The 72089-nt window shown below is 40.8% G+C and overlaps 1 protein-coding gene across 3 annotated transcripts; it reads left to right on the top strand.

Moving 5' to 3' along the window:
* Window positions 1-30909: 30909 nt before the first annotated feature.
* On the top strand, window positions 30910-71725 carry si:cabz01007794.1 (uncharacterized). Of its 3 annotated transcripts, XM_056460865.1 has the most exons (9): window positions 53769-53856; window positions 53979-54077; window positions 57195-57351; window positions 57430-58079; window positions 60114-60311; window positions 62425-62523; window positions 67189-67327; window positions 68615-68809; window positions 71136-71725. In XM_056460865.1, the coding sequence occupies exons 2-9, from the start codon at window positions 54045-54047 to the stop codon at window positions 71180-71182; spliced, it is 1518 nt and encodes a 505-aa protein (XP_056316840.1). In that variant the 5' UTR covers window positions 53769-53856; window positions 53979-54044; the 3' UTR covers window positions 71183-71725. The 3 variants fall into 3 exon arrangements, 1 of the variants encoding a protein (XP_056316840.1); XR_008838055.1 differs by lacking the exons at window positions 57430-58079; window positions 60114-60311; window positions 62425-62523; ... (1 more) ...; window positions 68615-68809; window positions 71136-71725 and adding exons at window positions 30910-30988; window positions 51652-53275 and having other exon boundaries at window positions 53663-53856; window positions 57195-57285; XR_008838056.1 differs by lacking the exons at window positions 57195-57351; window positions 57430-58079; window positions 60114-60311; ... (2 more) ...; window positions 68615-68809; window positions 71136-71725 and adding exons at window positions 30910-30988; window positions 51652-53275; window positions 55383-55430 and having other exon boundaries at window positions 53663-53856.
* The last annotated feature ends 364 nt before the right edge of the window (window positions 71726-72089 follow it).

The raw sequence follows: 72089 nt of genomic DNA, 5'->3' as shown, positions 1-72089 counted from the left end.
AGGTGACAAGACTTTTGTCAGGTGGTGTATATTATTATAAATGACCCAATAGTTTTCCACAGCTATAAGATAAATAATGCTACAATACACCACAGTTTACTGTAGTAAAACAATAAAAGGAAAAAAATAATTCCGGAGCATTTCTTTGTAGAGTTACTATAATATGTACAGTTTTCTAGACTTGTCTATTGTGTGGTTCAAAGACACTGCAATATTTACTATACGTTATTAAAGTATATTCTTCATGTGGGATGGCACGTAGGACATTGACGGTGTGTGTTACATGAGTCCAATAAAGATTCTCAACAGAAAACAGATTTGAGTTTTTCAGCTCATGTTCACAGTATCACTCCAAACCCACTTATCTCAGAACAACCTGTATGAACCGTTCCAGTCCGATTTCCAACCACTTCACAGCACGAAAACTGCCCTTATTAAAGTCACTAACAACCTTTTAACGGCAGCTGATGGACTAATATCTGTTCTCATTCTCCTCGACCTGAGTGTGGCATTTGGCACTATTTGTCTATTTGTCCCTCTGCTCATCAATAGACTATCTTCTCTTGGCATCAGCAATATCACACTTGACTGGTTCAAATCTTCTCTCTCTGGCCGCACTCAGTTCATTCAACTCAATTCATTCACTTCTCAGCATTTTACAGTTTCTTCGGGCGTACCTCAGGGCTCAGTCCTGAGGCCCCTGCTTTTTATCATCTATCTCCTTCCCCTTGCTAATATTCTCCGTAAATATAACATACAGTTCCACTGCTATGCGGATGACACCCAGCTCTATATCTCTGGCAAACCCTCTTCTTGTTTTACACCTTAATCCCTTACAGTCTGCTAAGCAGAAATCAAATCTTGGCTCTGTTAACTTCCTCAAATTAAATAGCTCAAAAACTGAGGTTTTGCTTATTGGTACCAAATCAACTCTCTGAAACTGACAGCTTTGCTCTTTCTATTAATGACTGTTTCATTTATCCCTCTAAACAGGTTGAGTCTGTGTGTCATCCTTGATTTTGATTCTCACATCAATACCATCACCCGATCTGCTTACTTCCACCTACACAACATTAACCGTCTCCGCCCTTCTCTTGACCCTCACACCACTGCTGTTCTCGTCCATAGCCTTGTCACATCTCATTTAGATTACTGCAACTCTCTTCTCTTTGGTCTCACTCATAAATCATTGGTCCAGAACTCAGCTGCCCGTATCATCACCAGAACCCCTTCTCATCACATCACCTCTGTCCTGCAGCAGCTTCACTGGTCACCAGTTCTTTTTTTATTAAAAAATTTGACTGTTCAAAGCATTCAAGGCCATCCATAATCCACAATCTCGCCCCTCCATATTTGTCTGCCCTCATCCACATTTCTGTTCCCTCTCGCACCCTGCGATCTCCTTCCTCCCTCCACTTGTATGTTCCCTCTGCTCATCTATCATCCATGGGCAGTAGAGCATTCAGCTGCTCTGCTCTCCGGCTTTGGAGCTCTCACTACCACCTGCCATCAGAAACATCGACTCCCTCTTATTACTCAAATCAAGACTAAAAACCCACCTATTTAAGATGGCTTTTAATACTCAAGTGTATCTGCACTATTGCAGTGTATGTATATATATTTTTATCTATATTATTTCTCTGTAAGGTGTCCTTGAGTTGCCAGAAATGCACCTTTAAATAAGATGTATTATTATTATTATTATTAGTGAATACTACTCTTCATTTAATCCTGTCATTATATTACTGGTCAAATCGTATTTTTCAGACATAACAGTTTTAATCATCAGTCATTTCTAATGACAACTTCGTTTCGTCTTTGTCTTGATGACAGCACATAATATTACATTAGATGCTAGTATTCAGCTTCAAGTGCAGTTTAAAGGCTTAATGAGGGTAATTAGGTGAGTCATTAGACAATATTCGTGGTTTGTTCAGTAGAAAACTGAAAATAAATCTTGAGAAATAGTATTGATCTGACTGTCTGTCTGTCTGTCTATCTATCTGTCTGACCGCCTGTCTTTACAGTATATCTGTCTTTCTATATGTCTGTCTTTCTGTCTCTCTCTCTCTCTCTGACTGTCTTTCTATATGTCCCACTGTCTGTCTCTGTTTTTGTCTATCTTACTTTCTGTCTCTGTCTGTCTTTCTCTCTGCCTGTCTGTTTATCTGCCTGTCTGGCTGTCTTTCTATTTACCTGTCTGCCAGTCTTTTTATCTGTCTATTTGTCTGTTCAATATTCTGTCTGTCTTTCTATCTGTCTATCTTTCTCTCTGTCTGTCTGTCTGTCTGTATTACTATCTGTCTGTCTGTCTTTCTGTCTGTTTTTCTCTCTCTCTCTCTGTCTAACTGTCTATCTCACTGTTTCTGTCTGTCCCACTTTCTGTCTGTCTGTCTATATTTTTATCTGTCTGTCTGTCTGTCTGTCTCTCTCTCTCTCTCTCTCTCTCTCTCTCTCTCTCTCTCTCTCTCTCTCTATCTCTCTCTCTCTGCCAGTCTTTTTATCTGTCTATTTGTCTGTTCAATATTCTCTCTGTCTGTCTGTCTGTCTGTATTACTATCTGTCTGTCTGTCTTTCTGTCTGTTTTTCTCTCTCTCTCTCTGTCTAACTGTCTATCTCACTGTTTCTGTCTGTCCCACTTTCTGTCTGTCTGTCTATATTTTTATCTGTCTGTCTGTCTGTCTGTCTCTCTCTCTCTCTCTCTCTCTCTCTCTCTCTCTCTCTCTCTCTCTCTCTCTCTCTCTCTCTCTCTCTCTCTCTCTCTCTCTCTCTCTCTGCCAGTCTTTTTATCTGTCTATTTGTCTGTTCAATATTCTGTGTATCTATCTGTCCATCTATCTCTCTGTCTGTCTGTCTGTCTGTCTGTATTACTATCTGTCTGACCGTCTGTCTCTATGGCTGCCTGTCTGTCTTTCTATATGTCTGTCTCCCTGTCTTTCCATCGGTCTGTCTTTCTATATGTCTGATCGTCTCTTTCTATCTGTCTGACTGTCTGTCTGTTTGCCTGTTTCTTCAATTCAATTCTCCTTTATTTGTATAGCGCTTATACAATGTCAAAGCAGCTTCACATAAAAGGTCACAGTAAATAGGAACAGTGTAGTTCAGTTTGTAGTGTTTAAGTTCAGTTCAGTTGAGCTCAGTTCAGTGTGGTTTAATAATCACTACTGAGAGTCCAAATACTGAAGAGCAAATCCAACGATGCGCAGCTCTACAGATCCCGAACCATGCAAGCTAGTGATGACAGCGGAGAGGAAAAAACTTCACCAATTGGCGAAAGTGAAGAATTAAAAAACCTGGAGAGAAACCAGACTCAGTTGGGCACGATCATTTCTCCTCTGGCCAAACGTCTTGTGCAGAGCTGCAGTCTAGGCACTGGAGAAGCTGGACGTCAGCGAGACTTATCTGTCCCCAGAGCATCACAGGAATCAGTCTCATGCTCTCCACTCCTCAATGACCACCACAGCAGCTGCTCAGGATACGGCCTGGTCCAGGATTATGGGAACCTTGGGATCATCTCGTCGTTGGTCTTGGATCGAATCAGTGACTCTGCATAGTCTGAGGGCCTCGGGAAGAGTATCCCCAGGTGGAAATGGAGAATAATTAGCGTAGCTGCTGTTCATAGTGTATATAAATGAGAAGCAAGTGATGCACTGAGTGCATGCTTGTCTTTCTTTCTGTCTGTCTGACCGTTTGTCTGTTTTTCTATCTTTCTGTTTGTCTGAATATCTTTTTATCTGTCTGAATGTCTGTCTTTCTATCTGTTTGTCTGTCTGTCTTTTATCTGTCTGTCTGTCTTTCTATCTGTTTGTATTTCTATCTGACCGTCTGTCTTTATAGCTGCCTGTCTGTCTTTCTATACGTCTCTCTTTGTCAGTCTGTCATTCTATATGTCTGACTGTTTCTTTCTATCTGCATGTCTGTTTATCTGTCTTTCTGACTGTCTGTCTGAATGTCTTTTTATCTGTCTGTCTTTCTCGCTGTCTGACTGTCTATCTGTCTGTCTGTCTGTCAATCTGTCTGACTGTCTGTTTTTTTGTTTGTTTGTTGTCTGAATGTCTTTATATAGGTCTGTCTGTCTTTCTATGTGTCTGTCACTGACTAACCGTCTTTCTGTCTGTCCTGTCTGCCTGTCTTTTTAATGTGTCTGTCCTTTTTTGTCTGACTTTCTGTCTTTCTATCTGTCGGACTGACTCTGTCTTTATATATGTCTGCCTGACTGTCTTTTATCTGTCTGTCTTTGTCTTTCTATCCGTGTATGTATCTTTCTATCCGTCTGTCTGTCTGTCTGTCTGTCTGTCTGTGTTTTTTTTATATTCCAGCCAAGCTAAAAGAAATCAGACTTTCTCCAAAATGTAAAAGCTCAATGGGAATGCTGTGAAAAATGTTCTTGCTCTGTTAAACAGCACTTAAAATATATAGGTAAATATATATAGGTAAATATATATGTATAAAAATCATATAAACAGGAAGGCGAATGATTTAGTGTTGATCTGTGTGTGTTTTCCTCTGTAATGTCGTCGTGTTCACGTGGACTGGCGTTTGAGTCTGTTGTCCACTGATGTGTGAAGTCAGAAACCGCCTGCAGTGTACAGGAGTGATTGAGAAAGCCTCAGTGTGTGGTGTTCCTCATTCCAGTTGTTTAACAACACACACGATTCACATTGTCAGCTTATATTAACATCTCTACGCTGATATGCATGTTATCAGGATGTAATATTACATTGTGTCTGTCAGTGAGAGACGTGCAGTGATTCGTGATCCTCCACCAGCTCAACCTGTATTTCCAGCTGCTATTACTGTATTAGTGAGTTATTTCTGAAGAGGAGAAAATCAAGCACACACTGGCGGACACTCCATCTCTATATTCAAACACTTCTGTTCACTAGAGGAGATCTCTCTGTCTGTCTATGTATTATCTATATCTGTCTGTCCATCCATCTTTCTATCTGTCTATTTATCAGTCTATATATATTTTTATCTGCTTGTGTGTCTATATTTCTGCTTGTCTGTCTTTCTATCTATCTATCTATCTATCTGTCTGTCTGTCTGTCTGTCTGTCTGTCTGTCTGTCTGTCTGTCTGTCCGTCTGTCCGTCTTTCTAGCTATCAATCTGTCTGTCCGTCCGTCCGTCCGTCCGTCTTTCTAGCTATCAATCTATCTGTCTATCTGTCTATCTGTCTGTCTGTCTGTCTGTCTGTCCGTCTGTCCGTCTTTCTATCTATCTATCTATCTATCTATCTATCTATCTATCTATCTATCTATCTATCTATCTATCTATCTATCTATCTATCTATCTATCTATCTATCTATCTATGTCTGTCTGTCTGTCTGTCTGTCTGTCTGTCTTTCTAGCTATCAATCTTTCTATCTATCTATCTATCTATCTATCTATCTATCTATCTATCTATCTATCTATCTATCTATCTATCTATCTGTCTGTCTGTCTGTCTGTCTGTCTGTCTGTCTGTCTGTCTGTCTATCTATCTATCTATTTGTCTGTCTGTCTGTCTGTCTGTCCGTCTTTCTAGCTATCAATCTATCTGTCGGTTTGTATGTCTGTCTGTCCATCTATATATCTATCCATCTGTCTGTCTGTCTTGCTTTCTATCTATCTAGCCATCTGTCGGTTTTTCTATATATATATCAATTCCTCTGTCTATCTTTCTGTCTATCCATCTGTCTGTCTGTCTGTCTTTCTTTCTTTCTTTCTAGTTATCCATCTATCTTTGTAGCTGTCTTTTAATCAGTCTATCATTTTGTCTTTCTGTCCGTGTCTATCTATCCGCCTGTCTGTTCATCTGTCTTTATCTGCCTCCGTCATGCCAAATAAGCATCTTCATACTCTTTGTGTCCAGAAGTGTGTTGTGTAAAGTGTAAATCTCAATAGGAATGTGCCAAGAATGTGTCACAACATATTACTAACGTTTTAAAAACACAGCAGCAACTCCTTAAATAATGCCAAAAATGTACTAACGTGTGTTAAGTAGCAAAGACCTTCAACAACCTTCAACTCCTGTGAATTTTGTATTATTATTATTATTATTATTATTATTATTATTATTATTATTATTATTATTTCATATTTAATAATAATAATATATATTTTCCTCCGGGTGCTCCGGTGGTTTTTCCCACAGTCCAAACACATGCGCTATAGGGGAACTGATTAACTGAATTGACCGTAGCGTGTGTGTGTGAATGATTGTGTATGGGTGTTTACCAGTACTGGGTTGAGGCTGAAAATAAAATCATCCTGTTAAACAACACTTGGGATGTATTTAAAAAAGAATAAATGAACATGTTCAGATGCAGATTGATGGAGTGATTATGGATCTGTTGTGTTGAGTGACAGTGTTGATCATATTAGTGCTTATTTACAGTAAAAACAGATTAAAGCGTCCTCAGACTGACTGAACTGACTGAGGTTGTTCTTCTGGAGGTGCGGCTTTAAAGGTTGGAGGTAAACTATTCACCAATGATCCGTGAACATGTCAACATACACATGCATTCACGCACGAATGCTTTTTTCTGCATTCTTGGAAACAGAACATTTGTGAAAGAGCAAGAATCTTGAAAACAGCATGTTCAGGTATATTACTGTACACCATTATTTGCATTAAAAAGGCGACAAGTGTAGTCATGTTCCCGTCCACCGGTTTTTATGTGCATTTTGTTTTTACAATAGACTGATGTAAAAGATTTACTGTGATTGATGTCCATATTTGGGTTGAAACAAGCCCAGCATTTTTAACTGTACTTTTGATACCTTCATTTTTAAAGACTATTTCTTACTCTTTCCTAAATGAAAAATACTCTAGTGCAGTGGTTCTCAAACATTTTTCACCAAGTACCACCTCAGAAAAAAATTGTCTCCAAGTACACCATAATGACCAGTATAGATTTTCGGAAAATCTGTGGAATTCTGCGGAAAATCTGCGAAATTCTGCAGAAAATCTGTGGAATTCTGCGGAAAATCTGCGAAATTCTGCAGAAAATCTGTGGAATTCTGTGGAAAATCTGTGGAAATCTGCGGAAAATCTGTGGAATTCTGCGGAAAATCTGTGGAATTCTGTGGAAAATCTGTGGAATTCTGTGGAAAATCTGCAAAATTCTGCGGAAAATCTGTGAAATTCTGCAGAAAATCTGTGGAATTCTGCGGAAATTCTGCAAAATTCTGCGGAAAATCTGTGGAATTCTGCAGAAAATCTGTGGAATTCTGTGGAAAATCTGTTAAATTCTGCGGAAAATCTGGAATTCTGCGGAAAATCTGCAAAATTCTGTGGAAAATCCGTGAAATTCTGCAGAAAATCTGTGGAATTCTGTGGAAAATCTGCAAAATTCTGCGGAAAATCTGTGGAATTCTGTGGAATTCTGTGGAAAATCTGTTGAATTCTGCGGAAAATCTGGAATTCTGCGGAAAATCTGTTGAATTCTGCGGAAAATCTGTGGAATTCTGTGGAAAATCTGCAAAATTCTGCGGAAAATCTGTGGAATTCTGTGGAAAATCTGCAAAATTCTGCGGAAAATTCGTGAAATTCTGCAGAAAATCTGTGGAATTCTGCGGAAAATCTGCTAAATTCTGCGGAAAATCTGTGGAATTCTGTGGAAAATCTGTGGAATTCTGCGGAAATTCTGTCAAATCTGCGAAATTCTGTGGAAAATCTGTGGAATTCTGTGAAAAATCTGTTGAATTTTGCGGAAAATCTGGAATTCTGCGGAAAATCTGTTGAATTCTGCGGAAAATCTGGAATTCTGCGGAAATTCTGTCAAATCTGCGAAATTCTGTGGAAAATCTGTGGAATTCTGTGGAAAATCTGGAATTCTGCGGAAAATCTGTTGAATTCTGCGGAAAATCTGCAAAATTCTACGGAAAATCCGTGAAATTCTGCAGAAAATCTGTGGAATTCTGCGGAAAATCTGCAAAATTCTGCGGAAAATCTGTGGAATTCTGTGGAAAATCTGTGGAATTCTGCGGAAATTCTGTGGAAAATCTGCGAAATTCTGTGGAATTCTGCGGAAAATCTGTGGAATTCTGCAGAAAATCTGCGAAATTCTGTGGAAAATCTGTGGAATTCTGCGGAAAATCTGTGGAATTCTGCGGAAAATCTGTGGAATTCTGCGGAAAATCTGTGGAATTCTGCGAAAAATCTGTGGAATTCTGTGGAAAATCTGCGGAATTCTGCGGAAAATCTGTGGAATTCTGTGGAAAATCTTCAAAATTCTGCGGAAAATCCGTGAAATTCTGCAGAAAATCTGTGGAATTCTGTGGAAAATCTGCAAAATTCTGCGGAAAATCCGTGAAATTCTGCAGAAAATCTGTGGAATTCTGCGGAAAATCTGCAAAATTCTGCGGAAAATCTGTGGAATTCTGCGGAAAATCTGTGGAATTCTGTGGAAAATCTGTTAAATTCTGCGGAAAATCTGGAATTCTGCGGAAAATCTGCAAAATTCTGTGGAAAATCCGTGAAATTCTGCAGAAAATCTGTGGAATTCTGTGGAAAATCTGCAAAATTCTGCGGAAAATCTGTGGAATTCTGTGGAATTCTGTGGAAAATCTGTTGAATTCTGCGGAAAATCTGGAATTCTGCGGAAAATCTGTTGAATTCTGCGGAAAATTCGTGAAATTCTGCAGAAAATCTGTGGAATTCTGCGGAAAATCTGCTAAATTCTGCGGAAAATCTGTGGAATTCTGTGGAAAATCTGTGGAATTCTGCGGAAATTCTGTCAAATCTGCGAAATTCTGTGGAAAATCTGTGGAATTCTGTGGAAAATCTGTTGAATTTTGCGGAAAATCTGGAATTCTGCGGAAAATCTGTTGAATTCTGCGGAAAATCTGGAATTCTGCGGAAATTCTGTCAAATCTGCGAAATTCTGTGGAAAATCTGTGGAATTCTGTGGAAAATCTGGAATTCTGCGGAAAATCTGTTGAATTCTGCGGAAAATCTGCAAAATTCTAAGGAAAATCCGTGAAATTCTGCAGAAAATCTGCAAAATTCTAAGGAAAATCCGTGAAATTCTGCAGAAAATCTGTGGAATTCTGCGGAAAATCTGCAAAATTCTGCGGAAAATCTGTGGAATTCTGTGGAAAATCTGTGGAATTCTGCGGAAATTCTGTGGAAAATCTGCGAAATTCTGTGGAATTCTGCGGAAAATCTGTGGAATTCTGCAGAAAATCTGCGAAATTCTGTGGAAAATCTGTGGAATTCTGCGGAAAATATGCGAACTTCTGTGGAAAATCTGTGGAATTCTGCGGAAAATCTGTGGAATTCTGTGGAAAATCTGTGGAATTCTGCGGAAAATCTGTGGAATTCTGTGGAAAATCTGTGGAATTCTGTGGAAAATCTGTTGAATTCTGCGGAAAATCTGCAAAATTCTGTGGAAAATCTGTGGAATTCTGCGGAAAATCTGTGGAATTGTGTGGAAAATCTGCGAAATTCTGCGGAAAATCTGTGGAATTCTGCGGAAAATCGGCGAAATTCAGCGGAAAATCTGTGGAATTCTGTGGAATTTTACGGAAAATCTGTGAAATTCTGCAGAAAATCTGTGTAATTCTGCGGAAAATCTGTGGAATTTGAAAAATCTGCTAAATTCTGTGAAAAATCTGCAAAATTCTGTGAAAAATCTGTGGAATTCTGTGGAAAATCTGCGAAAATCTGTGGAATTCTGCGTAAAATCTTTGGAATTCTGCGGAAAATCTGCGAAATTCTGCAGAAAATCTGTGAAATTCTGTGGAAAATCTGTGGAATTATGTGGAAAATCTGCGAAATTATGTGGAAAATCTGCAAAATTCTGTGGAAAATCTGTGGAATTATGTGGAAAATCTGCGAAATTCTGTGGAAAATCTGTGGAATTATGTGGAAAATCTGCGAAATTATGTGGAAAATCTGCAAAATTCTGTGGAAAATCTGTGGAATTCTGCGGAAAATCTGTGGAATTCTGTGGAAAATCTGTGGAATTCTGTGGAAAATCTGTGGAATTCTGCGCACGCAGATTCCATGTGGGCCTAGTGATGCATCAAAGTTTGATATAATTTTTTTTTATAATCATTGAAATAATCTATAAAAACAATCAAAATAATTAGTAACAAAATCTTGAATGATATTAATGATATGCCGTAATTCCGGAAACTTCCTACTTCTCTGTTTATCCTGGTTTATTGACCTCCCCCTGTCGTTTTAAAGAATATCACAACACCGAACGCAGTTGACATGTACATGCAATCTAACTTAAATTCGACAAACAGACTATCAAAATAAAGTGTGACTTGCTAATATAGACAAATAACCCAATATTGTAGTTTTCTACAACTACATGGTATATTATACTAAACCACAGTTTACTACAGTATTTATTACAGTAGATCAGTTCGCTATAGTTGATGCTACAGTATGCTGGAGAAATTGTTAAGAGTTGTAAATACCATATACAGTATAATACACTACTATAGTATGGTTCAAAAGCATATAAATTACTACAGTATCTTGTTCAGGGGGTGTATCGTGAATCTATTACTATGCTTGTGCAGTGGGTCATCAGCACAGATCAGTCACAGATAGAAAATCACTAATAACCCCAGATTTACAGCTGCTATTTACAGTACATTCCAGAAGATATGTGTCATTTTCAGTGAGCAAACGCACAGCAAAAGATCAAATCAGGCAGAAAAACATCAGAAGTTTCTAGAATTACGAGTTTGACCTCAAGATATGAAACTGTTATGAATGAGTATGAATGTTAAAGAGAATTCATTAGCTATAGTGTGTGTAGGGCTGGCCAATACGACAATAATATACCATCACAACATAAGACAGCTCATATCTTGATCATGATAAATCGTTGACATGATGTTCACCGTCAAACATGGCAAAAATTATTATTGTTGTCATTTAGAATGCTGTAGTTTTTTAAACATGAGTTGAGCTGATGTATTTGTACCCGTAGGTAGATTCTTTTTGCTGCATAGTTTGGCATTTGATACAAACAATTAAACCACACATATACATACTCACATATACACATACGAAAGTACCTTATTAAAGATTACAATTTATTCAGAGCGACAACAGATGATGGGACAAAGCTATTGCTGTAACGTTTTGTCCTACTAACAAGCATCTGAAACCTTCGACCTAAAAGGGAGCAGGATAAACTCCTCAGACAGATGATAAGAGCTACAGCTACTGATATTCTGGGCATAAAGCTGCCTACTATACAGGGATTCAATACTCAGCTGTGATCCACCAATCAACCTGCTCAACTAATAACCTGGCTCAGTCTATTCCTGTTTTTAAGAGACAGACTTCGCAACCATGCCACCAGAGTGAAGGATAAAATCGACTATATAGGCGCTGATGCCCCTTCTTGCACACAGCATCACAGTTTGCCTCAAAGTTTACATAATGGTACCCAAATATTTGTAGTTCTCCACATATTCTACTTTTTGACCCCTGATATTAGTCACCTCAGCTGCTGTAGGATTCCTTCTAAAATCAATAATCATATCCTTAGTTTTTGTTGCATTAAGTTTTAGATCTGACTCCTCACACCACTGAACAGAATGATCCACGGTTGGAGCATGACTATTTTCTCCTTGGAGGAGGCTTACAATCAGTTCTGTCTTCAGCGGACCTCTTGTTATAAAAGCGGCTGTAATTACTTTATTACTTTATTACCAAATCTTAAAACTGTTCTATGGTGTGACCATCTCGAGCACGGCTCAGTAAATTAAAATAGTGATTTTTTTTCATCCATACATTTCTAAAAACACATGAGCTTGATACATATTAGCACTGGCCACCATGTCCTCTGGGGTCCGTTCTTCGTACCTCACTTGAATGATCTAAGACGATTCTGGATCTGTTAATCTCGATAACTGATCTCCGGCTAATTTGGTTCTTCAAACAAGTCTGTGAATCAGATTAAATGTCTGGATGAACTGATCTGAGATCGCTGTGTGTGTTATCAAGGACAGATCTATCGATCCTTTGAAATCATGATCAGCAATGCAATGATTGGCTGAGGGCACAGCAGAGATATGACATCATCTGATTAATATTCAATGATCTATGTGAGAAAAATTACATAAAATTCATAGGAAACGGTTTGTTAAATATAACGCCATAACTTTTCAACAGTTTCATGTGTCAAGAGTATTTAGCAATTTATTTAGTTTTACTGTTAGAGTGGATTTTCTTTACTATAGTCATAGTAGTATTATAGTAGCCGGTGTAAAGAATTACTAAATGTTTACATTAATTTTGCATCACAAAAGCATTTTGATATTGGTAAAGGTAAAGAAATATTGACGTTGGTAAAGAATTGAATTGAATTAAAAGTGTCTGCAACTTTTGTGAAGCATCAAATCATCGTCATATTAATATCAAATATGTTCATGACTGCATAAATGTATTATTCCTTTAAAAAAAGTTGCATATTGTGCATGTCTATTATCACAAATTGTACTAAAGCGATTGTACTAAAGTGTTTCCAAAAAGTTCATATCAATAAATTTTCTCTTTGAACCACCAGGTGGCAGTCTTTGTACTTTTGTTTCGGAGTGCAGATTGAATAAGTTTTATTAAAATATATTTTTTAATATATTTATATATAGTTAAAAATACATATTTCCTATTTTCCCAAGTGTATTTAACTACTACTGTAAGAAAATATCCGAATTCGGTACATACTTTCAGTATTATCTTTGCTTTAGCTGACCAGATCTAATCCTGTTTATATGAAATGAGCAGCTGCTCCCTAGCAGGTTTGAGCTACTAGAACTGTTGCTATGACAACAACTCTCGGATCAGTTTTGAACAACGAAACGATCCTAGATCATGTCAAATCGTCAACAACCACATCCAGCTAACTGAGTAAATCACGTACGAAGAACGGACCCCTGGTCTGACGCTGATTTACGAATTATGTTTTAATTTGGTGTTTTGATATCGCTATCTTTATTTATGAACCAAATAGGCCTAAAATCAGTCCGTTCTCAGCTGTCTGTCCCTTTCCCAACCCTTAACAGCTGTACACCTAAAACATTTATTTAATCCCTTTGTCCCGTAGCTGCAGTAATGATCATTTTAAACTGGTGCCAATTGTACATGCTCATTTTAATCAGGTAATCACCAAACAAACAAAGAAATAAATAATTAATATAATAATAAATGAATACATTTCACAGCAAAACAACTGAACAAATGCCACAAATATTGCCACAGATTTTGAGAAAAGTGAGCAGGCAACAAACAGCTTAAGACAGTATTTTTACAGAAAGTGGGAAAGAATGGCCGTAAAAACAATAACAATAGAGTAAATACCTAAAACAACATGAAGAGAAATGTGATATAGAAAAATTTTATAAACGAGAAGGAAAATTTAAAATGACAAACCAAAAATCCCTGATGGTCCACAAAATCAATAAATACAAACACATACTATTCTCAGACTTTCAAAATCTATATTAGTTCATTATTTTTGTATTTTATGTTGTTTTTTCTTGAAGAAAATGTGGAAAACTTCAGTTCACGATTTAAAGTAGCAGATTAAAGACTAAACGCATTTAAGATGCTGTAATCTGGGAGCTAAACTATTAACTAACTATTAAATTAATCAAATACATATTACTAATCAAAAAAAGAGATTAAGATTAGTGTTGAGTCAAAAATGGACCAAATCTTAATTTCTTCCTCTTAAGTTTCAATTACTAACCCAACAGTTGGGTGTGTCCATATGTGTTCCAGGAAAACGAAACATAAAGCAGAACATAAGCATGAGCTTCATAGAAAGTGTTACTGCATGAACTAATGAAACCTCATTGTAAAGTTTGACCTTAACATCTTTACTCATGTGTCATCTGTTGTGTAAACGTCCTGCTGTGAAGCTGTTTTAATGTACCCAATTTTCCTATAGCGCATGTGTTTGGACTGTGGGGGAAACCGGAGCACCCGGAGGAAACCCATGTGAACGCAGGGAGAACATGCAAACTCCACACAGAAACACCAACTGACCCAGCCGAGACTCAAACTATCCCAATTATTGTTTTCATAATCATCGAGGCCAAAATCAAAACCAAATGTTGATTAATTGCACAGCCTTGGTTATTAGTATTATGGTGAAATCATAGTGAACATGACTTTGTGCATGTGTAAGTTACTAAGGGTTGATGGAGCACTATTTTATTTCGAGGTCGATTAAATTATTGGTGGGGACATTTCAGTAATTGGTGGATATTGGTCTGGACACATCCCCTCCATCCATGCCAATTCTACCCCCCTTGAACCCAGTGCTGGGAAACACCCATACACACTCATTCACACACACACACTCATACACAACATCAAATTTAGTTCATCAATTCCCCTATAGCGCATGTGTTTGGACTGTGGGGGAAACCGGAGCACCCAGAGGAAACCCACACCAACACGGGGAGAACATGCAAACTCCACACAGAAATGTCAACTGACCCAGGACTCGAACCAGCATCCTTCTTGCTGTGAGGCCACAGTGCTAACCACTGAGCCACCGTGCCGCCCCTCATTTCAAATTGTTATTATTTTTTATTCTTTACTTCAAATGTAAGCGGCGTATTCTGGGCAATTCCCACCAATTTACCTGTGAAATTTAAGACTGGTTTTGTTTTGACATTTGACCCAACCCATGGGTTAAAACACAACCCACGAGCGAGATGAAGTCATCGGCTGAATCTCTAAAGCAAAGCAGCGACTCATTTAAAGCAGTGAAGTCTGAGAGCATCAGCAGATGTCAGAGATATTTCAGTCCCACATTCCTGCAGTGACTCTGGTGTTGCTCTGCCATTGTGTGCATTGCTCTTTCATATGTGCGTTATTTAATGTGCGTCTGTCTGTTATCAGCGCTCAAAGCCTCTTTTCTTCTCTCGTCTGCGCCTCCTTTTGTCTCCTGAAGCAGAAAGAAACCTGTTGGACCAGCAGTGACTAAAGACCTGTTCTAAGGCGTGTTTATTTGCAATTTATTATTCTAAATCAACACAATAATTTCATTATTACAGTTACTCGCCTGTTATTCTCCACTGCAAACAATAACCTCAGCTGAAGCAAACACATCTGCTCTGAAAAAACTTTTAAAAATTAAGAATACTAATTATATTACACTATAACTATTATTATTTACTATGTGTGTTATTTGTATTATTATTTGTATATATGTGTGTGTCTGTGTGTGTGTGTGCGTGTGTATACGTATGTATGTATGTATTATTTCTAATTAATATATTATCCAAATTTTGGGGTTTGGGATTTGTTCTTTTAAATGCGAAAAGCTTTAAATACAAACAAACAAGCAAACAAACAAACAAACGAGCAAGCAAGCAAACAAACAGAGAATGTACTGGTATTTTCTGCCCATACATTTTCTGTGAAATTTCTTAAAATCACTAACTAACTATATATATAAATATTTATATATATATTTATTATATTTATATTATATTATATATAAATAATTGAGACAGAACAATACGGGAGGTGGGCGGGAGATGGGTCTGAAATACTGGAGACTCCTGGGAAAAATGGGAGTGTTGGCAGGTATGACAACCGTTCTGTCTGGTTCTTGAATCTGATTGGCTGGTAGCTGTGCAATATTCTGCATTAACAGCATTTGTACCGCCTCCTCACTCTTCTGTATTACTCCGCCCACAACATACAGCGACAAGAGGACACTTTACAGTTTGACAAATATTGCTGCTGTTGGACAACATAATGTACTTTTGAGACATTTTAGTCAAGAATGTAGATGTTTAGATTGCAACTGCGGTTTATTTATAAGGATAGTGCCTATTTTAAAATATTTATAATTTCTGAGAGAACTCATCGGCAGCCATTAGCCAAAGACGGTTGACATTGTCTATCCATAAGATGGCGTCAGGACCGCATAATAAGCCCTTGCTCACAAGATTAAAACAGCGTGTTTTCTAACTACAGCTGATCAAATCATTATTAAACTGGTAAGTGATATTCTAAGTCGATCTCTCTCTTTTGTATAGATTGCAACTATGCAGTTTATTTATAAGGACAGTGCCTATTTTAATACAGTTACTTTCCTCTCCTGTAGTAGTCTAGTAGTGATATATATATATATATATATATATATATATATATATATATATATATATATATATATATATATAATTTTTTCTATTATTCTTACTAATGGTAATAGTAATTAAAGCAATAATGACTGGAGTAATAATTTCATTTGAAACTACACACAATAAGAAAGCAGTTAATTAAAATTAGAATAATTATTTACCAATTTAACTTTTTATTTTTTAAATTTATTAAGTATTATTGTTATTATTATTTTTTTTTTTACATTTAATAAATGCCACCTTGATCAACAGAATAACTTTCTTTAAAAAAAAAAAACAAAAAAAAAACTGACCCCAAATTTTTGACCAGTAGTGTGTGTGTGTGTGTATATGTATATATACAATATAGAGTATTGTTTTATTAGTTGGTTCAAAGTGTAATGTTTTTCAGTGTGTTATTATGGTCAGAAATGCTCTGGAAGCATGACTGGCAATTTCGGCATGTCTCTGGGGTCTTATTGTGAGCTCAAATCTGCTAAACAATCACAGTAAAACTCAAACACAGTAAACATGTTGTGATTTTCTGTTTGTCTTTATTGGAGAATCTGTAGAATTGATGGACTGAGACACTCAGAATATTATGTTTGCTGTTTTCTCAAACATCTTATATTAAATGAGTTGAAACAACAAAATGTTTTAATTTCTTAACTTATGTTCACTCCACTCAAATTTGTAAAAACTAATAAGTTAACTTAATTCCGTATTGTTGTCGCAACACTAATCAATTATGTAGAACCCAGCAGTTTTTTACAGTGTATTTATGTAAGACTACAGACGGGCTAAAAAAACATCTTACAAAGAAGTTGAAATTGATATCGAGGTCAAATCTCAATTGTACACAACACATTTCTATTTTCTTATTGTCAGGAATGCTCTGTAAATGCCTCTCGCGTGTCTCTTGTTTCCAGCTCAAATACAGAACACACTACAGCTTTACTTGGAAACGCTACTGAAACCACCTGACTTTGTGTTGCACTTAATAGTGCTGGTTTTCTGTTTGACGAGTAAGGATGGCTTGAGAGTTAGAAGAAAGCAAGTCTGAATTGCCTGCGGCTCAGTGGTGTCACACTTTGGCTTGACAGCAAGAAGGTCGCTGAGTTTTGAGTACCGGCTGGGTCAGTTGGCGTTTCTGTGTGGAGTTTGCATGTTCTCCCCGTGTTGGTGTGGGTTTCCTCCGGGTGCTCCGGTTTCCCCCACAGTCTAAACACATGCGCTATAGGAGAATTGATTAACTAAATTGGCTGTAGTGTGTGTATGTGTGTGTGTGTGTGTGTGTGAATGAGTGTGTATGGGTATTTCCCAGTACTGGGTTGCAGCTGGAAGGGAATGCGCTGCGTAAAACAAATGCCGGAATAGTTGGTGGTTCATTCCGCTGTGGCGATCCCTGAAAATACGATAATAAGTTCAATCGCTTTAAATTTTAAAAACTAATAAGTTTGCTTAATTCCTTCATGTTAAACCAACACAAACAGATTGTGTGGAGCTCAGCATTTATTAGAGTGAACAAACAAGCAAACAAACAATCATATAGAGTGTGTACTGTTGGTTTTATTGTATTATTTTTGATTGATTGTACATTTTTTAGAATGAATAATCTGTAAGATGTACAGTGCATCCAGAAAGTATTAATAGTGCTTCACTTTTTCCGTGTTTTTCCATGTTATTTTAAGTTGAAGCCTTATTCCCAAATTGAGTAAATTCATTTATTTTCTCAACATTCTACACACTATCCCCCAAAATTGTAAAAAAAGAGTTTTTAAAATTGTTGCAAATTTATTAAAAATAAAAAACCTGTAAAATCATATGTACATCAGTATTGACAGCCTTTGCTCAATACTTTGTTGATGCTTCTTTGGCAGCGATTACAGCTTCAAGTCTTCTTTAATATGATGCCACAAGCTTGGCTCACCTGTCTTTGGGAATTTTGGCCCATTCCTCTTTGCAGTATCTCTCAAGCTTTATCAGGTTAAATGGGAAGCGACGGTGTACAGCCATTTTCAGATCTCTCCAGTGATGTTCAATGGGATTTAGGTCTGGGCTCTGGCTGGGCCACTCAAGGTCATTCACCTAGTTGTTGTGAAGCCGCTCCATTGATATTTTGGCGGTGTGCTTTGGGTCATTATCCTGGAAGATGAACCATCGCCCCAGTCTGAGGTCAAGAGCACTCTGAAGCAGGTTTTCATTCAGGATGTCTCTGTACATTGCTGCATTCATCTTTCCCTCTATCCTGACTAGTCTTCCAGTTCCTGCTGCTGAACAACATCCCCACAGCATGATGCTGCCACCACCATGCTTCACTGTAGGGATGTTATTAGCCTGGTGATGAGCGCTGCCTGCTTTTCTCCAAACGTAATACCTGGCGTTCACTCTAAAGAGTTCAATTTGAGTCTCGTCTGACCAGAGAGTTTAGTTTCTTATGGTCTGAGAGTCCTTCAGATGCCTTTTGGTAAATTCCAAGCGGGGAGTTTCTTCCGTCTGGCCACTCTACTATACAGGCCTGATTGGTGGATTGCTGCACAGATGGTTGTCCTTCTGTAAGGTTCTCCTCTCTCCACAGAAGAACGCTGGAGCTCAGACAGAGTGACCATCGGGTTATTGATCACCTCCCTGACTGAGACACTTCTCCCTCGATCATTCAGCTTAGATGGCCGGCCAGCTCCAGGAAGAGTCCTGGTGGTTAAACATCTTCCACTTACGGATGATGGAGGCCGCTGTGCTCATTGGAACTTTCAGAGCAGCAGAAATGTTTCTGTAACCTTCCCCAGCCTTGTGCCTCAAAACAATCCTGTCTCGGAGGTCTACAGACAATTCCTTTGACTTCATGCTTAGTTTGTGCTTTGACATGCACTGTCAACCCTGGGACCTTAAATGGGCAGGTGTCTGCCTTTTCAAATCATGTCCAATCAGCTGAATTGAGCACAGGTGAACTCCTATGAAGCTGCTGAAACATCTCAATGATCAGTGGAAACAGAATGTTCCTGAGCTAAATTTAGAGCTTCACGCCAGAGGCTGTCAATACTGATATACGTGTGATTTTACAGGTGTTTCATTTTTAATAAACTTGCAACAATTTCAAAAACTCTTGTTTCACATTGTCATTATGGGGGATAGTGTGTAGAATGTTGAGGAAATAAATTAATTTAATCCATTTTGGAATGAAGCTGTAATATAAACAAATGTGGAAAAAGTGAGGAGCTAATACTTTCCGGATGCACTATTTCGAAATGTGTTTACTGTACATTAATTGTATTATATTTCTAGATACTTTTTATACCATCAGTCAAGGAACTTTCTAGTCCAAATATCTAAAAATTTCTTTCTAACAAGCAAAATATATTGTCTTGCTTTCAGTAATGAGTCAAAATTAAGTGAAATTTTCCTTAAAACAAGCAAAATAATACTGTTTTTTTTTTTCTTTTAGCTAAAACTCAATTTGCTTACCTCATTCATTCATTTTCTTTTCAGCTTAGTCCCTTTATTAATCTGTGATTGCCACAGCGAAATGAACCGCCAACTTATCCAGCATATGTTTAACACAGCGGATGCCCTTCCAGCTGCAACCCATATCTGGGAAACATCTATACACACTCACTCACACTCATACACTACGGACAATTTAGCGTACCCAATTCACCTGTACCGCATGTCTTTGGACTGTGGGGGAAAACGTGCAAACACTGTGCCACCCGTGCAGCCGCTTACCTCATTGTCAGATTATTTTGTTTGTTTTAAGGAAAAACCCATTTTGACTTACTATTTCTGAAAACGAGACAATCTGTTTAGCTGGTCTAGAAAATCCTTCTCGGTCTAAGAATTTTTAGATTATTTGCACTAGAAACAAGACAAAAACTCCATATAAAAAAGCATTTTTGCAGTGAACACTATACATTTCTGTATTATCAATACGTATTGTCCCTGTCAGGTAAACCTACAATAAATAAAAAAGTAGATTAATTTACACAAATCAACTGTTCACCTTAAAACTAATTCAATTCAATTCAATTCACCTTTATCTGTATAGCGCTTATACAATGTAGATTGTGTCAAAGCAGCTTCACATAAAAGGTCACAGTAAATAGGAACAGTGTAGTTCAGTTTGTAGTGTTTAAGTTCAGTTCAGTTGAGCTCAGTTCAGTGTGGTTTAATAATCACTACTGAGAGTCCAAACACTGAAGAGCAAATCCAACGATGCGCAGCTCTACAGATCCCGAACCATGCAAGCCAGTGGCGACAGCGGAGAGGGAAAAAAAACTTCACTAATGGCGAAAGTGAAGTAAAAAAACCTTTGGGCTCAGTTGGGCACGATCATTTTAATTTCTCCACTGGCCAAACGTCTTGTGCAGAGCTGCAGTCTTAGTGGTGGAGGCTGGAAGCTGGCCTCAGCGAAGACTCGTCTGTCTCTGGAGCGTCACAGGAAACAGTCTCATGTTCTCCACTCTTCCATGACCATCACAGTAGCTACTCAGGATTCGGCCAGGTCCAGGATATGGAAACCTTGAGATCATCTCGTCGTTGGTCTTGGATCGAATCAGTGACTCTGCATAGTCTGAGGGCCTCGGGAAGAGTAACCCCAGGTGGAAATGGAGAATAAAGAAAATAATTAGCGTAGCTGATGTTCACAGTGTATATCAACAAGATGCATAACCTGTGTGGAAGCCCCCTAAGTGGTGCACTAAGTGTATGCTTTACTGAACAGATAGGTCTTTAATCTAGTTTTGAATTGGGAGAGTGTGTCTGAACCTTGGACGTTATCAGGAAGGCTATTCCAGAGTTTAGGAGCTATAAATGAGAAGGCTCGACCTCCTTTACCTCCTTTACCTTAAAACTAACAATGTGTGCTAGCGAAATAAACTTTAGAGTATTAAAATCTTGCACTTTTCCACAATTGTTTGTCACAATTTACACCATTTACTACACGATTTATAGCACCATTTATAGCACATAAAGTAGGATACCTAAACCCAACTACTACCTCAACAACTGTTAATAAACTGGTAATTAGTAGCTTATTAAGCTAAAAGTCTTAATTGTTTGTTAATAGTGTGAATTGTCCATTAAAATAAAGTGTAAATGAATCAGAAATGTCTTCTTGAACCTTCCTATTTGAGATTCTACGATAAAATAAAACACTTTTTCACACTTTTTGAGGTTGAAAGTTGATTAAAAGAAAGATCAAGATCTCATAATGCAATTGAGAAGCAGAAATAAATGTAGAAAAATAAAAACACAAATAACAAAATACGAAAAACTGCTAATTTACGGATCTTTTGAAGAGTGTAGTTGAGTACAGTGGGCTAAATATGATCAGTGTGTCGATGTTTAATAACATACCTGTGTTTCCAGTTGTAGGTAAAGTATACTGGCTTGCATGGTTCAGGATCTGTAGAGCTGTGCATCGATGGATTTGCCCTTCAATATTTGGACTCTCAGTAGTGATTATTAAACCACACTGAACTGAGCTAAACTGAACTGAACTTAAACACTACAAACTTAACTACACTGTTCCTATTTACTGTGACCTTTTATGTGAAGCTGCTTTGACACAATCTACATTGTATAAGTGCTATACAAATAAAGAGGAATTGAATTGAATTGAATTGAATTAAAGTATACCTAAACTTCACCCTCAGTAAATAAACTAAAAATCTCCTCTAGAATCTATATTTTTAAGATTCTGTGATCAAATGCATCAAATCTATCAAATGTAGGACCAACAGCAGCAGTTCAACAACATTGTCATAATGAGTTATTTAAACACTGTGTGGTATTCTCGTGTGTGTGTGTCCAGGCTGGAGATAATTGAGCAAAACTATGTAAAAGAATTTAAATTATCGGTTTTACACTCGCGATTGTGCACGTCTGTATGTGTGAGTGAATGTTTTACAAGCAGGAAATTTCATGCATTTGTGTGTGTGTGTGTGTGTGTTTTACGAAACAGGGAATTTCATGCATTTGTGTGTGTGTGTGTGTGTGTGTGTGTGTGTGTGTGTGTGTTTTACGAAACAGGGAATTTCATGCATTTGTGTGTGTGTGTGTGTGTGTGTGTGTGTGTGTGTGTGTGTGTGTGTGTTTTACGAAACAGGGAATTTCATGCATTTGTGTGTGTGTGTGTGTGTGTGTGTGTGTGTGTGTGTGTTTTACGAAACAGGGAATTTCATGCATCTGTGTTTTTGCGAACATCACTCAACACTGAAGGCATTGTTTAACCAGACGAACCGATATAGTGACATTTCATGACCAAAATCATCAATAGATCTCACAATTTCCACTTTTTTTTGTTTCTTTCATCATATTTAATGTGTCTGGCTTATAATATCATATTCTCTTTACATGTACAAAATGGCATCTTGTTCATCTTACAGTTTAAAGTGTATAAAGTACAAAACATCTTCATATCTGCAGAGAATCAGATCTACACTGAAAAAAAGTGTTGCATGCAAAACTGTTGCAAACAATTTATTTGTGTTGAATTTAAACAAACAAATTAAATTGAGCAATTTTCAACTTAATTTGTTTGTTTAAATTCAGCTTAAATAAATTGTTTACAACCACTTAACGTAAAAAAATTTAGTAAATTCAAGGAATCATCTTTGAATAATTTTTTCAGTGTAACAATTGATCTCAACCAGTTGGAAATGTCTTCAAATTATTTTTTATCTTTTATAATTTCAGTGCAAAAAAATAAATGCTTTTTTAATTTAGATGTTTTGTCTTGTTTCTAGTCCAAATATCTAAACATTCTTATATCAAGAAGCATTTTCCAGGCAAGCAAAACATATCGTGTTGATTTAGGAGATAATGAGTCAAAATGAAGTGAGTTTTTCATTAAAACCAGTAAAATAATCTGACAATTGGGAAAGAAAAATCATCATATTTTCCCTTTTGACATCAGATTATTCCACTCACCCCATTGGCAGATTATTTTGCTTGTTTTAATTTAAAAACTCACTTTATTTTGTCTCTGCAAACAAGACAATACGTTTTGCTTGCCTGGGAAATGCTTCTCGATATAAGAGTGTTTAGATATTTATATTAGATAGAAGACAAAAAGTCTAGATAAATATTTTGTTTGCAGTTTAAATATTAACACGGTGGCTCAGTGGTTAGCACTGTGGCCTCACAGCAAGAAGGTCGCTGGTTCAAATCCCGGCTGGGTCAGTTGGCATTTCTGTGTGGAGTTTGCATGTTCTCCCAGTGTTGGTGTGGGTTTCCTCCAGGTGCTCAGGTTACCCCCACAGTCCAAATATATGCGCTATAGGGGAACTGATGAGCTAAATTGGTCGTAGTGTGTGTGAATGAGTGTGTATGGGTGTTTCCCAGTACTTGGTTATTGCTGGAAGGGCATCCGCTGTGTAAAACATATTCTGGAATAGCTGGCAGTTCATTCCGCTGTGGTGACCACTGATGAATAAAGGGACTAAGCCAAAGGAAAATGAATGACTATCAAATATTCTTTTCACCACTTGTATATTTCCTTAAATGAACATAAACCCAGACTTTATATGGTACTGCAAACAGCCACGAAATAAATATGCACAAAACATGTAGAATTCACGACGTAAATGTGATTGAGGGCTTAAAAAGAGGGTGGAGGGAGTCAATTATTTTACACACCGAAAAAGCAAGTGATCTAAAACGTTTGTGTTTCAGTTCCCTGATGAATGTACTGTAATATAAATAATGGTAAAACTCAAATATTTAAACAGAGACTTTCTGAAGTAATGAATCTTACGCTTCACACATTCACACAAAAAAAGAAAGAAAAACCTGCTCAATTATGTGCTGAAATATTGAACTGCACACAAGAATAATCAGGTATACAGTACACTGTAAAAAAACAAACACCTGTTAATTAACAGGTTTCAAATCTTCTGTTGCTGCGTCCCAATTCGCATACTATCCGCCCTAAATAGTATTTGAAAGTAGAATTAGTATGTCCCAAATCGTAGTATGTTGAAAAGACTATGCCAAAGGTTCCCGGATGGTTTACTATTTCCGGTAAAAACTCGAAGTGTAGAAGCGTCCATACTCTAACCGCTGATATTACCCACAATACATTGCGCGTAGGACGTGAATTCGATTTAGAACTACAAACACGGGTGAAAAGTATAAACAAACTACAAACATGATGGACGCGCGAGACCAACCGTCAAGTAGAAAGGCTTCGGTAAAGATGTTTATATGGCTGTTAATTAATATCTAGCCCACTGGAACATGTTTCAATCGTGTTTTCTGTGTTATATTTCATCTGCAACAAAAATACTGAACTAATATAAAGACGTGTTTGGACATTAACGTCTGAATGCAGAACTATCCTAACACCTGAGGAGATTTCTCTGCAGGAAAGACTGGTGAATGGAAGATTAACCTGCTGCTGCTTCTCAAATAAGGTAGGAAATTAAAAATTAAAGAAATGTGGATGATTGACAGGGCTCGTAGCTAAACAACACAACGATCTGTTAACGAGGAAGTAGTATGTCCCAAAAGCTTGCATACTCTTCTGTTACACACTCAAAAGTGTGTGCTTTTCCTTCACAAAAAAAGTACATACTTTTAGGGTGCGAATTGGGACGCAGCATGTGTTTTGTGTTTATTTACGGTTGTGAATTGCATTATGGGATGTTGATCTCTGCTCTGTTCACTTTAGATTTTGAAAATTCAACTCTGCAGTTTAACAAAGTGACTTTAATTGACATTTTAGTCGTTTGAGATAAAAATATAATGAATTAGAAATAAAATCTGGAGAAATAAGTGTGCAAAATAACAGAAAATGTGCTGCAGTTTTTAAAGTACCTTTATATTATATTAATAGTGTAATATACAACACCAACCAAGACAATATAGCACTGCATGTTAAGAAATGTCCCTTTTTTGTGGTTTTCAAGGTTAAAATTTGTTGTAGGAAAGATCAAGATCCCATAATACAACTCAAATGCAGAAATAAATGGGGAAAAATAAAAACATGAATCACAAAATATGGAAAACTGCTCAGACGGATATTTTACAGCAGAGTACAGTGGGCTACATATGATCAGTGTGTCGATATTTAATAACATCTCTTCTTTTGTTTTTTTAGTGGCTTCAAAGTTTCTCTAATGGACACACGGTGTTTCCAGTTGTAGGTAAAGTATGTATGAACCTCACCCTCAGTAAATATTTGGAGGAGTTTGTGAATACTGCCCAGAACAAAGGCTGAAGATTGCAGAGATTAGACCAGACCTCTTCACTTTACCGCATTAACTTTTAGTTTTTTACTGTGGTAACTCATTTCTCTCACAATATCAGACAATTTATCAAGTGTACACTGCAAAAAATGATTTTCTTATTTGAAGTTTTTGTCTTGTTTGTAGTCCAAATATCTAAAAATTCTTAAACCAAGAAGCACTTTCTAGACAAGCAAAACATATCGGTTCATTTTCAGAAATATTGAGTTAAAGTGAAGAGAGATTTTCCTTTAAACAAGCAAAATAATCTGCCATTGGAGAAGGCAAAATAAACTCACGTCAAAGTGAAAACAAGATTATTTCTCACCCCGTTGGCAGATTATTTAACTCATTTTATAGAAACTCTCACTTCATTTTGATTCATCATTTCTTAAAAGAAGATGATTTGTTTTGCTTGTCTAGAAAATGCTTCTTGATTTAAGAGTTTTTAGATATTTGGATTAGAAAGAAGACAACAAATATAAATAAGAGAGACATTTTTGCATTGTGAAAACTTGAGAGAGAAAGATGCGCCAAGTAATGGGGAGTTTTACCATTAAACCTTAAAGTAGAAAATCTGAAATAAAATCAGTGTTGTTGTAACCCAATGTTGGGTCAAATATGGACAAACCCAACCAAAAGTGTAACTTAAATTTAAGTGAGGTCCCACTTTATATTACTAATTATTCTTAAGTAATATGTACTTACTGTACAGGGAAATAAATCATTTGTACTTATTGTGTTAATACATGTTTTATATTGTGCTAATGATTGATTGAATGCCTGCAGGTAATTACATCGTTATTCGTTTCTGTTATTACATTTATAATTACACTGTTGACTCATCCCTTACAATTTAACCCATCCCTAAACCTACCCATACCACCAAACCTGTCCCTGACTCTCCTCTTGATAGCACCAGAAGTGTTCTGCAATACATGATGAACGCTGAAAATACGTTGTATTGATTTATTTTTTTAATGTGCCACTGATAAAAGTTGACTCAACTTAAGATTGTAAGACAGCTTACAGCAAAAACTCAATTTAAATCAAGTCAAGTGCAGTACTTGGGTTAAAAGTTGAGTCAACACAAAAAAGCCATGCAGCACGTTACCTTACATTTTAAGTTGAGTCAACTTTTTTCTAAAATAAAATGTTGTTAAGGCAACTTAACATAAAGTGAGACTGAAATACATTTACGACAATCCAGCAACAGCCAGCACTGTAACAAAGAAAACAAGTACTTGAAAATTTCAAATTGTCAGGCAAAACTTACTGCAGAACTTTCTAAGTTGACCCAACGTAAATCAAGTCAAGTGCAGTACAAAAGTTGACTTAAATTTTTAAAAAGCTGTGCAGGAAGTTTCCTTACAAATTTAAGTTGTCAACCTGTTTTTATTTGATTTTTTTAACAGTAAAGGCCAATTAATATAAAGTGAGACGGGAAAAATTTTACCCAATGTTGGGTTGTGGCGACCCAGCAGTGTTTTAGAGCACTTTAAAAAATTTACTTAACCTAAAAGTGTAAGGTAAAGTAATTGCAGAGCTTTTTGAGTTTACTCAACTTAAATTGAGTCAAGTAAAGTACTTGGGGTAAAAATTTGAGTAAGAAATAAAAAAGCAAGTTGCCTTTGAATTTTAAGTCAACTTTTTGTTTTTTACAATGTATTCATTCATTCATTCATTTTCCTTCAGCTTAGTCCCTTTATCAATCTGGGGTCGCCACAGCAGAATGAACCTCCAACTTATCCAGCATGTTTTTTTACGTAGAGGATGCCTTTCCAGCTGCAACCCATCACTGGGAAACATCCACACACACTCATTCACACACATACGCTACAATTTAGCTTACCCAATTCCCCTGTACCACATGTCTTTGGACTTGTGGGGGAAACCGGAGCACCCGGAGGAAACCCACGCGAACATGGGGAGAACATGCAAACTCCACACCGAACCCACACTGACCCAGCCGAAGCTCGAACGAATGACCTTCTTGCTGTGAGACAAACGCGCTACCCACTGCGCCACCATGTCACCTTTTACAATGTATATTTAAGGCAACTTAACCATTGTTAGGTTATGAAAATCCAGCAGTGTTTTAGAGCACTGTCAGAAATGTACTTTTGTAAAAAATAACTGCAGAGCTTTCTAAGTTGACTTAAATTGAGTTAAGTGCAGTACTTGGGTTAAGTTGAGTCAACTCAAAAAAAAAAAAGCTGTGCAGCAAGCTTACAATTTTAAGTTGAGTTTTTTTGACAAAGTAGTTAAAGTAACTTGATATAAAGTGAGACTAAAATAAATTTACCCAATGTTGGGCTATGACAACCCAGTAATGTTTAAAAAGAAATAACTTAAAATTGTAAGGCAAAAATGACCACAGAGCTTTTTTGAGGTGACTTGAATCGAGTCAACTACAGTACTTACAATTTTTAGTTGTGTCAACTTATTTACAGTGTCATTAAAGCAACTTATTATAAAGTGAGACTGAAATAAATTTACTCAATATTGGGTTATGATAACCCAGTATTGTTTCTAGAGCACTGTAAAGAAAACATTCATTTTCTTTTCGGCTTAGTCTCTTTATTAATCTGGGGTCGCCACAGCGGAATGAACCTCCAACTTATCCAGCACATGTTTTACGCAGAGGATGCCCTTCCAGCTGCAACCAATCTGTGGGAAACATCCATACACATGCATTCACACTCATACACTATGGACAATTTAGCCTACCCAATTCAACTGTACCACATGTTTTTGGACTTGTGGGGGAAACCGGAGCACCCGGAGGAAACCCACGTGAATGCAGGGAGAACATGCTAACTTCACTCCCAATGCCAACTGACCCAGTCCAGGCTTGAACCAGCGACCTTCTTGCTGCACCACTGCGTCGCCTAAAAAAACTCCATTGTATTTAAAAAATTAAAAAGCTCTGTGGTCATTTTTGCCTTACATTTTGGAGTTGAGTCAACTTAAATAAAGTGAACTACAGTACTTGGGTTAAAAGTTGAGTCAAATTTTAAAAACCTGTAATGTTACGTAGACACAGACAACAGAGAGTGCAGATCCAAATACAGGGTTTATTAGCAGGATGGTCAGGCAAGCAGCAGTCAGCAGGAGCAAACAGATGTATACGGGCAATTCCAGAGTCGTAGTCCTATTACAGGCAGATGGTCAAAAGGCAGGCAGCAAACAGGGTAAAACAAACAAAACAAAGCAAGGTACAACAAACTAAGGAAACGAAGGAAACCGCGTTGTAATGTTCACAAAACTGTTCAACAAGACTCAGCAATGAGAGTGTCAAAGTGAGCTGTATATGTGTGTGTGTGTGTGTGTGTGTGTGTGTGTGTGTGTGTGTGTGTGTGTGTTTGTGTGTGTGTGTGATCAGTCCATGAGCAGCATCAGCTGTGTGAGTCTAATCAATTGAGAGCAGGTGTGTGTGTTGCATGACTGGATGTTGTAGTCCATATTCCTGTAGATTTGGTCAGGCAAGCAATTTGTGATATCTTTAATTCTTACTGTGTTTTTTATGGTATTTTTTATTGTTTACTGTGCCTTGTTGTTTTTACTTTCTTGTAAGCGCTTTGGGTTTTAGAAAAGCGCGTTATAAATAAAATATATTATTATTATTTGTTGTTCTATGCAATCTGCACAGGCTGGATCGCTGGTGATCATGACAAAAGCAAGTTGTTTTACTTTTACACTGTTGTTAAGACAACTTAATATAAATTGGGACCAAAATAAATGTACCCAATGCTGGGTTACGGCAACCCAGCATTGTTTTTAGAGCAGATAAAAAAAAAAATAAAGAAAAATGTATTTCATAAAATCCTTTAATATTGCCAAAAGAGTAGAAAAAAGGTACATGTGATCTTTAAATGAATGTACAAAAAAATCCTCAAATGATCATGTGTGTGTTTTCACAAAGTCAAAAGGTAATTCATTATTGCCGTCTAAATTTAATTGTTAAAAAAATACATTTTTAGACATTGTGCAAACAATGAATGCAGATTCTGTAGAATGGCACACATAATTTCTTCGTATATAATAAAGGTTACATGCCATAAATCATGCTCTTATTGTGCATAAGTTAACAGGTACACTCACTGTAAAAAAATAATTTGCATTTAAAATACTTTTTGAGTTGACTTAATTTATATTGAAAATGCAGTACTTGGGTTAAAAGTTGAGTCAACCTAATGTTTTAACTCTTTAAAAATAAAGGTCACACCAGTGACGCTAACTTAACTATTATATATGATTCATATTGTGATGTAGCTCTAATGTGTGTTCATGTGTGCGCTATTTGGTTATCTCCTGGTTAATTTAATTTATTGTCCATTGAACAATGATTATAGGGTATATGCCGAGCTAGTGTTGTTCCCAAACTGATAAACTTCCGGTGACCTGTTATTGTGAGTTTTTTTCCATTTTATACGGTTCTTTTTACAGCATCGATGTTGTAATGTAATTAAAATACAATCAGTTAAACAGACTTTGGCATTCATTTAGTTGCTCAAGCGTAAAACGAGCCTAAAAGCCGTTTACTCGCACGCGCCTGTCAGAATCAGCAGGCTAGGGCAGAAGCTCCATTGAATATAATGGGGTAAAATAAATGCTCATATTATAAACACATGGCGGGGGAAAATGTAATGTAATGCAGTGCTTCTTGTACAATCTGAGACCCACTTTATATCAGATATCACTCAGCCAGTGGAGATCGCTGATGTTTAAAGAAAACAGACCTTAAATGCGCTGATTTTAAAATGGCATATAGTTCACTGGAAGCGCTTAACCCAGGTTACTGGCAAATTAAAAGTCCTATTAGCATACTTCGGCATATACCCTATTGCAATATTGTTTTTGATTGTAATGGGAAGGTTTGGTGAGGTTTAGGGTGTGAGCGTTTGTTTGTTTCGGCCGTTCATTCGTTTGTTTCGTCGTTTTGTTCGTCGTTTCGTTAGCTGTTTCGTTCACTCATTTCATTTGTTTGTTGTTTCGTTCGTTCGTTTCGTTTTGTTCCGTTCCTTTTGTTATTTATTCATTCATTCATTCAGCATTTATTTATTTATTTATTCATTCATTTACTCATTTATTTATTTATTTATGAATAAATTAATTAATTAACAAATTAGGTAATTAATTTGCCAATTAAAAACATTAAAGGGCTTTCCTAAATAAATTTTCTAAATAAACTGAAACGAGAACCGTTTCAGATGTTGTTATACTCTGTGGGTAACATCTAAATGTTATTGAGCAATATTTATCTAAATCAAAGTGGCTTTAGGAGAGCTGCAGATATGTACTTTGACAGCGTATACATGGCATTTAAAGCAAAAACAAACACTGCTTTACAGATGACGGAAACTATTGTTCGTGGAGCGATTACTGCTTTATTTACTGCGTCAGCGGCTGTACAATTGAACAGCAGAACTTATGAATAGGATCTGATGTATCATTTTCTGCTCCACCCTGGAACAGACATGAGTAGAGTAAGAAGATAAAACACACACACACGCACACACACACACACACACACACACATACACAATTAAAGTTAAAAGCGTTAGTGTCCCACCCTCTAAATCCGCCCTGCATGCAAGTTTTTAAAGTGAGAGAATCGGACACCTCCATCACTAACACACAGCTCTCCTCATCACAGGTAAGAAACACCTTTTTCTTTACATTTACGGCTGTTTATTCACAATTACCATGACTGCAGAGACACACACATTTAATGAGAATTAATTATGCCAATATTTGACAGATCAGAATGAGCTTTAATCACTGATAATAAGTATTTTACATGGGCTTATGGTACATATATAGGAACACCGTGAGAATGTTTGAATAAGCGGAAAATAGTTTTGGTCTTGTTTTAGTCCAAATATCTAAAAATTCATAAATTGGGAAGTTTTTTCTAGGCAAGTAAAACAAAGTGTCTTGTTTTCAGAAATAATGAGTCAATATTAAGAGAGTTTTTCCATTAAACAAGCTAAATAATCTTCCAATGGGGTAAGAGAAATAATCTTGTTTTTCCTTTTGACATAAGATTACTTGCTCTATGTGTGTGTGTGTGTGTGTGAGAGAGAGAGTAGAGACTAAAGGGTGAAAATATTGCTAGGAGCCACAATTTCCTCTTTTATAAAATGTACAAAAATAAACTATTTATTTATTTAATCATTGATTGATTGATTGATTGATTGATTGATTGATTGATTGCTCTTAAAAATGTTCCTATTACCCAATTATTTTTCAATGCTCCAGATAATAAAGACTAAGGAGGCGCTGGCTTCTAAAGTGAACACTATTATAGTGAACTCACTCATGTATACTTTTGGGGATGACTTATTTATTTGATTGGCATCAATCAGATTCAGTTTCATTTTGCCATGGTTAGATGGGTCGTTTTTTGTAAGTCTTAATGTTTTTTTTTTTTCTTGAAACGTGTGGAAACGAGAACATCCTAAAACAAATTCTGCAGTCAGATGTGTTACCTGGTTATATATCAGCTATATCTATATATTCTATTAGTATTTCGTTATTTGTCTTGAAACAAAAGGCTTGCTTTGATAGACTGGTGGGTGGCACGGTGGCTCAGTGGTTAACCGTCACCTCACAGCAAGAAGGTCACTAGTTCGATTCCCAGCTGGGTCAGTTGGCATTTCTGTGTGGAGTTAGCATGTTCTCCTCTTGTTGGCGTGGGTTTCCTCCGGGTGCTCTGGTTTTCCCCACAGAACAAACACGTGCTATAGGGGAATTGATGAACTAATTCACCATAGTGTATGATTGCCTGTGTGTATGGGTGTTTCCCAGTACTGGGTTGTGGCTGGAAGGGCATCCGCTGCGTAAAAGATATGCTGGAATAGTTGGTGGTTCATTCCGCTGTCATGACCTATGATAAATAATGGACTGAGCCGAAGAAAAATGAATGAATGATAAGCTGGTTCTGTGATTGAAGTCAACACATCATATTATGGGTCACCGTCAAAAAAATGAGCTGTATATAGACTAAATATAGACCAGTTTCTTAAGCCAACAAGTGACAAGAGCTCCGCAAGTGACTATTCACAGAACCAGGTTACCTATGAAACACTTCATTTTATTTAATCTGAGTCAACATGCCACAGTATGGGTCAACTGTGTAGCAGATAAGGTCAAGTGGTGAGATAAAAATCCATGCAGGGCAATAAAAACCTATATTAAAAACTTATAAAGCCTACCATTTTCCTTTAGTTTACATAGTTATGGGATAGTTTGCTAAAAAAAAATCACTGCATTTGTAACAAATGTTTTCTTCTTCTTTTAAACACAAATGAAGATGATATTTAGAAGAAAGCTAGAATATTTACACTGAATTTTACACTGAATATTCACAGCACATTAGATTGAACCAAACGTCAACTGTGAACTGAAGGCGTTTTTATTTACTAGATTATCAACTATATTAAACTGCTTTGGCACATTCTACATTGTAAAAAGCACTATAGACATAAAGATGTATTGATTTAAGTTGAATTGACTTCCATAGCATTTGTTTTATCTCTAATGGAAGTCATCGATCATGGATTTTCATTTATTCATTCATTTTCTTTTTGGCTTAGTTCCTTTATTAATCTGGGGTCGCCACAGCAGAATAAACCGCCAGCTTATCCAGCATGTTTTATGCAGCAGATGCCCTTCCAGCTGCAACCCATCACCGGGAAACACCCATACAAACTCAGTCACACACATACACTACGGACAATTTAGCTTACCAAACTATTTTTTCAAGTCAGCGATTAGCATCTTGAAAATGTCTACAAAAGTACAGAAGATGAGTAGTTGTAGCAACATTCATGTGATAAAATCTGACAAATGTCACAGATGATGTCCAACCTGGAGCTGTACATGATTCTATAGGCACATTTAAACAATGCCCAGGAGGCAAACACACCTGTAGTGGAACAGGCAACCACTCCTTTAGGAGGAGTCAAGAAATTGTAAAAGAAATTTCTCAATAGCATAACTGGACAGATTAGATGCAGTCTGACTGCTTCTGCTGAACTGTGAGGGGGTGGAATGGGTTTAGCACCAAAGGGTCAGAAAACGAAGGAATGCAGCAGAACTTTGGGCAAAAATAAGGAGTTTGGAAGAAAGAAAAATAAAAGAGATTCCTCCTGTCCTAATTTGAAACACACAGGGTGCACAGTGAATTTTATGAACCCTCTTAATTGATGAAACACACAAAAGAAATGCAGAAATGCAAAGAAATTCCAGACCTATTTCATGTAGTGCTTAAAAAATGTGGTTCTGTCAGAGCCTTCAGCACAATACCCAGATTCCTTGAGGGAATTAGTCAAGCTGGAGATGCACACAGTCCATAATCTCTATTCAGATAACATCTGACAAGACAGTAAGACTCAACTGTGCAATCTCCATAAACCTCCATAGCCTTTATGACAATCTGGTTAGATTTTCACCTAAAAATGGGTCAGTTTCCATGAACTGACACCATTTGTAAAACCACCTTGGCTTGGGTGTCTGCAAGGTTGTTGGAACTGCTTCTACAGTACAAGATATCTATCTGACCCCTATCTAGTGGCCAGACATGTAGGTTGTACTTCTCTGGATTTGGATACCAGAGCTGATCCTGGGTTTGAGAAAAGTGACTCCTTCACCAAATTTTATATTTGGCTTCCACAACTGCTGGGGACAATCTGGTGCAACCAGCAGAACTTTGGCCTTCAAATCATCATCATCTTTGACAGTACTGCAGCAAAAGTAGAAATGTAGGAAACACATACACTAGTCCAAGGTGCATTTGACAAATCACCCACATCTAGGTGTCATGTGCAAAAGGAGACCCAAAATGCAAGGGAATAAATCAACAAAGTTTATTAAATAAAAGGCAGAAAGTTCAGTTCTTCAGGGTAATGCAAAAACAAAGTCACTTAATGCAAAAAATGGGGGAAAAAGGCAGTCAAAGTGTTAAGCCGTCTTCTGGGCGATGCAGGACTGGTCAAACAAAAGGGAGACAGAGAAAACACGCAACTCCTGGCCCTCAAGAGGAGAGGGACTGCGAGAACGAAGGAAGTCATCGATGAGCGAGCGGTCCAGGATGTCCCAGGACAGTACCCAGCTCCTCTCCTCATGACCGTATTCCTCCCAGTCAACCAAGAACTGTTGACTGCGGATAATTTGCACAGCTTCTCAAGCGGACGGTAGATTAGGTAACGGAATAAAGTGTGCCGCCTTGAAGAAGCGATCCACAACAGTGAGAATGACGATGTTACCATTAAACGTAGGCAGTCCTGTAACAAAGTCTAGCGCAATATGATATGAGGCAAGATGGCGGCACACACAGATCGCGAAGCTCGACGTCTCTCCAGTTTCTGCAGTTTTGCAGTATTATTACTGCTCATTTCGGGTCTGTTCGTGCAGAACAGTAGTGCCTTTACATCGTACATCCGACAGGAGATCTTGGATATTGGTTTGTGCATTTCGGACAGTTTTATTAGCAATCTTCGACTCATCCCTAAGATCGCCGAAACACCCGAGGCTGAGCACCCTGCCCGGCCGGACAGAAGTGCTCGAAGGCGGCGTCGAGGCCGTAAACAAACATGGGGGAAGCGAGGCGGGCTAAGAGCTAAGCTAAAGCTAACACCACACCGGCTCTATATACCCAGCATCTTTCTCGCCAATGTACGGTCACTGGTGAACAAAATGGATGAGATTCGACTGCGCATCAACCACAGAAAAAGATTATGGAACTGTAATGTCATGATTTTCACAGAAACATGGCTAAACAGCGGGATACCAGACAACACTATATCGCTAACGGAGCATCAAACATTCCGAGCAGACAAAACGGTGGATGACTCCGGTAAGACCAGAGGTGGAGGATTATGCATTTATATTAACAAAGCTTGGTGCACAAACTCTGTCATCATTGGGAGACATTGCTCTGTTAACCTGGAATTTCTAATGGTTGGTCAACCATGGGAGATCACCTCCACCATTATAACTGCTGCTTATATTCCTTCCGATGCTGATGCCAAGCTTGCTATGAATGAACTTTATGCAGCCATCAGCAAACAACAGACTGCTCACCCGGAGGCTGCTTTTATTGTTGCGGGGGATTTTAATCACTCAAACTTAAAGACAGTGCTCCCCAAATTCCATCAAAACATTTTCTGCCACACAAGGGGACACAAAACCTTAGACCATGTTTACACAAACATGGCTGAAGCGTACGCTGTGACCCCCCCCTCCCCCCCTTGGGTCAATCAGATCCCCTTTCTTTGTTCCTCACCCCCAAGTACTTGCCCCTCATCACCCGTGTGAAGCCATCAGTAAGGACCATCAAAGTGTGGCCAGCGGGGGTGGACTCCACACTCCAGGACAGGTTTCAACACTGGAGTATGTTTGTTTCCCAGGCCACTCGTGGCTCTCACACAGACATTGACAGTTACACTTCCTCTGTTCTGGAATACATCAACACCACCGTAGACAGTGTTACAACCCAGAAGAAGATCACCACATACCCAAATCAGAAGCCATGGACGACCAAGGAGGTGCGCCTCATGCTGAAGGCATGCAACACTGCCTTCAGATCAGGGTATGCACAGGCCTACAGCACTTCCAGGGCTAATATGAAGAGGGGCATCAAAAAGGCCAAGCACTGCTACAAGCTAAAGCTAGAGGAGCACTTTTCTCTGAACTCTGATCCTCGACGCATGTGGCAGGGCATTCAGGCAATCAGCAACTACAAACCCAGCCAGTCCACCCCCACAGCCACAAATGTCTCCTTCCTGAACGAGCTAAATGACTTTTATGCCCGCTTTGAAAGAGACAATACAGAACCCTACACCATGAACACTTCCTCAACCGACCACTCACCTCTCACACTCACCTCCTCAGAAGTCTACACCGCACTGTGTCAGATTAATGTGCGTAACGCTGCTGGACCAGACGGTATTCCTGGGCGCGTCCTTAAAGCATGTGCAGAACAGCTTGCTGGGGTATTCACAGACATTTTCAACCTGTCGCTTAACCTAGCAGCTGTGCCAACATGCTTTAAAACCACCTCTATTGTGCCAGTGCCGAAACACTCCAGCCCAACATGTCTGAATGACTACCGCCCTGTAGCACTCACACCCATCATCATGAAGTGCTTCGATAGGTTGGTCCTGGCACATCTAAAAGACTCTCTGCCATCAACACTAGGCCAACGTCAGCAACAAGAGCACAGAAGATGCAGTCTCCATAGCACTGCACTCTGTACTCACACACCTGGACAATAAAAACACTTATGCACGAATGCTGTTTGTTGACTTCAGCTCAGCATTCAACACTGTCATACCCTCTAAGTTAATGATCAAACTTAGAGACCTGGATATCGACATGTCTCTTTGCAACCAGGTCATGGACTTTCTGGCTAACAGACCTCAGAATGTTAGATCAGGCTACATCTGCTCCACCACCGTCACACTCAACACTGGTGTACCACAGGGCTATGTGCTGAGCCCCTTCCTCTACCTCCTTACAGCATCTGGCCACTTGGTGCACCGATAATAATCTGCTCCTTAAGACCAACAAGACCAAGAAGCTCATTGTGGACTTCAGGAAGGGACGAAAAGGCCCACATGATCCCATCCACATTTATGGGATGACCGTTGAGCATGTCTCATCCTTCCAAGTTCTTGGGAACCCACATCTCAAAGGTCCTTTCCTGGACCACCAACACCTCCAGCCTGGTCAAGAAGGCTCACCAGCGCCTATTTTTCTTAAGGCAACTTAAGAAGAACCAGCTTTCATCAGCTGTCTTGATGAACTTCTACCGCTGCACAATAGAAAGTATCCTGACCAAATGTGTCACAGTCTGGTATGGAAGCTGCTCTGTTGCTGAGCGTAAGGCACTGCAGCGGGTGGTGAAAAGTGCTCACCGCATCACAGGGACCACACTGCCAGCTATAGAGGACATCCAGAAGAAATGCTGTCTGTGCAGAGCACGCAGTATACTTAGGGACACCTCTCACCCTGCTCACAGACTGTTTTCTCTCCTGCCTTCCGGCAGGCGCTTCAGGCTGCCCCGGACAAAGCCAGCAGACTGAGGAACAGATTTTTCACAGCTGTCTCCCTTTTGAACTCTGCACATTAACATTTGCACATTTAAATTTTCACATATTCATTGCACTACATTGCACGGATTCATTTATTTGAACTGTACATACCCACTGCACATGGACATATGTAATTATGCACACACCCACTGTACATATACATTTGTAATTATGTTTATCTATCTGGACACTTCTGATTATTAAGAGCAACCTGTACATGTATTCATTTATTGTAAATCTCTATTCATAGCTAATACAACCTGTATATAATGTTCATAGCACACCCATCTGTAAATATTACCATAGTTTTTCTATAACTGCACTTTATAACTTATACCTGTATCCTGCACTTGCTGCTATTGCACTGCTGGTTAGACCTAAACTGCATTTCATTGCCTTGTACTTGTACATGTGTAATGACAATAAAGTTGAATCTAATCTAATCTAATATGAGACCACGGATGAGATGGAATGGGATGTGGCTGCAATAGACCTGCTGGAGCAGTGTTACTGGGCTCATTCTGGGCACAAATGTGACATGAATTGAAAAAACGCTGAATGTCACGAATCATAGCGGGCCACCAGAAACATTGCCAGAATCAAAAAATTGGTGAGAGCATCTGGTTTGACATTCTTGGCGTCGGGGCGAAAAGAAATGGCAAAATTAAATTGACCAAAAAAAAAAAGAACCCAATGAGCTCGACGAGCGTTAAGTCGTTTGACAGAATGAATATACTCAAGATTTCGATGGTCAGTCCAAACGGGACAGGTGCGCCCTCTAACCAGTGACGCCATACCCCAAGAGCGAGAGTGATGACAAGTAGTTTGCGGTTACCCACATCCTAATTACGTTCAGCGGGAGTGAGGCGATGTGAGAAAAAAAAAACACAAGGGTGGATCTCATCCACCGCGGAACGCTGAGAAATAACAGTGCCTACGCCTAACTCTGATGCGTCAACCTTGACTATGAATTGTCTCTTAGGGTCAGGAGTAATAAGGATGAGAGCGGACGCAAACATACCCTTAAGATGATCAAATGCTCGTTGTGCAGACTCAGACAACTCAAAACGTGATTTGATCGAGGTTAAAGCAGTAAGGAGGGCTGCGATCTGGCTAAAGTTGCGAATGAATCTGCGCTAAAAATTTGAAAACCCCAAAAAACATTGGAGATTGGAACCAGCCATTCGGGCACCAAGGATTCAGATACATATTTCTCAAGTGCCTCTCTTTCGGGAGCAAATAAGGAAAAGAGATGCCCTCGAGGCAGCGTGGTACCGGATCGATGCCACAGTCATAAGGTCAATGGGGAGGGAGAGGAGTAACACAGAGAGAGAAGAAACGGAAGACACAGTAGACACAAGACAACTTGTATGACAAGACAGACTCCATGAAACAATAGATACTTCTGCCCAGTTTATCTGTGGTTTATGCTTAATAAGCCAAGAATGGCCCAAAACTATGGCTATCGAAGGGGAACAAAAAACGTTATAGTCTCTCGATTGTTGCCAGAAATATGAAGACTCACCTGAATGGTGGTATGAAGAACTTTAGATAACTGCCGTTGAGAGTGTACACAGTTGGTGTGTCTTGTAGTTTCTGGAGAGGGATGTTGTGCTCAGCAGCAAAAGTGTCATCAATAAATCCTCCGCGCCCAGCAGTAGGGAGCAAGAAATAGTGGACCCTCCCCAACGGAGTGTGACGGGCAGCAGAGTTCTTGTCTGGGTGTTAGGGGACAAAGTGGAAGCGCTCGCCAGGAGGTCGCGACTCACTGACAAGCGTTGGCTTTTACTGGGCAAACGGAGAAGCGGTGACCCAAGTCTCCGCAGTACAGGCATAATCCAAAATTGATTCTGCACTGCTTCTCAGAAGGGGACAAATGAACCTCTTCCACCTCCTTCAGAACTGAGGAGGGAGCGTGGGCATCGGGGAGCCTGGAGAATGCGGGGAAAACCCCTCGGGCCCCATCGGGGAATGAGCGAGTGCGACGGCACAACGCCAAGCGCTTATCCAAATGGATCGAGAGTTCAATAATGGAATCCAGACCAGTTGTGCAGTAAGTTCCGCACTTTGCCTGTCCAGGAAGCGAGCAGTTGGCTCACCCGCATGACGCTCCAGTTACTAGGGTAACCCTCGTTACCTGAGAGGGGGAACAGAAATGCTATGTGGAAAACTTCCACTATGGGTATTTCATCAGAATTCAATCATCTGAAAGAGTATATAAACGGGCAAATGACATGTCAATGAGTTGGCAGCGTCAGCTTGCACAGCTGAAGCTTGTTGCAGTCAATTTGGCAATAAAAGCGCAACTAAGCTGAGTATCCTTTTCTAGCTGATAAGGCTTTCACAGCCAACAGCTAAGGGCAATCACTGTGGCGAAGGAACATAGCATTTTCTCTATAGATATATGTTTTTTGGGTCGTAATGCGCCTAGGTAATTTCTAGGAATTAAAATACGACAGTACGTTGGGAAAGCGTGATGTCCCAATAGGGAGGACGCTGCGGAGGCCACCTGCTGCCCAAGTGGGGGATCTGGTGGCAAAAAAGGCATATGGACTAGCCCTGAGAAGGGGGAGTACACATTTGATTTAAGATGGTTAGCGGTGAGGGAAGACACAGGTCCGCCTGTGAGGGGGGACTGCATTGTGGCTGAATAAGCATATGGGATCGCCAGCGGGGATTGCACATAGTGGGCACCTATACTCAGAATGCGGGCTGACCAGCGGGCATACCAACAACGTAACGGGCCAGCGCCTGACTCCTCCACTGAGTCAGATGCTGGGGGCCTCGGAGGAATCTCTGCAGGGTTCGCCAAGCGGGGAACTTTACTGACAGAGAGTAAAAGCGGCTCCACTCGCAGATTATAAATTCAATTCAATTCAATTCACCTTTATTTGTATAGCATTTTTCCAATGTAGATTGTGTCAAAGCAGCTTCACATTAAAGATAATATTAAATTGAAACAGTGTAGTTCAGTTTTCAGAGTTTAGGTTCAGTTCAGCTCAGTTCAGTGTGGCTTAATAATCATCGATGCGCAGCTCTACAGATCCTGAACCATTCAAGCCAGTGACGACAGCGGCGAGGAAAAAACTTCACCAATTGGCGAAAGTGAAGAATTAAAAAATTATAAATGAAGATGAATTTATATATAACTTACCTGATCTTTCTCTATTCTTTTTCTCTAATGTCTACATCAATGACCTCAATTCCATAAGACAGAATTAGATCTAGTGTATGCTTTAAGTGATGGGTTGGACCAACAACATTTTGCTTTATCCCTAGTGAATGTAGTAAATTCATAAACGAGAGCCCTAATGTGTCGTTAGCATCATCTATGTGGATGTTAAAGTCTCCTACAATTAGTATTTTATTAGTTTTAACTAGTAAGTCAGAAATAAAATCAGAAAATTATTTTAGAAAATTGACATAGGGTCCTGGGGGTCTATATATGGCGATATGGCGATTAAAGCAAGGGATAACATGTTTATATAAGAATCCTGGAGGAGTTGCTTCATTTAAACTAATATAGTCATTTTGTTTCAGCCAGGTTTCAGTGAGACAGAGTGCATTAAGATTGTTATCTGTTATTATTTCATTTATGATAAGTGCTCTAGGTGCTAGTGACCTGATGTTTAGGAGATATTCACTTTTTTTGTATATTCACTTTTTTGCGGTTTTTCTGGTTTGATTCTTAATAGATTTTTTCCGGAGCACACAGTACGCTTATTTTTTTATCTAATAATACGAGGAACAGACACAGTATCTATGGGGTTAGCCAGATATGCATTACTGTATGTAAGCGAGGAAGATGGCATCCACTATCCAGTGGGCCAACCTCTGTTTTGATATGGCACGTCCCTTCTGACAGACGAAGAGCTGCTCAGATGATCTAAAGCTCTGAGTGCGGTCCACATAAACTGTACTGGAAACAGTATTGAAAGGGCTGGGTCTGCCTCCTCCGTGGGCAGCGCTTGCAGGCTCACTACCTGGTCCTTAAATGGTGTGGTAGGAACCTTGGGCACAAATCCAGGCTGGGGTCTCTGGACAACGTGAGAGTAGGCCGGCCCGAATTCCAGGCACAAGTCACTGACCGAAAATGCCTCCAGGTCAACGACCCTCTTAATTGATGCCAACGCAACCAGCAGAGCTGTGTTCAAGGACAGAAATTTTAAAGATACTGAGTCGAGTGGTTCGAATGGATCTCCGTGCATGCTTGGAATGAGGGCGAGATCCCAAGAGGGCATGAGAGGGTGGCGGGGGGCGGGGTAGATTTAATCACCTAGCGTCTCTGAGGAACCGGATGATGAAGTTATGCCTTCCCACGATGCTGCCAGCCACCACGTCATGGTGAGCGGAGATGGCAGGCACATAAACCTTCAGTGTGGAGGGCGACAGCCTGCTCTCTAGCTTATTCTGAAGGAAAGAAAGCACAATGCTGATCTGGCAAGTTAAGGGGTCTTCTCGGTGAGAAGCGCACCACTCAGTGAATAGACTCCACTTCAGGGCATAGGCGCTCCTCGTAGAGGGGGCTCTAGCCTGAGTGATGGTATTAACCACCACCATCGGTAGGTTACCTATGCCTTCCTCGCATCTAAGGACCACACGTGGAGGTTAAAAAGATCTGGGCAAGGGTGCCAGATGGTGCCCTGTCCCTGAGAGAGCAGGTCCTCTCTCAAAGGGATCTGCCAGGGAGGGCTGTCACGAGGAGGGAGAGTTCTGATATCCAGGTCCAATTGGGCCAGAGAGGCGCAACTAGCAAGACCTGCTCCTTGTCCTCCCTGGCCTTGCACAGTAACTGCGCGAGCAGGCTCACTGGGGGAAACGCATATTTGAGCATGCCCCGAGGCCAGCTGTGGGCCAGTGCATCCGTGCCGAGGGAGCCCTCAGTCAGGGAATAAAGCCACTGGCAAATGAGTGTTCTCGGGGTAAGCAAACAGATTGATCTGGGCTTCCCCGAAGCGCGCCTATATTAACTGGACAGACTCGGGGTGGAGTCTCCACTCTCCTGGACATAAAGGCTGCCGTGAGAGCACGTCGGCTGCACAGTTGAGCTTGCCTGGAATATGAATGGCGCGCAGCGATTTCAGCCGCGTATGTCTCCAGAGGAGCAGACGCCGAGTGAGCTGAGACATGCGGCGAGAGCGGATACCCCTCATATGGTTAATATAGGCCACCGCAGCTCTGTGAAAAACGATGGAGAGCGAGAAACACTGCCAACAGCTCTAGGTGATTGATATGCCAATGCAACTGGGTTCCTGCTTACGAGATGCTCGACGTGGCCGCTTTGCCAGAGGCGCATGCGGGGGCAGGGCAGCTCTCATAGGCGGGCACCCTCGGTGAGGAGCAGCAGATGTGGATGGCTCGGCAGGCGGAACGGTCTTACTTTCCTGCCGACAGATGACATTGCCGATCGCATCTGACTGCTCTCTCTCACTGCCTTGAATTTCTGGGCTAATGTGGCCATCGTCCTTCCCAGCGCACACGCAGTGGACTTAGTGGTCTGAAGAGCATAGTCGGTTATGGGGCGGAGCTCATGTAACAAGCCTGGGTCGGAACCACCCTTGTGCATCTAGGCCATCGCCTGCACTTGGTAGCGCTGGTAGGTGGCCATAGCATGCAAAGTGAAGGCAGCCTGGCCCGCAGCTCTGTAGGCTCTGAGGGAGGCAGATAACCTGCAGACTTTGAACTGGAGACAAGGCGAACCCTGCCAGGATGAGGCACCACGTGGACAAAGGTTGACGCATTGGCACGCTCGTCCTGTGGGATCGTCTCATACCCCCTTTCTGCTCCGCTGTCAAGGGTGGTGAGGGCGGAGGCGCACGCAGTTTGGGTAGAGAAAGGTAAAAGTCACCTCATTTGTCAACTTATCATCACTCGACTTCACAACCTCATCCAGGTTAGCAATCCATTGAGACGTTTTGTCAGAAATTTCACCTTCTTGACCATCAGACTGTGATGAAACAGAATGTGAACTCAAATTACCTTCTGGAGATGACAAATCATCCCAAGCAGGCAAAGGCAAAAAATTTACAGGCATCAATAGGTTCCTGTGTACAATTTTGACACGGCCAGTAAATGGATGACGGATTCCATAAGTGTTCAAAGAACAGTTTTTGCTTGCTACAAAGTACACTGTACTTTCCCAGTGGTCCGCTAATTTTCGTTTCCCTCTCTCTCCCTTGTTCGCCAGAAGAACCCGATTGGCAGGCTGTAAAGAATGACCCTTGCATTTCAGATTATAATGCTCAGCCTGTTTGCCTTGTTGTTGACGCGCATTTTATTGTGCAAGCGACATTGCCTCCCTCAGATCATGTCCCAGAGACTAGACATATTTACTCACATCAACAGCACCACCATCCAAAAGTACACTCTCAAACAAAACATCCACTGGCAACCTCGGCGTGCGGTCAAACATCAAAAAGGAAGGCGGGTAGCCAGATGTCTCATGCCTAGTGCAATTGTATGAGAAGGTCAGGGAGTTCAGCAACGTACGCACAAGAAAGTTTCGTAAAGTGGTCAGTCATTACCAACACATAGACTAATTTGTTATTGACATCCTCGGCTGATCAGAAATCAATACAAACCAGTTAAAGTGACGCTGCTGTGGTTATCGATACAAGTGGCGCTCTGGCCTCTGGCTCAGGTGTTTTACTCAGTACACATCTTTTACTTTCTGCAACATACATCTTCACATCTTTCTCCATTGAGTTCCAGTAACATTGCTGCCTCGCTAGCCAAATAGTACAGTGTTGACCCTGGTGCCCAGCGTCGTCGTGGACCCCATTCAACACCAGTTCTCTTAAGACTGCTGGTACAACATATTGGTATGTCCTTGTTCTGGTTGTCGGATTCTTACTCACACGATACAGTATGCATAGCTTAGTTGTAAATTAGGTCCACTGTCTGAGTGTTTGCAAAGTTTCCCTCAACTCACTACCTCGTTCTTTCCTAGAAGGCTGTTTGCCACGTTCAACGAAAAACCTTACTCTACTTATTACTGGATCTTGACAATGTTTATCAAGCAGATCAGCATGAGTAAGTTTAGCAAGAGGGCTCTGTGTAGCATTTTCTAAGCACCTTAACTGCTGTACATAGGTGACAGCCCTAACAGCTGCACCTTCCTCCCAGTGACGATGCGAACCCGAAACAGCTGACACCTCCCCACAGGACACTTTTCCTCCAACAAAACTTTGAACCAGGTTAGTCACTTCATAATGTTGCTGGGAATTTTTCCTTTTGTCATTTCACAGGACAAATGAAACGTTTCCTGCACCTGCCCTACTTCAAATGTCTCTGCTTCATGCTTCAAAACATCATATGGTGTCCTGGTAAGTCTGTGCAGAATCCTGGGTACAGCAAAAGGCTCTCAACTCAAGGCATCAGCCACCAGATTTTTCGGTCCAGGTATGTTTTGTATGTCGAATTCGAAAAACAGCCAACTTCGCAATCCATCTCTGCTCACAGGCATCAAGCTTTGGTTTGGTCAAAATATGCTTTAGTGGATTATTGTCCGTCCATACTGTAAATTTGTGTCCACGGAGCCAATGACTTAATTTATCGCAAATAGCCCATTTCATTGCCAAAAACTCTAACCTATGAGCAGGTTACTTGGATTGTGCATGATTGAGTGCCTTCAAAGCAAAAACGATTGGCCTTGCAACAGTATGCCCCTCCTGAACTTGGGAGAGTACTTCTCCAAGTCCCCTCGTCGATGCATCGACAGAAAGTATAAACGGTCTTGAGAAGTCAGGATGAGCCAGCAAAACCTGTTTAACCAAGGAATCCTTTAGCTCTTCAACCGCTTCTCTACATTCATTTGTCCAATCATTAGGGGTGAGTTTTCAATTGTTACTAACTTTCTACTCGTTCTGTTCCCCCTCCTAGGTTTCTTCTGACCAGTCAACAACTGGAAAAGAGGCTTTGCGATCACAGAGCAGTTCTCAATGAAGTGTTGATAATATATAACCATTCCCAAGAATTACCTAATTTTACTCCCAGAAGGCGTAATGCCATCAACCTCCATCAAGTCCTTCTCTGTCAGATTAACAATAGCCTCTACCTTCATCGGATCACTTGCCACTCCAGCCTGTGAAACAATGTGGCCTAAAAATTTAACTGACCTACGCAGGAAACTAGACTTGGGCGGTAAAAGCTTTAGATTATGGTCCCTGAGACGCTGAAACTCCATTTCCAGTCTCTGCAAACTTTCTTCCTTGGTCTTCCTGAAAACCAACTGGTCATGTAGATAGCATAGTAGACTCATGAAATTTTGGTCACCGAAAATAGTTAGCATCATTCTCATGAAGGTTACCAGGCTGTTGCAAAGGCCTTGCGGTAATCGATTATATTCGTGCAGTCCAAGGGGAGAACAAAAATCTGTAAACTTTTTATCGTCCTCATGTAAAGGAATGTTATAGTACCTGGATGTTAAATCCATGGTACTAAACAGTGCATTTCACCCCAGTGCTGCAAGAATATTTGCTTGGTGAGGAAGAGGATGGGCATCCTTCACCGTGCAAGCATTCACCACCGAAAGTCAGTGCACAGCCGCAAGTCTCCATTTTTCTTCAAGACTAATACTACTGGTGACGCAAACTCACTTGATGATTTCCTGATTATCTCTTTCTGTTCCATCTCATCTAGTGTCTCCCTCAGTTTGTGATAATGCGCCGGTGAGAGTCTGCGATAAGGTAAGCGAAAGGGTGTCATCGACCAGCCAAAATCGATGGCAGAATCCCTTTGCCTCGCCGCAATCCAACGAATGTCTAGAGAAAACATTATCATATTTCTTGATTAAATTAATGAGTTTGTTTTTCCAGAACAAGGACACCTCACAATCAGCAACACTTAATTAATCGAGACCCAGAGCATTCAAATGAGTCATTGACTACCTTAGTTTCAGGTACTGTGCTTTTCGCAGACAGGCTACCACATGAACTAACGCTGCATGTGGCAACATTCGGGAAAAGTGTTTGCACCTGGTCGAAATATTCCATAACAATGCATGGGTAAACATCAGCCACTTTGGCATTTTTGTGCAATACAATTTCCGAACTTGTCGGATTTATCATTTTCACCGGTAGCCAACCATCACCCCACAAAGGTGATATTACTCTACCCATGAGAATGTTTCTTTGGACACAACGAGACATACTCGGCTCAATTACTACTGTACTTTCCACTGACAACTTCAGATTTGGAGGTAACCGACCCCAGACAATGTGTTCACTCATAGGTTGTAAAACTACCATGGACTTGGTCTTCAGAGTGCCCACCCTGTCAGGGATTGAGCTCCCTCTCCATCGCTCAAAACTTGACAGCATCTGTAAAAATTGCCGGTTTTCATTCTGACTTAACTGATCTGGTTTATCCAAAACTCTCCAGAAACCCTCATTTGATTTCATTTCTCTGATCAATGGATTCAGTACGTTAGTACCAATGATCAATTGGTCTGCCTGTCCTCTTACAACAAGAACAGGCACACTAAAACTGTTCCATATACCTCAAGTTTCAGATCACACATACCTTCAGGACTAGTCTGTTTCCCTCCACATCCTACCAGAACAATGTTTTACGTGGAAACCAACTCTTGGTTCAATATCCCGGTTTCTACTAGCTGAGGTACCACATCGGCACTCAAGGTTGTTGCCATGAAACCACTATCTAGTATTGCCCTCAGATGAACTTTGTCCTGTACTAAAACACTTGTGTAAAACAGACTGTCATTCTGCAGCAATTGAACAGTATTTTGAAAACTCACAGTTTTGTCTCTGCCTACATTCTCACAACAAAACGAAAATACGGATTCAATATCAGAGTTCAAGGAGGGACTTTTACTCGGCCTCACATCATCCTCACCACAACGGAAGCTCACTAGTTTCCCTGAAATTTGCCATCTACTCGCCTGCCAGCCCCTTCCCTGGGCACAGTTTTCTCACAATTGAAGCTCATGTGTCCAGAAGAAAAACACTTAAAGCAAAGATTGTCAAATTATCAGCAGGTTCAAGAATTTTTGCAGTAAGTTGACATGTAACTCGCCCTGTTGCTTTCTGTTCCCTCAGCATCTCGTCTAGTCTCTCTTGAATCTCGGAAGCAGTCCATGACTGTGCAGATTTGCTTTTGAACACTAGGGACAGTTCCTTGTCTGGGCAGTGTCGAATAAACATTACAGCCAATTCTCTACTACGATTACCTAAAGTTTTGCCCTTCTATCTAAGGCAATGTTCAACCACCTCAGCCACTTTGTTCAACCTTATCCAATAATCTAATGGACTAGATTGGAGTAAGGTGTCACAGAGTAAAAATCAGCCAAAGGCATCCCTGAGCTACTGCGATCACTGAAATGGTGTCTTCATATTGTGAAAACTGAATCTACCGTTGGAGTAACGGTTTTGTTACTCAGCCAGACCTTTATGATGTCCCTAGACCTCCCCATTAGCCTGTTTGTCACTTCTTCGACCCTTTCAGTGTCCACTACTTCTCTTTTGTTAATTTAAACCCTCATCAGTTCTTCCCACTCTATTATAGAACCCTTATCCATACCATCACCATGATAATAAGGTGGGCAGAGATGTATAGTAACGAAGTAGAACTACTTCACTACTGTACTTAAGTACTAAAAGGCAGTATCTGTACTTTACTGGAGTATTGTTTTTTTCTCCTACTTCCACTTTTACTTAAGTACATATTTTCGATGAGTTTAATACTTTTACTCCGATAGATTTTTTATAAGCTGCATTGTTACTCGTTACTAGGGGTGTCAAAATGACCGATATCGGTTCAGTAATATATCTTAATCGGTTATTACGTACTGACGTCATTTATCTCCTATGCGCGATGTCCCAATACTATGGCGAAGGACGGAGGCGCGAAAGTGAGTGAAGGCGGCACAGCACACAAGCCGCTATTTCACTGCTACGGAGAAATGTTCCATCTCTGACTCTCTCACTTTGGACATTTGACCCGCTGGCCTGTTTGTGAGGTAACTTTTCCTCTCCTCTTGGCTGTTAAAGAGATACTTGTGAATCCAGACTCGAGCGTGTCTGAGGTGCAAGTTTTCTCCACTGTGTGCAAGTTTTCTCCACTGTGTCTATTATGGATTACCTGTGATAACTGCGTATTATACACATAGACTGTAACTGCGGCTGTTCTTCCCGCCATCAGTGAACAGCGCTTTCATTTCTAAAGCAGATAGCAGCCCTTACTGTTGAGAAGGTGAAGACAATAACCAATCAAAGGGGTGTAAGACCTCGTCTGTCAGCGCTCAAAAAGCAGGCGGGATAACATTTACATTAGTTCATTTGCTATAAATGCTCATGCTGTCTTCTGTGCATGAGTTTTGTTTGATACATTCAGAGAGGGATGGTTGGTGGGCTCGGTAGTGTCTCCAGCGTAGTGAATTGAGCCCAGGAGCCACGTGGGATATGGACTGGTGCCGGCTCCAGCCCCTGTGTGTGCGTGACCAGTGCTGCGTCTCCCGCCCATCCGCAAGCCCACCCACCCCTTCGGGTTTATCCTTGCCGGCCCTCGGCGGTCCCCGTTGCCCCACCAGCCGCCTCCCCCTCTCCCCAGGAGGTGTGTGAGGGTGGGTGGTGGTGGCGGAGAGTGGCCGCTAGTATTCTCCGGCGAGGTGAAACAATCCGGGGTCAGTGGTGTCCAGGCTCACGGTCTGGCCCCCTCCTTTTTGATGGTTGCGGTTCATGATGCAGTGAGCCTAGAAAAGTGTGGGTTCGATGGGGTTCTATGGAACCGCTTTGAAAGTGGGAAAAAGCTGTGTATAAAGCCCCCACGGCTGGTGCAGTTCAAGCTGCCCAAAACGGTGCATGTTCCGCGGGGCTCATGCCATCCCTTTGTGGGGGCAGAAAAGGGAACTAAAAAGGTTATGCAAAAAGCCCCTGCGACTGGCGCAGTCCAAGCTGCCCAAAACGGTGCGTGTTTGGCAGGGCTCATGCCATCCCTTTGTAGGGGCAGAAAAGGGAACTTAAAAAGCTTATGCAAAAAGCCCCTGCGGCTGGCGCAGTCCAAGCTGCCCAAAACGGTGCGTGTTCGGCGGGGCTCATGCCATCCTTTTGTGTGGGAAAAGGGAATCAAAAAGCAGCGCAGAAAAAATGTCCCCGCTGCTGACACAGTAAGGCTGTCTGAAACGGTGCGTTGTTCCCGGGAGAAAAATCCCACCAAAAGTCGTATAAACTGCTTCCAAATATACGTTGGACCAAAGAGATCTCGTAGGTACCGGTCTTCCCCTTTAAGAGGGGGAGGGGTCACCAGCGTCAATGATGCAGAAGTGGACGCCTCGTCCGCCATCTTTTAAACCGCTCCATGCAGCGTGTGTGGGTCTCTCTCCCTCCAGCCTTGGTCTTGGTCAGCTGGCGTCGTCCTCCGAAGAGGAACGGGAACCAGACGGCCCGGAAGCCGAGCGTCCGTGCGCCGACCCCTGCTGCAGGCTTGCAACGGAGCGCATACAGGCCCAGCTCTCAGAGCTCCGCAAGCAGGTGGACAAGGTGAGGTCCACCCAGCTCGAATTCACCCGCCGCTATCGAGAGTTGAGGAGGGGGGAAGAGGGGAGGAAGAGCAGGCGGGCAAGGTCGTGTCCTGCACCGCCGGCACCGACCCCGAGTGAGGGGCGGCCCCCGGGCTAGGGCCGGCCCCCGGGCTAGGGGCGGCCCCCGGGCTAGGGCCGGCCCCCGGGCAAGGGGCGGCCCCCGGGCGAGGGGAGGCCCGAGGTCTCCGAGCGGGCTCCGGGCCTGTGGAAGCCTACAATCCAACAAAGTACCCGTACCCGGACCACACCCGCGTCTTGAGTTGAGTATGGTTATGGCACTTTTCTGTTGGGCTTTTCTGGTGGGGGTATGTCATCAAGGTTGACTTTTGACTTTCGCCCCCGTTCTGCAGACTTGCTTTTGGAAGAGTTCGAGGGTTTCCAATTGGGGAGCGAGCCCACCGCCAGTCTGCGGAACAACGTCGCCTCCAAACTGGCGAGGGTCAAGGCCTTCCTAGGCTTTATGGCGAAAGGCCACGCGGTCCCAGAAACCTTGTCCTTCCTCAACCAGCCAGCACGCATCCGAGCCTGGTCTGCCCTGCTAGGCCAAACGGGCATGGCCAAGCCCACGAGGCAGCACTACTTGAAGAACGTCGCGCAGTTCCTAGATTATCTCTCCGAAACCCCGCCGGCCTCCTTCTCTCTTTCCTCTTCCAGCGGCTCTCGGTCAAACGAGCCACATCAGCGTACCCCCCCCCCTCCCCCCTTAACCCCCGAATGGAGAGCGTTTGACCGAGAACTGCTGGTGCCCCGGAGCAGAGATTATCTTTTTTCCTTGGGGCACCAGCGGCTATCGCTAAGTTTAAACCATTGGTGGTGTAACAAGGTTTGTTGGAAAAGTCTAACCCCTAACTGCCTTCCATCAGACGGCCTCGAGTTCAGCCCAGACACCAGGCAGCAGTGGCGCTTCTATGGTTTTCTGGCCAGCTACCTGACCTCCATCACAGGCCATCGCTGTGGGGTTTTCCAGAACCTGACCATCCAGGAGGTCAAAGAGGCCTCCAGAAGTCCGGACGAGTCCGCCTATGTCATTAATGTAAGTGGAACTTTGCGGGTGGGGGCCACCATTGGTGGGCACTCACTCATCTTCTCTCTGTTTTTCCAGATCACCACGCATAAGACAAACAGAGCCTTCGGCGCGGCCCAGTTGTCTCTCAACAAGGAAGAATACAGCTGGTTCCGGAGGTTCTTGCAGCTGCGGGCTAGCCTCCCCGGGGGGAGCCAGGCCTCCTATTTTTTTTTTTTTACTTCCAGACCCAGTCCCTGCCGAACCTTTACCCCTGCTTCTCCACCTGCATACACCACGCAACTGAGCGCTGGCTCACAGTGGGAAGCTTTACCCGGTGTCACACTAATTACAGCCACACCTACAACAAATATAGAAACCCTCAGAATGAACCCTCAGGATGAAACAAAACAGGATGAACCCTCAGGATGAAACAAAAACAGGATGAACCCTCAGGATGAAACAAAACATTACTTAATAAAACATACTTAATAAAACATGTTTTCCTTGCGGATAAAAAAAATCTCTCAGTGAATCAGCCACAAAAGCACAGTAATGATCAAATACAATTAAATAGTGTTTTCAGATATTTTTTTAGGTGACATTATTGGTTTTTTATTTTTAAAATGGTTTACAATTGTTTTAATTATATAAACTGAAATCTTCATTTTACATTACAGATTGCAAAAACGGAGCTAAAACAGATAAATGGAGAGCTATAAATGGACCTATGTTGCTATATTTGGTATAGCATTTATGATGATTGGAGTCCAGAACTCAACAGCAACCAACAGCTCAATTTCTTCTAACATGACCACAAATCTGACCCAGACACAACCTAACAACATGACCACCATCCTGAACCAGACGCAACCTAACAACCAGACGCAACCTAACAACTTCACCACTAACCCGAATCAGACGCAACCTAACAACCAGACGCAACCTAACAACTTGACCACAAACCCGAGTCAGACGCAAGCTAACAATCAGACGCAACCTAACAACATGACTATCAACCCGAACCAGGTGGGTCCCTCTAACATAACCACCAGCCTGCCTCTGACTTTTCCTCCCAATATAACCACCAACCTGCCCCAGACTCTTCCTCCTAATATAACCACCAACCAGACCCAGACACTTCCCCCCAATGTAACAACCAACATACGCCCTGCCAACATAACCACCAACCAACCCCAGACTCTTTCTCCCAACATAACCACCAACCAGACCCAGACAACTCCCCCCAACTTAACAACCAACATACGCCCTCCCAACATAACCAACAATCAGACTCAGACACCTCCCCCCAACATAACCACCAACCAGACCCAGACACCTCCCCCTAACTTAACCACAAACACACGCCCTACCAACATAACCACCAACCAGACCCAGACACTTCCCCCCATCATAGCCACCAACCAGACCCAGACACCTCCCCCCAACTTAACAACCAACATACGCCCTCCCAACATAACCAACAATCAGACTCAGACACCTCCCCCCAACATAACCACCAACCAGACCCAGACACCTCCCCCTAACTTAACCACAAACACACGCCCTACCATCATAACCACCAACCAGACCCAGACACCTCCCCCCAACATAACCACCAACCAGACCCAGACACCTCCCCCTAACTTAACCACAAACACACGCCCTACCAACATAACCACCAACCAGACCCAGACACCTCCCCCTAACTTAACCACCAACATACGCCCTCCCAACATAACCAACAATCAGACTCAGACACTTCCCCCCAACATAACCACCAACCAGACCCAGACATTTCCCCCCAACATAACCACAAACACACGCCCTACCAACATAACCACCAACCAGACCCAGACACTTCCCCCCAACATAACCACCAACATACGCCCTCCCAACATAACCAACAATCAGACTCAGACACCTCCCCCCAACATAACCACCAACCAGACCCAGACACCTCCCCCCAACATAACCACAAACACACGCCCTACCAACATAACCACCAACCAGACCCAGACATTTCCCCCCAACATAACCACAAACACACGCCCTACCAACATAACCACCAACCAGACCCAAATACTTCCCCCCATCATAGTCACCAACCAGACCCAGACACTTCCCCCCAACATTACCACCAAGCAGACCCAGACACTTCCCCCTAACATAACCACCAACCTGCCCCAGACACTTCTTCCCAATATAACCACAATGCCCACCCAGAAGGTTCCCGTCACTGTGACAAACATTCTCACATCATCAGGATCTAATTCCAATGGCAACAATAATATCCCATCACAAGTAAGCTCTTTTCCTTCTATAAAAATGGAAATAACAGTCTTGACTGTGTCCCAAATGACACAGTATACGCTATGCACTCAAATATGTAGTGTATGAGTTTAGTCCCATTCCAAATGGAACACTGATGTTTTTTTGAAATTCAAGCTGTTTCATAGTCAATGTTTAATAGTTGTCAAATTAAGGAAACAAATGACCGAACTGACATGGAGTACCAACATTCCACACTTCTGTGTAGTGGTTGAAGAAGTGCATCATTAAGTTATTTCAAGTGCATTTATTTATTTTGGTGTAAACGCACTACTTACACTACTTATATTACAAAATGCCATTGAATAGTGCATAGGTATGTGATTGTGATGCTTCTTATGCTTTTTTATTTAATTTCAGGGAATCACCAACAGGGATAACTGTAGAGTGGATAGGGCTTGTTTCTCTGCTCCACCTACCTGTAATCCCGGTGCACAGAGTACCTGTTATTTCATGTCTACAAGAGCGGTGAGCGGAAGTACAAATAATTTACCTTTGAGCTCAGTGGTGAGACAGCTGGTTACATCGGAGCTGCCCTTGCCCCCGACAACAGCGTAAGAGATCAGTTTATTAACCATGTTATTAATCATATGTTTCTGTCAAGACACTTTAATACTTAACCATCATATTTTTAAACGTCACTTATTGTTTCTCTGGTTACTGTTCACATCCTCAGGGTCAAGGTGCCACAGTCTATTCCTGCGCCAACTTTAATGGTTTACTGAAGCTAATCCGTTCCACAATGAACAACCAAATACTGACTCAGGATAACACAGTAAGGCACTTTTTTTCAGACGTCATTTTAATTTAAGAAAATACAATGACATTGTTAGCAAAAGGGACAACTGTAACTAATACAAATTATCTATTTGGGGTATGCAAATGTGAGCCTAGAGTCCAAGACAATAATGTGTAAACAAACAAACAAACATACAATAAGGTAGTATATAAGGTCACACTTTATTTTGATGGTCCGTTTGTTGAATTTAAGTTACATTGCATCTACTGTGCCAACTAAATGAAGTTTAATATTAAACTAATTTCGAGAGGAGCACGTGCTCATGATTGACCCAGCTGGCCCACTTTAGCTAATCACAAGCCTCCAATCAAAGGATCCCAAGTCACTATAAATCCTCATTTACATTCTACAACTATCTTAGTCTGGAAGGAACCCCCTCCTTCCCTTCTTCCAACTTTATCCAGAATAGGCGACAGGGTGACCCAGTGACTACCCCTGCTGCCTCACAGCAAGAATACCAATGGCGTCCTCGCTAGGCCATCTGGTATTTCTGTGGGGAGTTTGCATGTTCTCCTTGTGTCCGCGTAGGTTTCCCCCGGGGTCCCCTGGTTTCCTCCCACTGTCCAAATATGCTCTATATTATATTTCAAGAGTTCACACTTAGCTGATGATTAATTATAAGCTTGTTTGGCATGCTGTCCCGGGAGAGAGCCCTGAGCTCATAAGATCCTCGAGCCCGGGGCTCCCTCCCATTGCAAGGCGAGAAGGGAGTTTGAGCTCAGGTAGATCTCGAGAACTCCCCCGCTGTAATAATCAAGAACAGCCAGTGATTGCTCTTGAGAGATAACCATTTACTAGGAGCATGTCTATAGTGCCGGTTTGGATTAGTCAATTAACTTATGTTGCATGTTTTTTGGACGGTGGGAGGAAACCGGGAAACCCTCGTGAGCACGGGGAGAAAATGCAAACTCCGCACAGAAACGTCTGCTGGTTTTGTAAAGCCTAGAACCAGAGACATTCTTGCTGTGAGGCAACAGTGCTAAGCACTGGGCCACCATGTCACCCATCTAGGAAGAAGGAGGACTAGAGGTGGATGGGGGGATTCTTCAAAACGAAGATAGCGGTGGTACGTAACCCAGGGTATTTGTAGTAGCTTAGGAGTCGTCTGATTGGTGCATTGAGAATTGGATAATGCGGATAATCCTCTCGAAATTTGTTTATAACTAAACTTCACGTAGTGGGCTCACCTGGTGTCATCGCGTTTTTTTCTATTATCCAATCATATAACTCTTGGGTGTGTATATAAGGGAGGATTTGGGTGTGTGTGTGTGTGTATTGAAGCACCGCTTGTGCGTCACTACCGGAGTCCCGCTGGTTCCGCCTCTGCCCCTTCCGTTCCTGCAGGTAGCGATTTTTGTGTTTCCCTTTAGCATCTGGTTATGTAGCTGTTCTTAACTGGCTGTATTTAACTTCCTAGCGTCTGGGGAGAAGATTGGCTGTAGCCTGTTGTTGTCACTGTCTCCCCGGCAGGATCGCTTTTTATTCCTGGGCTTATTGTACTCAATGCGTCCGTGGGTGTATGTTTACACAGTGGTTCGCAAGCTAAAGGTATGTACGATTTTAAATAATTGTGTGCCGATCGCTTTTTATCAACGTTTAACATCTTATCCTTTTTTAGGAAGGATAACTGAGTGTGGGCGGACTGATGGAGCAACAATTGTGATACTGCTGCTTTTGATTATGCTGCTTTTAAAGTCTGTTGACTATTTTGATGCGTGCTTTCTCTGATACCAGGTTAATGTGTGAACTTTAACATGAAGATTCCAACGACTGCGCTGTAAATCACTGGCGCTATTTGCCTTCATTGAAACTTTACACACAGATTCAGTAAATTGGGTACCCATATGGGTGTAGCAGCTAATACAGTGTGTCTTTTGGTGTTTGTTTTTCATCATTTGTGTCTAATCTATAGTTTTGTTTTATTTGTACTTCCTGCGGGAGGTTTATTCTTTTGCTTAAGTTCAAATTGTTGATTATTATTATTATTATTATTATTATTATTATTATTATTGAGTTTTCTCCTCTGTAAGGAGATATTTTTATGAATATATTTGTTGGGGATTGCTGCATTTTGTGGGAGATTGTGATCGTGTATAATTGTTTTTTTTGTTTTGTAGGAGTCGAGGCTTCCAGGCAGGCCACTAGTTGTCCCTCGTGTGCGGTGGTGGGATACGACAGTGTGTGTGTGCGTGTGTGCGTGTGTGTGTGTGTGTGTGTGTGTGGTGCACTTGCGGTAAGCTCATTTGCATTTTTGTGGAGTTGGTGCTATGTGACTAGTTTACCTGCCACTGGTAAGCCTCTAACTCCCTTTGTCTATTGTCTGGTTTGTGGCTGCTGCTATTATTGGAGACTGCGTTTCCAAGAGATTTTTATATTGGATTAAGGAAAATAAAGTTTTGTATTTTTGGTATTCATGTCTCATGCCTGTTCCTTACACCAAGAACTTGTGTCAAATTCCCTGTGATCAGGGTGGCGTAGTCCGCTTTAATTCAGTATTACTTTTCCCAACTTACCACTCTGCTACATATAGATAAAATAAGCCTAAATCTTTTTTCTAATGTCTTATTCTTAAGAAACTCACCTTAGTTTTGAGATTGCTCTGAGCTCAATCTCCCCTCACCCTGCGAAAGGGCTCTGGGTCAAAGGATCCCTTTAGCTCAGGGCTCTCTCCCGGGACAGCATGCCAAACAAGCGATTGTATAAATCATGAGCTAAGTGTGAATTCTTGAATTCTCATTAGATTATAAGTAGACTGTTAGGTTTGGGGTTAGTATAAGTTGACATGTACTTGCAAAGTGTCTTATGTTGAAGGAGCAGTACCGGCAGATATTAAGCAGACAGCCTACTAATATTCAAATGGACCATCAAAATTAAGTGTTACCGTGTATAAAAGCAGAGAATGCATTTAGGACTGTCCAATTCTACTATAATGCATACAGCTCTCAATAGATTGCTTCTTTTGGAGTATGTAGCATAATGCACTAATGTTTAAGAGCAAATTCAATTTTGCTGCCTCACAGCACTGTATATTCAACCTTAGATGTTGTTCTTTGCAGTATAGCATCTACCAACATCACTTATATCATGTTGCAGTTTGTTCCTGGAAGTTTCAGTGGCTCAGTGATTGGAAAAAAGATTCAGTGCATTTTCACCGCAGCAGGTCTGACCAGCAGCAGGGTTGCCCGTGCAGCAAACACACCTACAACCACAGACCCTGTTGTATCCGTTGTGACGGGCAGCATCTCAAACGGTGAGTGCACACATACATCAATAACAGACAAATTTGTTTCGTTTCAGCAGATTTAACAATTCTTTATCCTGTTTGTAGGTACTCTGGGTGCTCCAGTTACTGAATTGGCCACAAATGGAACGGTGAACTTAAGCAACCCTAACAGCACAGATGCTTCAGTGATATCAAACGTGACTGCATCAAATACCACATCGACCACCACTGGAGCCCCAAACACTACAGCATCAAATCCAACTGCATCAGTTTCCACTGCTTCATCAAATACAACAGCATCAAACGCCATTGCAGCATCCAACACAACAGCATCAAACCCCACTGCAGCATCAAACACAACATCATCAAATGCCAATGCATCTTCAAACACAACATCATCAAATGCCAATGCATCTTCAAACACAACATCATCAAATGCCAATGCATCTTCAAACACAACATCATCAAATGCCAATACATCTTCAAATGCCACTGCATCATCAAACACAACAGCATCAAACACCAATGCATCATCAAATACAACAGCTTCAAATGCCAATGCATCTTCAAATGCCACTGCATCATCAAACACAACAGCATCAACCAGCAATGCATCATCAAATACAACAGCTTCAAACAGCACTACAGCATCAAATGCCACTGCTTCATCAAACACAACTACATCATCAAGTGCCACTGCTTCAAACAGCACTCAGAGCTCTAACAGTGGTACAGCAAACACCGCTACAACAAACGTAAGTGTGAACTAACCATGAGCTTGTTGTTTTCCAGATTAGGATGGCCTCCAGTCCTGAGGGCTTCAATCTTTTTTAAATTAACCTAAATCCTTTCGGATTGATTGAAACCTAGAAGCAAGTGTGTTGGAGCTTAGTGGGAACTGTGGCTCTAAGTTTAAGGCCCTGTCCACATAAACATGGGTATTTTCAAAACCGCGGTTTGGCTGTTTGTTCACATGAAAATGAAACCGCAAATGAAGCTAAAACCGCAACTTTCTGAAAACTCTGGCCAGGGTAAAGATCTTCCAAAACTCTGGGTACAGTGTGGTCGTGTTGACACTACAACCGGAGTTTTCACTTCATGACATTAGCGTGCGCTGTTTTCTCCTTTCTAATTGGCCAACACACGGTAGATGTGAATAAGGCAAAATTCTTCACATTCACTGCTAATGTATTGCATATTCCCATTGTTCAACTGTGGGATCCCTACTCTGTTCTCACTTTTGCATTGACTTACTCGTGAAATATACTTAATTTCCTGTGTGGTGTGAACTATTTTCCTCCACCTGTTGGTTTGCTTGCTTACTTACTGATTCCTGGCATCTTCTACCTTGCGGTGTAGAGGCTAAACAAAGCTTTGGCCACCTTTTCCTATCTGCAGCCACTGTTCTGGCGCAGTTTGGATCTACTCCTCTCTTTTGGAATGCTGGGTTAAGTGAGTCCAACCATTTCATTCGAGGCCTGCCTCTTAGACGTCTTCCTTCGGTTCTTGTCTCTGGCATCTGCTTTGAAACCCTGTGGTTTTTCATCCTGATATGACCGAACCACCTCATCTTATTATTTCAGTCAGTGGTTCAGGTTTGTCCTGATGGTCTAGTTGCTTACTTGGTCTCTACGAGTTTTGGCAATGACTCGTCTAAGGTACTGCATCTCTATTGCCTGCAATCTTTTGTTCCTGCTGCTAGTAAGTGCCCAAGACTCACACCCATAGCACATAGGTGGAGTTAAAAACAGCTAGCTTTGTTCTGGTGGAGATTTCTCTCTTTCCTAGAAAGGCTCTGTTTAAAGTGTGATATGAACTGCCAAATGTGGTGACCCTCATGTTGCGCTCCTGATCGAGTTTCTCATCCTTACTTAACACTGTTCCAAGATATTTGAGCTCTGCCAATTGCTTCAAGACAATGTTGTCCAGCTTTATTGAGTGTTGGACATGTTTTTTGCTTATGACCATAGTCTCAGATTTGGCTGGTTTGGCATGTCCAAAGATTTTTTTAACAAACAAAAGCGGAGAAAACTTTACAAAAATACCTGTGTACGTGTGGACATGACCTAAGGCTTAAAGGCTTAAGGCTATGTTTACATGACAACAATGTTTTTCTCTTTAGCTTTTTAAAAAAAGTTTCACATTTACACTGGAACATTTTCAAAATGTCACCTTGTTAATGTGTTAAACAGTACCTGTAGGGAAAGTGGCGATGTGAAATGTCTAATTAAACAGTACCTACTGTATAGGGAAGTACACTCGGTGCTGGTGTATGTAGAGTTTGCCGTGTGTGTAAGATGCAGCTTCGCTCTTGGTTGTAATGTGAAGGTAATCCCCACTTTGCTGATGTAGTGTTAGCATTAACATGAGCAACAACAACACTAGCGCACATTCTGCCATTTTTGTGCACCTGCCTTTAATCCACGGTTTCCTTAACATGTACTATATCATTTTCAGTGATCAATTTATAATATATCATTTATGATTTTCAAAGACATTCAGTCACTAAAATGTCATTGCTGTGTAAACAAACAGGCAAAACACATACACAATTTTCAGTGTTTGGCTCAATTTTCAGTGTTTGTCGTGCAAGCAGGTCTTTGTTAGAAAAACAACAATACTATCACAGGAGAGAATCTTAGTTTACACTACAAATACCACCAAAACCACTACAAACATTCAAATTTGATCCATTAAAACTGCATTTAAATGTTTCTAGAGTGTTTTGGGCCATCTTCCATTAGGATGTATTGGTCATTTGGGGGCTTATATTCTCTGTGCTATTGCAGGGAACCATCAACAGGAGCAGCTGTATGAAGGACAGAGCCTGTTTTTCCACTCCAGCTAACTGTGATCCGTCTAACTCCAACGGATGTTATTTTGTCTCTACAAGACCAGTGAGCAACAACACAAACAATCTCACCTTCGAGCTCAGTGGCGCCTCCAGTGGTTATATCGCAGTCGGACTCTCAAGCAACAACCAGCAGGTCTGAAAAAGATCACATTTACTTCTATAATGGTCTGTTAGTTAATGTTAGTTAAAGTACTAACGCGAACAAACATTTAGTAATGCGTTTATTACGGTATTTAATCATTCATTAAAATATTTCATCAAGTTTTCGTCTGTGGGATGTGATGTTAAACCGAGGTCCTGACTCTTTATCCAGTAGCTAGCTCTCTGCAACTCTTACATATTCGCCCACTGAAGCTGAGCAGGGCTGCGCCTGGTCAGTACCTGGATGGGAATCCACATGGGAAAGCTAGGTTGCTGTTGGAAGGGGTGTTAGTGAGGCCAGCAGGGGGCGCTTAACCTGTGGTCTGTGTGGGTCCTAAAGCCCCAGTATAGTGAAGGGGACTCTATACTGCTCAGTGCACTCTGTCTTTCAGTAAAGATGTTAAACCGAGGTCCTGACTCTCTGTGGTCATTAAAAATCCCAGGATGTCCTTCGAAAAAGAGTAGGGGTTTAACCCTGGCATCCTGGCCAAATTTACCCACTGGCCTCTGTCTATCATGGCCTCCTAACCATCCGCATACCATAATTGGCTTCATCACTCTGTCTCCTCTCCACCAATCAGCTGGTGTGTGGTGTTATTCAGGTGGATGCTGCACACTGGTGGTGGATGAGGAGATTCCCCCTGTTGTGTAAAGCGCTTTCAGTGTCTAGAAAAGCGCTATATAATTGTAAGAAATTATTATTATTTTTATTATTTGTGGTCATTAAAAATTCCATGGCCCTTCTGGTAAAGAGTAGGGACGTAACCCCGGTGTCCTGGCCAAATTCCTTCCATCAGCCCATACCTATCATGGCCTCCACCTATAGCTGGTGTGTGGTAATTGCACTGGAGCCATTGTCCTGTGGCTGCCGTCACATCATCCAAGTGGAGCTGCACATTGGTGGTGGTGTGGAGAGATTGTGAAGCGCTTTGGGTGTATGGACATACACAATAAATGCGCTATAGAATTACACATTACATTACATTAAGTTAATTAACGTTTATGTTAACTCACAGTGCATTAACTAATATTAACAAACACAACATTGGGTTTTATAATGCATTAGTAAATGTTGAAGTAGATGCTTTGAGTTAACTGATACTTAGCTAATGTTAGTAAATACATTAGTAATAGATCATTATTTTAAAGCAGAGATGACCAAAGTAGGGCCCGGGGGCGAAAGTTGGCCCATGGTAACCCTCGATTTGGCCCACCATCCCATCAGAAAACAGAGGGAGAATGATGGGGAGGTGGTTGGGGCGAATGCCTATGACAGTGATCGTCATTTCGTATTTAACATATTTCTTTGTTTTATTGTTTTATTGTTAAAAAAAATGAAATTAAATGATTCAATTAAATGTTGTAAATGAATCAGACTTTTAAAATGTAAAAGCTGTCACTTGACAGATAGATTGCATTGAACTCAATTGTGTTATAAATGGTATTGTTTATGTTTTTACTGTAATAAGTTAAGTATAGGCGACGCAGTGGCGCAGTAGGTAGTGCTGTCGCCTCACAGCAAGAACGTTGCTGGTTCGAGCCTCAGCTGGGTCAGTTGGTGTTTCTGTGTGGAGTTTGCATGTTCTCCCTGCGTTCGCGTGGGTTTCCTCCAGATGCTCAAGTTTCCCCCACAGTTCAAAGACATGCGGTACAGGTGAATTGGGTAAGCTAAATTATCAGTAGCGTATGAGTGTGAGTGAGTGTGCAAGGATGTTTCCCAGAGATGGGTTGCGGCTGGAAGGGCATCCGCTGCGTAAAACATATGCTGGATAGGTTGGCGGTTCATTCCACTGTGGCGACCCTGGATTAATAAAGGGACTAAGCTGAAAAGAAAATGATTGAATGAATGAAAGTTCAGTATAAAATGTTAAAAATGATACTGCGTTAGTTAATATGATTTAAAGAAACGTTTTTAGGAAATTCCCCTTGGCAAATTTATTGTAATACAGTTTGGTGTATATTTGGCACACAGCCCTCAATCAAGTTTGGTTTTGGGCCCTTTATAGGAAACACTTTGGGCAGCCCTGTTCTAAAGTGTCACCGAATGAATGTTCAAAGCATCAAATGTTTGGGTTCTCAGACTGATCTACCTTTCCTCCTCATAGGGTTATTGTGACACCATCTATTCTTGTGCAAACAACAACGGTGTGGTGAAGTTCATCCGTGCCTCGCTGAACAACACCGTTCTGGCTCAGGATAACACTGTAAGACTCTTTTCACCGCCTCCATACATGACATGATCACATCACTGAAAAAAATTCATCACTACTAATTTGCGGTACAACGTTTTGTTTCAAAGATGACCGATTATTTGTTAATTTAGCAATGGTGTTAAATAAGAATCTAGGATTGTTTTGATTATTTTCTATCAGTTTGAGAAGGTGCTCAGCCCTGGCAGATTTTAAAGCCCTCCTATAGCTGGACATACTGTCTTTGTATGCAATTCTAAAAACTTCTAAATTAGTTTTTTTCCATTTACGTTCCAGGGCACGGGTTGCTGTTTTGAGAGCGCGGGTATGACTATTATACCACGGTGTAGTTTTATTCTCTCTAGCCTTTTTTAGTTTGATGGGTGCCACAGTATTTAGAGTGCTAGTAAAGATGGCATCCATACTGCTGGTTACTACATCAAGGTCATTTGCGTTTGCGGGTGCATTTCGAAGTAGAGAAAGATCAGGTAAGTTATTTATAAATTCATCTTTAGTGGATGGAACAATAGTTCTACTAGGGCGATATATCGGAGCAGATCTGCTAATTTCAGGTAAACACAGCTTATATAGTAAGAGGTAGTGGTCTGTAATATCATCACTTTGTGGTATAATGTCTACATTAGTGACCTCAATTCCATAAGACAGAATTAGATCTAGTGTATGCTTTAGGCGATGAGTTGGACCAATAACATTTTGCTTTATTCCTAGTGAGACCAGCAAGTCCGTAAACGCGAGCCCTAATGTGTCGTTAGCGTCATCTATGTGGATGTTAAAGTCTCCTACAATTAGTATTTTATCAGTTTTAACTAGTAAGTCAGAGATAAAATCAGAAAATTATTTTAGAAAATTGACATAGGGTCCTGGGGGTCTATATATGGTGATTAGAGCGAGAGATAACATAGGTTTTTGCATAGTGTTTGGAAGGACAACATTAAGCGCTAGTACTTCAAAGGAGCTAAACATAATTCCGTTTCTCTGATTAACATTAAGAATATCACTAAAGATTGATGCGACTCCACCACCACGACCAGTTTGACGAGCCTCATGCTTATATAAGAATCCTGGAGGAGTTGCCTCATTTAAACTAATATAGTCATTTTGTTTCAGCCAGGTTTCAGTGAGACAGAGTGCATTAAGATTGTTATCTGTTATTATTTCATTTATGATAAGTGCTTTAGGTGCTAGTGACCTGATGTTTAGGAGACCAAGCTTCATGAAATTTGTATTTTCACTTTTTAGTGGTTTTTCTGGTTTAATTCTTTCTTGAGCACACAGTACGTTTATTTCTTGATCTAATAATACGAGGAACAGACACAGTCTCTATGTGGTTAGCCAGATATGCATTACTGATATTTATGTGGGATGAATATTAGTCTGTATGGCTAAATTGTGAATTTTGTGAATTTTTACTTACTAGTCAGATAGAGCGAAGTGTTCTGGAGATGTTGTCCGACAGGAGTTCAGCTCCAGCTCGACTGGGGTGCAGCCCGTCAGCGCGGAAAAGCCTAGGACGCTCCCAGAAAAGATTCCAGTTATTGGCAAAGAGCAATTTCTGTTCTTCACACCATGTTAATAGCCATTTATTCAGAGCAAAAAGTCTACTGAACCTTTCATTTCCTCGGCGGTAGGTAGGAAGCGGTCCAGAAACGATGATCTGCGTGGCGGGCGAGGTGCGTCGAACCGTCTCAATCAGGCTCCTGAAGTCCTTCTTCAGGATCTCCGTCTGCCTGAGCCCGGTGTCGTTCGTCCCTTCGTGTAGGACGACGGCACCGAGGCTTTCGGCAGCGCTCAGGATAGTGGGTATCTGTGCAGAAATATTCTTAACTCGGGCACCAGGGAAGCAGAGAGTGCATACTTTGTTACCTTTGGAGAAAGCGGAGCGGACGTGGCGCACGATTGAGTCGCCAATGATGGCCACATCGCGACCCGTCTCGCGGAGAGGGGCGAAGCGGTTCTACGTGGGGATCTCAAACACCGGAGGAGGAGACGTTCTGCCCCAGGACCCGATAAGCACCTTACGTGGCTGCACCCAGGGGCCGTGGTATCCGGGTGTCGGCGTGAACGAGGGCCTGGACAGAGAAGCACGCGGGGTTGAGGAAGAAGGAGAATTGTCGTTGTATCGAACACTTACCTCAGACGAGCGAGTACGGGTTAAGAGCTTAGCCCTGAGCCCTGCTCGCTTCGTCTCGAGGGAGCGAATCTGGGACTCCACTGCTTCCAGCTCCAGCGCCTCCATCGATGGTTCTCCTGCACTCAAGGACAGACACGCAAGCGACATTGTACAAGATGAAGAGCAAAGCCAGTAAGTGAGAAAACAAGTGAATGAAAGAGGTCGGTAGCTTTAGCTGACCAGCGGTGCTAGCAGGCTAAAGCTACAAACACCAGGCGGATGCTCGAGAGACAGAACGTTTAAAAGTAGATTTGTTTGTATGAGTGTGTTAAGGGATTGGTCACCCCAAGTAGGAGAGATGTGCATTTAATGATTGTTAATAAAAAGATGTGCATTTAATGATTGTTTAAGGCCATTTGAAGATTTCAGTCATCATACAGTCGACCTACTTCATTTTCTCATCAGTGACATGCAGTATAAACAGTGGTTCACAAAGTGGAGGTCCGCAGGACAATGACAGGGGGTCGCTTGGTCATTTCTAAAAGTCAAATAAATTTTAATAAACTATTAGACCTACAATATTTAACCATAACCCACAGTTAAACTACTAAAAGCCATTTGAAAATGGCTTGTTCAAATAAACTTTTGTTATATGCGGATGATGCAGCAATAATCGTGTCTCATGAGAGGAGGGAATTTATTGAAAATGAAATGAGTAAACAAATTGAGGAAGTCTCTGAATGGTTTTGCCTTAATAAATTGTCCTTACCTTTGGGTAAAACTGAATTTATTTTATTTGGTTCAGCTGGGAAACTAAGAAAATGTGTCGGGTCAGAGATAAAAGTAGGGGATCATATTATTACTCCAAAACAAGAGGTGAAATATTTGAGTTGCGTTTTAGATAGACAGGTGAAAAGATGGCTCTTATAGTCCATTCAAAAACTTGTTATAAAATGAGGTTTTTAGCAAGACAGGCAGAGCTAGATACCCAATTGCATTAGTGCAGCCATAATTTGACTATGCTGCAGCTTTTTGGTACAGCGGTAGTTCTAAAAAAATTAAAAATAAATTGCAGACGGCCCAAAATAAGTTGTGTAGAACTGTTATGAAAGTATCTCCACTGACACATGTAAATAATGAACATTATAGTCAAAGTAATATTTTAAAAGTTAAGAATAGGGTAACATTTCTAAAATTAGTGATGGTGTTTAAGATTTTAAAGAAAATGGTCCCAAAATATTTTCTGAATTATGATGTTTTAGTTAGTGAGGTACACTGTCATTCTACAAGAGCGTGTAGCAGGGATGTCTACCCATATAGATTTAAGAGTGAATCAGGTGGAAACTCTTTTTTTTGTGTACGAGCTCTGCTGCTTGGAATGTTTCGCCCACGATTTTTAAAGAGATTCAAATTGAGTGTTTTTAAAAGGGGAATTAAAAAGTGGTAGTTTTATAGTTGAAGTTGAGGATTTCATTGTGCTGAGCTGATGATGTTTGCACTCCATTTATGATTTGCTCGTTCATTTTTAAAGGATATCGAGGACCACAATGGAAATAAGCCCGTGGCTTTTTTTGTATGTTTTTGAAATAATGTATGAATTGGTCTAACTGGACTTGTTTGTATATTTTTGTTAGAATTGTCAAATAAAATCAATCAATAGTAGTTTTTAATAGTATAAAAATACAACAAGCAAATGAAAAGCCATCAGCCTTGTATGTCCTATGAAACACAGCCAAATGCCCTATGAGAACAGCAATAGCGTCAGCTGCAGCAGATTGAGTACCAGGTTAAACTTTCTGACACCTTTATGCCAATCAGATACATTAAAAATGAATACGGCCACAACTGAATACTGAGAATGATCTCTGATTGGCGGTTTCAAAAATTAAACCAAGAATAGACTTCTGCTGAAAACATTGTGCCCACCAGTCTCTTTAGTTGAACTTAATATTCAATTAAAGAAACTAATAAATGTCTATTCAACTGATATAGTTGTTAGATTGTTGGATTTTTTTTTTTTTGTGTTGTCAATATGCTCATGTTAATATAGGCCTACTGTTGTGTGCACAATGTTTTTATATTTACCATATAACCACCTCTGAGCAATTTGGCATTGTTATTTTAGGGGTCACAGGGCTGAACAGTTTTGGAACCCCTAGTCTAAACAGTCTCTGGGTCATTGTGTGTGAAGATTCTGGTCATCTTTGCTGCATTTATAAAGCGCCCATGTCTTGAGGTTGTTCAGTATGGTGCGATTTACTTTCTATGTGCGATTTGATTGGACAGGAATCACAGGACTGATTTTTCTACTCAGCCAATCGCCATAGACAAGAGAAAATAAAGTAGTGACTGCGGGTTGAAGGAAACAGTGGAGCAAATGTACTGCACTAAAATGTACTAAAATGGAAAGTAAAAGTACTACTTAGTTAATTACAGTTAGAAAAACTACCCAGCTACAGTCATTTGAGTATTTGCAATTTATTTCTGTACACCACTGAATTTATATTGCCTCCTAGTTTCTATCAGTGATGTGATCTGTTGTTTTGCAGTTTTCCCCTGGATCGATCAGTGGTTTGGTGAACAGCACAAAGATTCAGTGTATTTTCACAGCTGCAGGTCTGAGCAGCAACACTCGAGCAGCAAACACAAACACATACCTCTACTACTTCACCGGAAACTACACAAACGGTGAGCGCAACACTGAGCCAAACAGGCCTAGATTAGGATTTCAGAGGCTACTGTTTTGTATGAATTTAACATATAATAATGCACAATAAATGTGTATTTAAAAACATTTCTCTATAATATAATGCCTGTATAGTTTTTCCATTTTCAATTTCAAATGCGTTTCAGCTCTTTAATTAGCACAATTAAGATCTCTTTTAGTAGTACTTTTTTATTCTTGTAAAGCTTTATTGTCATTCTGCTACATGTATGAACATATAGTGGAACTAAATGTTGCATCTCACAGGTTCACGGTTATACATAAATAAACATAATCATATATATATATATATATATATATATATATATATATATATATATATATATACACATTTACCGGCCACTTCACTAGTACCAGGTTAGACCCATTTTGCCTCCAGAACTGCCTTCGTGGCGTAGATTCAACAAGCTACTGGAAATATTCCTCAGAGATTTTGCTCCATATTGACATGATAGCATCACACAGTTGCTGCAGATTTGTCGGCTGCACATCCATGATGCCAATCTCCCGTTCCACCACATCCCAAAGGTGCTCTATTGGATTGAGCTCTGGTGACTGTGAAGGCCATTTGAGTACAGTGAACTCATTATCTTGTTCAAGAAACCAGTCTGAGATGATTGGTGCTTTATGACATGAAGCGTTATCCTGCTGGAAGTAGCCATCAGAAGAAGGAGACATTGTGGTCATAAAGGGATGGACATGGTCAGCAACAATACTCAGGTAGGCTGTGGCGTTGACACCAACAGGTGCAAATGGGCCAAAAGTGTGCCAAGAAAATCTACCCCACCCCATTACACCACCACCAGCCTGAAACGCTGATACAAGGCAGGATGGATCCATGCTTTCATGTTGTTGAGGCCAAATTGTGAGCCGAGCATCCGAATGTGTCAGCAGAAATGGAGACTCATCAGACCAGGCAACGTTTCTCCAATCTTCTATTGTCCAGTTTTGGTGAGCCTGTGTGAATTGTAGCCTCAGCTTCCTGTTCTTAGCTGACAGGAGCGGCACCCGGTGTGGTCTTCTGCTGCTGTAGCCCATCCGCCTCAAGGTTGGACGTGTTGTGTGTTCAGAGATGCTCTTCTGCAGACCTCGGTTGTAACGAGTGGTCATTTGAGTTAACAATAACTGGCAATCATTTCCACCCCTTGCATGTTTCTGGTTTCTACCCCTTGCATGATCTGGTCCTAGATCCAAGTAGATCTTCATTTGTAGCCAAAATTACAAAGTTTCCATTGTTTTCACCCCCACAGGCACTATGGGCGCTCCGTTCACTCAAATGAACACGAATTCATCAGTGGATCTGACCAATGTTAACAGCTCAAACGTGGTGATAATAACACCGCAGTCATCTACAGTCAGCACCAACAGCACCGCGACCACTGCTGCAACAGCAAAACCTGCAACCACAGCGAGCCGTGCAGCACTGCAGAACGCGGCATCTCAAGGTGAACACGCATTTACATTACACACACCTCATTTATCAAACACCGTGAGGAAACGGTTAAAGGAAAGCCTGTCAAATCAATCACGGCTAATGCTAATGCCTGTATGGCAGTACACAGGGAAGGAGACTAAAGGCCGGCACACACCAAACAATTTTGTTACCGAATTCTTGCTAAACATTTTACTGTTTTGCTCATAATCAACTGTTTTTGATGATACATAAGATGCATATCTGTTACGTATTATTATTATTATTATTATTATTATTATTATTATTATTACTAAAATGATCAATTATAATCATTATTTTAATTATATACACACTAACAGATTTTAAATAATGGATACTTTGATCAAATTCTACTGTAAGATTGGAAATTGTCTAAACCTAAATCAGAGATGCCCAAACTAGGGCCCGCGGGTCAAGGTTGGCCCATGGTAACCTTTGATTTGGCCCACCAACCAATCAAATGGAGACAAATGATGGGGAAGGTTGTGGCGAATCCCTCAAAGAGATTGTCATTTCTAATTTAATAGAACTTTTTGTTTGTTTAATTGCTGAGCTACAAAAAAGCAAAACTAAAATTCAAGAGTTCACACTTAGATTGACTATAAAGCTTGTTTGGCATGCTGTCCCGGGAGAGAGCCCTGAGCTCATGAGCCCGGGGCTCCCTCCCGGTTGCAAGGAGTCTCAGGTAGATCTGGAGAACTCCCCTGCTGTAGTAGCTAATGAACAGATAGTGATTGTTCTTAAGAGATAACTACTTACTAGGAGCACGTCTATGTTGCAGATTAGTCAGTTAACTTAAGTTGCATGTTTTTGGACTGTGGGAGGGACCCGGGGGAAACCCACGTGAGCACGGGGAGAACTTGTAAACTCCGCACAGAAATGTCGGCTGGCTTGGTAAGGATTAAAATCAGTGACGTTCTTGCTGTGAGGCAACAGTGCTAACCACTGGGCCACCGTGCCACACATCTAGAAAAGGAGGAAGAGGAGGAGTTGGGGTGGAAGGGGGGATTCTTCAAAACGAAGATGGCTGTTATATGGAATTTAGGGTATTTATAGTGGCTTAGGAATCGTCTGATTGGTGAATCATAAATTGCATAATGCAGGACCAGCCAGAAACAATCATAAGCACGTGATCCTCTCGAAATTAGGTTATAAATAAAGCTGCGGTCACACTAGAGTTGCATGCGAAATTCTGTCGTACGGCACTGCAAAATTGGGGAGGGATTAAACAAGATGATTAGACATTATAAAAGCCAGCGATTGCTCCATGTTTTAAATTTCTGTCCAGAGAGGTCATGTTTTGATCCTCGATTGGTCTCATGCAATCATGCGATGCGATTTTGCAGATCAGAGTTCACCAAGCTTGAACTTTCCAACGCAGCAAAATGTGAAACTTGCCGCACGGTCTGAAAGGACGTCTATGGGGAGAAAAGTGCAGTGCGACGACAGCTTTAACCCCACTTAAATTTTTTAATTAAATGTTGTGAATTAATCAGATTTTTTTAAAGGGTCATGAAACCCTAAAACACATTTTTTAGACGTTGAGAGATATTTATGTGTGGCACGTTGCTAAAAACACTATTACGACACAGATATTTTACTATTGAGTAAAAAAAACATTGAATTCCATTGTGTCATAAATGAGATTGAGTTTATGGTTTTATTGTAAGAAGTACATTATAAAATGTAAAAAATATATATAATTATTAATATGATTAAAGTATTTTTTTCTTTATATTTTTAAATATTATTAAATTGGGAAGTTAGCATGAACACTTGAATGTAATACAGTTCGGTATATTTAGCTTTGGCTCACCACCCTCAATCAAGTTTGGTTTTTGGCCCTTCATAAGAAAAGATTTGGGCACATCTGCCCTAAATATACATGTAGAAATACATTTGGGTTGAAATAAAATATATTTTCGATTTCAGAAATATATTTTATGGGTGGCTCAGTGATTAACACTGTGGCCTCACAGCAAGAAAGTCGCTGGTTTAAGCTCCGGCTGGGTCAGTTGGCGTTTCTGTGTGGAGTTTGCATGTTCTCCCCGTGTTGGTGTGGGTTTCCCTCACAGTCCAAACACATGCGCTATAGTGAAATTTAATCAATTAAATTGGCCATAGTGTATGAGTGTGTATTGGTGTTTCCCAATAATGGGTTGCGGCTGGAAGGGCATCCTCTGCGTAAAGCATATGCTGGAATAGTTGGCGGTTTATTCCGCTGTAGCAACCCCTTATAAATAAAGGGACTAAGCTGAAGGAATGAATGAGATATATAATCAAAATCAAACAATCTTTGCTCTTGTTGTTGTTTTCAGCCGCTGTGGTGATTCTGGCAGGGATCCTCGCCGTCCTCCTGTTGTAAGGGTCATCCTTTTTACCAATTGACATTTTCTTTCGGAAACTGGTGGATGAGCACTGAACGCTTCATGAACCCAACACTACCGTAAATCCAGCATACGTCAATGAAGAAAGGAAGTGGAAATATGGGTAACAGGGGGAAAAATGGCATTAATCGAATCCCTGTGTAAGCAAGTGTGTGCGAATGTGTTTATTAAAATTATGCATTTTAATTTACTTAAATGAATTATCATAATCAGTCTAGTAATTTAACCATGCAGGTGTAATGTCTATAAATGTTTATTTATTCTGGAAGGAAAAATGCTGCCTTCAAACACTGACTGCATATACATTTTAAATAAAGTCACTTGTATTTTTTGAAGAAAAGAAGGTGCATAATAAAGTTGTTTACATGTTTTACAAGTCAACGATGGCCTCTTAGATCAGCGGTTTAAAGATCATATATTTACTCAATTAAAGGTGCAGTAGGTGATTGTCTTCAACATGTTTTGCTGTTCTGGTTGAAAGTCTCTTCATATTCCAATAGCAATGATTAAAGTAAATGATCTAAATGTGTTTATATGTATTGTTATATTCTGGGTGAGGCATAAAACCCAAAAAAAGTTCATCCAATTAAATATTGTCGGACCAATAATTACCATAATTCTTATAAGTAGCTCAAACTGTCCGTCAGCAAATGTAGATTTATACATCTGCGCAGATCCACCATTTGTGCGTGCACAAGTGAGAGTTGAGAAGGAAGATGAGAGTGGAAGAAACAAATGCTGAATCAAAACTCTTAAACATCCTGAATCAATATTAGAGTTAGTTTTGCACGCTGGAGGAAGGACGACACCATGGCTAACACAGGTAAGTTCTGTGTTAAAACTCTTTTAGTCACACAGAGCTGATGTAGATTGTGTTGTTGTGAA

Source organism: Danio aesculapii, chromosome 7, assembly GCF_903798145.1.
Source record: "Danio aesculapii chromosome 7, fDanAes4.1, whole genome shotgun sequence".
Lineage (NCBI taxonomy): Eukaryota > Metazoa > Chordata > Actinopteri > Cypriniformes > Danionidae > Danio > Danio aesculapii.
Note: the sequence above shows the minus strand (reverse complement) of the source record. Positions and strands in the feature narration are given on the sequence as shown.

Bases quoted from the DNA above. Each gene is read 5' to 3' on its own strand.
- si:cabz01007794.1 (XM_056460865.1), top strand. From the start codon at position 54,045: ATGAACAACCAAATACTGACTCAGGATAACACA. The intron at 54,078-57,194 runs GTAAGGCACTTT...ATCATGTTGCAG, and splicing joins TACTGACTCAGGATAACACA to TTTGTTCCTGGAAGTTTCAG. The intron at 67,328-68,614 runs GTGAGCGCAACA...TCACCCCCACAG, and splicing joins CACCGGAAACTACACAAACG to GCACTATGGGCGCTCCGTTC.